General features: G+C 56.8%; 3 protein-coding genes and 2 long non-coding RNA genes across 5 annotated transcripts; 3 read left to right on the forward strand and 2 right to left on the reverse strand.

Annotated features, from left to right (window-relative positions):
* Positions 1–28,281: 28,281 nt before the first annotated feature.
* On the forward strand, positions 28,282–29,323 carry TDRD10 (tudor domain containing 10). Its single transcript, XM_086694557.1, is given in 4 exon segments — positions 28,282–28,357; positions 28,449–28,516; positions 28,518–28,646; positions 28,865–29,323. Coding segments are annotated over 4 exon segments (732 nt in total).
* A 515-nt stretch (positions 29,324–29,838) lies between these two features.
* On the forward strand, positions 29,839–31,262 carry LOC147572168 (uncharacterized). Its single transcript, XR_015246144.1, has 2 exons — positions 29,839–30,699; positions 30,841–31,262. It is a non-coding gene; the product is annotated as an uncharacterized LOC147572168 (long non-coding RNA).
* Positions 31,263–33,199: 1,937 nt separating this feature from the next.
* UBE2Q1 (ubiquitin conjugating enzyme E2 Q1) lies at positions 33,200–41,476 on the reverse strand. The gene is made up of 13 exons (XM_086694073.1): positions 40,963–41,476; positions 38,756–38,860; positions 38,304–38,408; positions 37,716–37,766; positions 36,163–36,303; positions 35,694–35,778; positions 35,213–35,273; positions 34,974–35,064; positions 34,809–34,867; positions 34,673–34,721; positions 34,368–34,463; positions 34,103–34,169; positions 33,200–33,674 (listed from the first exon to the last, which is right to left on the reverse strand). The coding sequence occupies exons 1-13, from the start codon at positions 41,287–41,289 to the stop codon at positions 33,643–33,645; spliced, it is 1,269 nt and encodes a 422-aa protein (XP_086550199.1). The 5' UTR covers positions 41,290–41,476; the 3' UTR covers positions 33,200–33,642.
* Positions 41,477–49,016: 7,540 nt separating this feature from the next.
* Positions 49,017–56,813, forward strand: CHRNB2 (cholinergic receptor nicotinic beta 2 subunit). Its single transcript, XM_086694071.1, has 6 exons — positions 49,017–49,386; positions 50,587–50,732; positions 50,932–50,976; positions 51,415–51,524; positions 52,287–53,166; positions 56,337–56,813. Exons 1-6 carry the CDS (start codon positions 49,323–49,325, stop codon positions 56,505–56,507), a joined length of 1,416 nt encoding a protein of 471 aa, XP_086550197.1. The 5' UTR covers positions 49,017–49,322; the 3' UTR covers positions 56,508–56,813.
* Positions 54,975–56,439, reverse strand: LOC147572171 (uncharacterized). Its single transcript, XR_015246139.1, has 2 exons — positions 55,990–56,439; positions 54,975–55,952 (listed from the first exon to the last, which is right to left on the reverse strand). It is a non-coding gene; the product is annotated as an uncharacterized LOC147572171 (long non-coding RNA).
* Positions 56,814–60,948: the final 4,135 nt, after the last annotated feature.

Raw genomic sequence — 60,948 nt, forward strand, 5'->3', positions numbered from 1 at the left:
ACGTGAAGCGGTGCGGTGTTTGAGGCCTGCTGGCAGGAGGGTGCACGTGAACGGGGGGCCGTCCGCGAGAATCACTGAAGTTGAGGCGGTAACTAGGGTTTGTCACACGATTTCCCGTACGTGTTTGAAAGTTTCCAAATAAAGTCAGGAGACACACCAACTACCACAGGGGAGGCCCCCCGGGGTGAAGATGGGACACTTTGAGCACCAGAACTACAAATGACCGCATTTGGTTGAAACTCACCGATGGCAGGGCCCCGGGGTGGCTCGGTCAGTCGAGCGGCCAACTCTCGATTCCAGCTGAGGTGAGGATCTCCCGTTTCATGAGATCGAGCCCCGTGTTGGGCACAGAGCCTGCTTGGGATTCTCTCTCCCCCTCTCTCTGCCTTTCTCTCAAATAACGTTAAAAAAAAAAAAAACAAAAAAAACAAAAGAACTACAACTCCCTGATGGTAGCAAAGCAACCATTTGTAATGACAGCTAAAGAAAGGAGAAGGAAATAAAATTCACTGGACAAAATTGAAAGTGGGAAGACAATAATTCGTTAACATAAAACTTGGTCGTTACAGGGAATGAATAAGTACTCTGCTTTTCCAGCACAGTTGTTGGTTTTGTTTTTTTTTTTAACGTTTATTTGTTTTTGAGACAGAGAGAGACAGAGCATGAACGGGGGAGGGACAGAGAGAGAGGGAGACACAGAATCAGAAGCAGGCTCCAGGCTCCGGGCAATCGGCCCAGAGCCCGACGCGGGGCTCGAACTCACGGACCGCGAGATCGTGACCTGAGCTGAAGTTGGAGGCTTAACCGACTGTGCCACCCAGGCGCCCCAAAACCTGCTGTTTTAAGCCACGCTCCAGCTCGTAGGCGCAGAAGAAACCATGGGAGTAGAGAATCATTTTGTAAGCCGTAACAAAATGCCTGTTTCAGACTCGTGAACTCCTTGGATAAGATATTTAAAACAATTCTTTGTTAACGCTTACTTATTTTTGAGACAGAGAGGGACTGAGTGCGAGCAGGGGAGGGGCACAGAGAGAGGGAGACACAGAATCCGAAGCGGGTTCCAGGCTCCGAGCTGTCGGCACAGAGCCCGACGCGGGGCTCGGGCTCATGAACATCGAGATCGTGACCTGAGCTGATGTCAGGGGCTCAACCGGCTGAGCCACCCAGGCGCCCCTGCTTGGGTCAGATGTTGACGGCCGTTTTATGATGGAGGGAGCAGGCCATCACCATCTACACTTGCTGATTACTTCAGCATCGCTGAAAGTGAGACGAGCGGATGTAAGCTCCCTTCAGTGTTGTTGAAGATCACACCGTCTCTAAAGTATTCTAGCCAAGAATAGCCCGTATCTAAAACTCAGTTGTGAATTTCCAGTCTGAAGGAGAGACGGGGTTCGTGCGGCCCCTGCCACAGCACCCCTGTCTGAGGACGGCCGACCTGCCTCCAAACACAGGGGCGTGGGGGGCTGAGAGGTCTGGTGCAGACCTACGTAGACCTAAGAGAAGTGACAGCGAGTAGACGTTTGGACGAGACCATGAGAAGGTATTTCTGAAACACTTGGTGAAATTCGCCTGTTATTTGATAATACAAAGTCATCCTTAATTTTTTTAGTTTGGTAACGGCATTCTGTTTACATAAGAAAATGCCCCTTCTTGAAATGCACACACACTGTTCGGGGGAGAGGATGTGAAACTTCGGCGAGTGGGGGGGCGGGGGGGGGAAACCATTCCGGCAAGATGTCGATGGTTCTCGAGACGCGGGAACGGGCTCCTGGGGGCTCATTGTGCTCTCTTCCTCCGTGTCTGCGGAATGTTTTGTCACGAAGAGTTCGGCATCCGCAGAATCCGAACACTGTCATGCCCCCCGCTGCCTCACGCTGTCCCACATCACCATCATCCCACCTGGGTCGCCGCGGCCTCCTCGTGTTTCTCTTCTGCCTTGATCCCCACAGCCGCGGCGACCCCGTGTTGGGAGGTGGGTCCTAGGTCTTTACTCCGCTGCCTCCCTCTTGTTAGGAAGAGCCGAGCCCCCTGGGCCCCCGCCTGAGCCGTCCCCTGCAGCCCTGAGCCTGCGCCTCCTTCCCATCCCTTGCTCTGTGTCAGCCTCCCTGGCCTCCTTGCCCCAGGGCCTTTGCACTTGCTGCCCCCCCCTTCCCCACTTGACCATGCTCTTTACGCACTTTGTTCAGCTGTCAGTCTCTCAAAGGGCCTGGCTGGCCACGCTGCCGAGCCCTCCCGTCCCTTCCCTCCCATCCCCTCTCTGACTTTGTGTGTTTCACTCACAGACTCACCAGGCGCGCTACTCACTTGTCCTGTTGATTGTCTTCCCCAGAGAAGAGACGCCCCGGGAGAGGGGGGTTTGTGCGCTCTGTTCACGGCACCTGAAGTGTTGGGCGAGGCGGAGGGCGTTAGGTATCAGTGTGGGGACAGCAGGCACCAGTGTGCCTCCGCCTGCTGTCCAGGGAGCAGGTGAATTGAGGCAGGCAAGAGGAGTGATGTGTCCAAGGCCTTGAGAAGCTGGGAGAGGCGGCGTCCAGAGCAAGGACAGGTCTTCCCGGTGGGGGTGCATCCCGGGGTGCAGGGAGATGACCGATGTGGGGCTGGCCGCGTGCAGAGTTCTCTTCTGATTCATCTCTGTTCCCAGTGAAATCGGAACCCGGGTGGCCAGCTGGGCGGGAGCAGCAGAGCCCGGGAGGGTCCCGGCGGTGCAGGGCTCGGGCTGGGAAGGCATCTGGGGGCGGCGTGGCCACTGGCGAGGCAGGGACACAGGCTGTGGGGACGCTGGCAGTCCCTCGTCTGTGTGTGTCTGTGGCTTTTATCCCCCGATACACTCATAACCACACATCTGTGTCCGCGCGCACACACACACACACACACACACACACCTAGGTTGTACGGGACAAAATGGCTGGTGTTACCAAACACGTCTGTTCAGTTTTGCGTGGTTCAAACTAGTATTTTCCCAGTTTTTTCTGCTGTCACCAGAGCTTCAGGGAACTGGCTTGAATGTGTCCACGTGCACACATGTGAGTGTCTCCAGGACACGTGCCGGGTGTGGGATCAGGGCCACTCGGTCCACACGCCCCCAGCGGCCTCAGCAGCTCCTCCGTTGTCTGGCTGCGTTCTGATGGCGTGGACGGACTTCCCGTGAAGGTCACGGCATAACCTCCACCTGTTTGGTGTGAAGTCAGTGGTCTGTAAATGCTGGGGCCTGACTTAGTAGCAGACTGGAGATCCCTTAAGTGGTATTTTTGGTAGTGATTGATTGAAAAGAATATATCATTAAGCGAAATAGGTTACGAAGTGGAAAGTACGTATATTTTAAACTTCGTTTTGTATTTTCTATGTTTCTGTAATAAACATTCAGTGCTTTTATAACAAAAGCATCTTATTTTTAAATAACTTTTTATGTTTACTTATTTATTTTGAGAGAGTGCATGAGAGCCTGAGCACGGGGTGGGGCGGGGGGGCAGAGATGGAGGGTGGAGAGAGAATCCCAAGCAGGTTCCGCACGGTCAGCACAGAGCCTGACGCGGGGCTCGAACTCATGAACCGTGAGATCGTGACCTGAGATCAAGAGTCGGATGCTTAACCAACTGCGCCACCCTGGCGCCCCATAACTAAAAAATTCTAATAAGTTATTTTCATTATTTAAAATGAGGTGCAGGGGCGCCTGGGTGGCGCAGTCGGTTAAGCGTCCGACTTCAGCCAGGTCACGATCTCGCGGTCCGTGAGTTCGAGCCCCGCATCAGGCTCTGGGCTGATGGCTCAGAGCCTGGAGCCTGTTTCCGATTCTGTGTCTCCTTCTCTCTCTGCCCCTCCCCCGTTCATGCTCTGTCTCTCTCTGTCCCAAAGATAAACGTTGAAAAAAAAATAAATAAATAAAATAAAAAATAAAATGAGGTGCAAAAGATTGCGTAGGAGACAGGAGGCAATTTTAGCTCCAGTGTACCGAGCCTCCTGTCAAGTCTACACTAGAAATTTTTTAAAATAAAGTACCGGGCCGAAAAAAATCTCACCATTGGGGCCTGCCTTCAGATTCTAGGAGTTCTAATGACAACAGTCGCCGTGCACAGCACCTGCGGATGGGCGACCTTGGTGATGACCCTGGCCGAAGTTCGCATGTGGAAAGACGGTGGGGTCAGAGGGCGTGTGCAGTGGGGGTGGTTCCTCTCCCCTCCCACCCTCAAGCACACTTCCTGGAAACCGGTGTTTCTGAATCTGCACGATCCCGTGGAACAGTAGTGTTTGACCTCGGCTGGTATTAAAACCCCCTGGGGAGCTCTTAAAAAACACTGATGCTGTAAGACCAGCCCCAGAGATTCTCGCTGTGTCCCTCTGGGACCAGCCAGGCATTGCATTGGTGGTTTAAAAAGGAAAGAAAAAGTGACTCTCGGCTGAACGCACGATCAGAGTGAGAGCCAAGGCTTCACGACGCGGGCTGCCCGGCTCTTTCCGTAAGGGGTCAGAGGTCAGATGGTGGCCGCTCTGTGCTCTGCCGGCACATCCTCTCCTCTGCCGCGTGGAAGCGGCTGTAAGTGCGGGAACGCGTGCGGCTCTGTTCCAATAAGACTTCAGTTACAGAAAGCTGGTGGGTCGGATTTGGCTCAAGGCTGTGGTTTCCTGACACTTGCTGTAGAAGATGTAAAAATGTTAGTTTCCTATTTCACTTACTAATGGTAAAATCTGAAGAGAAGAACGCTGTGGTTTTGTGTGATACAATGAAAAGAGCGTAGGATTTGGAGTTAGAAGCCCTGGGTTCAAATTCTGCTCTAAATTTGCTGTGTGGCCTGAGGGAAGTCACTCCAGTCCTTGTGCTTCAGAGAAAGGACAGTAATAACGTACCGTGCAGCATGATTGTAAAGTCGAGTGCGATAAGGTACGTGAACACGTTTCACACGTTGTAAACGCTGGGCACACGTGCTTGGTGCTCCTCATCTTAAAAATTCGTGTGTAATAACCGTTAAATATTTAAAACTGAAGCAAATGAGAAACGTTGAATTTAAATGTAATATAAGCATGCAGACTGAGAAAAATCAGTTTTAGATTATGCGTTTCTCTTCCTTAAGCCAGCAGAGTGATTTTAGGTGGGTAAGAGCTGCTTTTAAAAGAAGGTGGTTGATGGGGCGTCTGGGTGGCTCAGTCGGTGAAGCATCCGACTTGGGCTCAGGTCATGATCTCGCGGTTTGTGAGTTCCAGCCCCGCATCGGGCTCTGTGCTGACAGCTCAGAGCCTGGAGCCTGCTTCGGATTCTGTGTCTCCCTCTCTCTCTGCCCCTCCTCTGCTCGTGCTCTGTCTCCCTCTGTCTGTCAAGAATAAATAAATAAATAAATGTTAAAAAAAATTAAAAATACTAAAAATAGAAATACCATGGGATGCCTGGGTAGCTCAGTCAGTTAAGTGTCCGACTTCGGCTCAGGTCATGACCTCATGGTTCGTGGGTTCGAGCCCCGCGTTGAGCTCTGTGCTGACAGCTTGGAGTCTGGATCCTGCTTCGGATTCTGTGTCTCCCCTCTCTCTGCCCTTCCCCCACTCATGCTCTCTCTCTCAAAAATAAATAAACATTAAAAATAAAATAAAAAGATGGTATAAATATACATTTTTCCAAAATGAAATTTTGCGGGGAAAGATTGATCTTCATCATGGTGAGGAGATGGGTACCGGGCGGGTCGGAAGCTACAGGAGGTGGAGGTGGAGGGCGCTGGTCAGAGTGGAGAGGAGGTCCGGGAAAAGCCAAACCATGGGCGGCGGAGCACCCCGGCCTTGGGGAAGAAGGGCCGGAGCCAGAGGGGGCAGGAGGGGGCAGGAGGGGTCCCGGGGGCCCTGGGGATGGAGGCCAGGCCACATCCGGGGCAGTGGGGCAGGGGGGTGGGGGGTATGCAGCCTGGCCCAGAAGCAGCCTCCTCTTCCCCTGCGCCGCCTGTGTGTGTCCCCCGCTGGGCCCTGAGGCCCAGGTGCCGGGCCGCCTGTGCGGCATCACTCGGCATAAGGCTCGCGTGTGTGCGGGACGCAGACGAGACCAGACCGCGGTGGCCTTGCAGCCTAGAGATGAGAGGGACCTAGCCTGCGTTCCTCATCCGTTCAAAAGCCACTTCCTCCTGGGAGCCTGTCTGGACCACCTCCTTTCCCTCCAGTTCTGGGTCTGACCCATTGCCCTGCGGTGGCCTCTGACCCTGTCCCGCCTGCGGCCCCCTGGGCGCTGAGCTCCAGCCGAAGGCCAGGCTCGTGTCTGGACCCCCAGCACCTTGCACAGAGCCTGCGCCCTGCACGGTTTTGTTGTGTGTGCGTTCAGGTGATGGCAGATCAGCCGGCGGGCGACCTGAGACCTGGGGAACTGCTCGTGAGATTCGTCGTTTCCTCCTTCCTCCCTGTGGCGGCGGGAGGCTCGGTCCGGTCCCTGCGGAAGGGGCCTGTGTCCTCATGAGAGGCACCTCTCGGAAGCCTGGGCCACGACCGCGCTTCTGTTCTGTTGGACAGAACTGTAACTCCTGGCCTTAAGTCGAGGAGGCTGGGAAACGTGGCTTTAAAATCGGGCACGCGGTTGCGGAACCCGAGGCCTGTCTGCAGGGCAGGGGCGAGTGGGGCGGGGCGGCCGGAGGTGGGAGCAGACGGTGGGTGGGAAGCCGCACAGGAGGACTTCAAACTGCAAGTCTCCCTCTCTCCCGAAGCCTGGCCCCGTGGGTTGTCCCTGTGTCACGCCCCTGCTCGCTGGTGACTTCGGCCTCTGGCTCACTGTCGCCCTCTCCTGTGGTCACTCAAGTTCGGCGTCTGTGTGGATGACCCGTCCTCCAGCCCCTCGTTTCCTAGACCACTGCCCCCTTCACAGTCCTGCCCTCCCCTGGCTGTGGCTCGGCCCGGTGCCCCCACCCCCCACCCCACCGCGCTTTCCTTCTGTGGGAGTGGTTCTCAGACTTGAGCAGCAGGAGACGCGGCCTAGGGGCTGAGTCTGGGCCGCAGAGACGCGGGCCCTGTGTCCAGGCCTGAGGACCTGCCCCAGTGCCAGGTGGGCCCGCATTTGGAGGGGCCAGGGCTCTACACCCCCAGTCCGGCGATGGGCACGTCAGGCCCTGGATCCGCTACCCCCACCGCTCCTTCCCTGCTCGACAGTCTCCACCCTTCGCCCCCTTCGTGGCTTGGATGCCTTAGTTCAAAGGCCCTCACCTCCTTAACCCCCTGGGGCTGATCCTGCAGACCCCACTCCCAGCTGAACCTGGCTCTGTTGCTCTTCCAGATGGACCTGGCTTGGCCTCGGAGGGTCCCAGGGGAGGGTCCCGGGGGAGGGTCCCGGGGGAGGGTCCCGGGGGAGCGTCCCGGGGGAGGGTCCCGGGGGAGGGTCCCGGGGGAGCGTCCCGGGGGAGGGTCCCGGGGGAGGGTCTCCGGGGAGGGTCTCGGGAGTGTCCCGGGGGGAGCGTCCCGGGGGAGGGTCCCGGGGGAGGGTCCCGGGGGAGCGTCCCGGGGGAGGGTCCCGGGGGAGGGTCCCGGGGGAGGGTCCCGGGGGAGCGTCCCGGGGGAGGGTCCCGGGGGAGCGTCCCGGGGGAGGGTCTCAGGAGAGGGTCCCAGGGTGCTCACCGAGGTCTCCCTGCTCTGGTTCTGTTGGAGCTGATCGTGTCCCTGTCCGGGCTCCCTGTCCCCTCCTACAGCGCCCTCCCCTGCGGGACCTCCCCGGACCCGCGGCTCAGGGCTCAGGGCCTGAGGGGGGCCCCTACGCGTCTGGGGCTTTTCTGCGGCTCCTTCCCGTCCAGTACCCCGTCCCACGATTCCTGGCACCCACGCTCCTACCTGTGTTTCTTCTGCCCAGAGAGACGCCCACTAACTGCCCTCTCTGCTTCCCTTTTCCATGCTTTTCCACGCCTGCCCCGGGCAGCAGGCCGGAGCAAAGGTGGTGCCCCCCTAGCACACTTTCCTTCCCTCGGACAGACTGCCCTCTTCTGCCCACAGCTGCCAGCGTGGGCCAGAGACGGTCAGTTCTTATATTCTGTCCAAGTCTGGAGTTGTTTGGGTGGAACAGTGAGGCCTGTCACGCTAGAGTCGGGCACCAGGAACCAGTGTCACGGGCTGGCGTGGCTTCCGTGGGGATGACGTGGTTTCCCAGGACCACTCCAGCTACCTCGACATTAGAAATAAGTAGTCAAAAGAGGAACGCAAATATCTGTACATTTGGAAATTTAGAGAAAACCTCCCCAAGTCAACAGCACGAGTGACAGAAGAAATCCTAACAGAAATTTAAAAATAAATTAGAGCTGAACAGGAATACTTAGCGTCAGAAGTTGCAGGGTGCGGTGAAGCAGGACACGCCCAGCAATGAGCGCTTCATGCGGAAAGAAGGCAGGTTGAAAATTCAGAAGCTAAGAGTTGATTGGAGAAGTAGATAAAAGGGAAATAAACCCGAATAGGGAGCAGGCAAAAATTTTAAAAACGTTTGTTTTTAATTTAAAATTTTGTAAGCAAAGCTGTAGTTTTATGCCAGTCGTAGCCCCATAAAACCAGGGGTGGGGGGTGGGGCACATAAAAACCAAGCTGCAGTAGGGGTATCAGTAAAGCCAAGATGTCATTCTTTAAAGAAATGAGTGAAATATAAAAAAAAAAAAAAATAGCATGATTAATCGAGAAAAGAGGAGAAGGTCAATAAGTTAGTGATGAAAAAGAGATCATAACTATAGATCCAGCAGGAACTAAAATGTAAGATGCTGTAATTTTACAACTTAGAATAGACATATTTCTTTAAAAATTTTTTTTAATGTGTTATTTATTTTAGAGAGAGAGAGAGAGAGAAACAGAGGGAGAGGAACAGAGAGAGAGGGAGACACTGAATCCGAAGCGGGCTCCAGGCTCTGAGCTGTCAGCACAGAGCCCGACGCGGGGCTCGAACTCATGGACGGTGAGCTCATGACCTGAGCCGAAGTCGGACGCTCAACCGACGGAGCCCCCCAGGCGCTCCAGAAATAGACATACTTCTGAAAGTACCGTTTTTAAAACTAACAGAAGGACCCTGGTGGTCTGCAAAGTAGTTGAATCCTACCTACGTTATCATCTTCTCACGAAGAAAACTCAGGTCAGTTGTTTTACGGGCAAATTTACCAAATTTTCAAGGGACAGGAAATTCCAGTATTACAAAACTTCTTCCAGAGAATAAAATAGAGACACTCCCGGACTCATTCTGTGAGGCCAGGATGATAACCCCGAAACCAGACCAGACAGGATAGCATCAGAAAGAAACATTGTCGGCAAGTTTCACTCATGAATACACAGGCAACGTCTCTCAACACATCGTTGGCCAAATGATCACAGTCAGAATTGGCTAATGAAGGTAGTGTATCATGACAAGTGGTTTCTCCCCCCCACCAAATGCAGAAGTAGTTTACTATTAAGGAAACCATAAATGTTTTTCACTAACAGATGGAAGAATGACAGCTATGGGAGGGGGAGGGGGAGAGAGAGGGAGAGAGAATCCCAAGCCGGCCCCACGCTGACAGCACAGAGCTTGATGCAGGGCTCAGACTCAGGAACAGTGAGATCGTGACCTGAGTCGGAGTCGGAAGCTAACCGACTAAGCCACCTAGGTGCCCCGGAACTTTACTGAGAGTCTTCTTTCAAAAAGAAGTTTATTTTTATTTGAGAGAAAGAGAGAGAGAGAGAGAGAGAGAATCCCAGGCAGCCCTCTGCACTGTGAGCACAGAGCCCATGAACCGTGAGATCATGACCTGAGCTGAAATCAAGAGTCTGACGCTTGACCGATGGAGCCCGCCAGGCGCCCCTACCGAAAGTCTTTGTAAGGAAGACTTAAATCAGCAAAGCTGATTCCTTCCTAGTCTGTGGCTAGGAAGGTGCCGTAAGAGTTACTTCACAGAGTCACTGTCCCCAAACTACCTCTGGCTTCTGTAGAATTCCCATAAAAGTTCCCACAGGGTTTTCTCAGGAATGGGACAGGCTGGTTCCACGATTTGTACGGAAGAGCAAAAGCCCAGAGTATTTCAGACCCTTCTTCCCGAAGAGGAAGGTGGGAGGCCTTGTGCTGCCGGCAGGTGCGGTGTCGGCCCGAGTAGACGGTGTGACCAATACCAGACGACAGAGAGCCCCAGAAAGAGGCTCAGGGAAATGCAGCAGCCGTCCGTATTCCTGTAGCTGTGGGTCTGAGGCGAAAGGGTGAACGTGCCCTTTACGGATCAGGGACGATTGCGTATCGAAGTAGAAGGGCGCGAAACTATATCCTGCTTTCCCTCCTGCGCAAAAGTAGGCACTAGGTTGGCTAGAGTTAATACGAAAGACAAAACTTTAAAACCTTTACCAAAAAAATGTGGAAGAATCTCTACGGCCTCAGAGTAGGATAAGATTCGTTAAGATGTAGAGGTCAGTGAAAAAGAAAAGATGCACGAATTAAGGTTAAGAGCTTATCTTTTGAAAGATAACGTAAAGGAAGATAAATTCAAGCCAAAACCTGGGAGAACCTACTGCGGTAATATGGCCAACGAGGGATCGGGAGCGAGGTCCGCACCCTTGGGCGCCCGGCTTTGTCCTGTTGGCAAGCGAGGAAGGCTTTTTTCCTTCTCAGTTTTACTTTGCGTTTGAGGTCATTGGAGATGCGCACGCAGTTTAAGAAACAGTACACAGGGGCGCCTGGGTGGCTCAGTCGGTTGAGCGGCCGACTTCAGCTCAGGTCATGATCTCTCGGCCCGTGAGTTCGAGCCCCGCGTCGGGCTCTGTGCTGACTGCTCAGAACTTGGAGCCTGTTTCAGATTCTGTGTCTCCCTCTCTTTCTGACCCTCCCCCGTTCATGCTCTGTCTCTCTCTGTCTCAAAAATAAACTTAAAAAAAAAAAATTAAAAAAAAAAAGAAAGAAACAGTACACAGAGGCCCAGTGTGCTGTTCACCCGGTTTCTCCCAATGGTAACATCTTTTGAAACAGTATTGCAACCAGGGTGCTGACATTGATACAGTCAAGGTACCAGCATCTCTGCCACCGCAGGGCTACCTCCTGTGGCCTTTTTATAGACACGCCCACTTCCGCTCCCATCCCCGCCCCCAACCCCCACCCCCTGACAACAACTTCTCTGTTTGTACAATCTCAGGACTTCAAGGAGGTTATAGAAATGGGGCCCCTGCTTGGCTCAGTCAGTTGAGCATCCGTCTGAGTCTTGATTTCAGCTCAGGTCATGGTCTCACACTTCGTGAGATCGAGCCTCGAGTCCGGCTCTGCGCTGACGGCACTGAGCTTGTCTGGGATTCTCTCTCTCCCCCTCTTCCCCTTCCTCGACGGTGCCTGTGGGTGCACATTCTCTCTGTGTCTCAAAATAAATAAATAAACTTAATGAAATGGATTGTGGGCTTTAAAAAATGTAAAATAATGTAACTTTTAAAAAATGCTTATTTTTAGAGAGGGCACAAGTGAGCAGAGAGAGGGGCAGACAGAGAGGGAGAAAGAATCCCAAGCAGTCCCCATGCTCAGCAGAGCCTGACATGGGGATTGATCCCATGAACCATGAGATGGTGACCTGAGCTGAAATCAAGAGTCAGATGCTCAACCGACTGAGCCACCCAGGTGCCCCTAAAATAATAATAATAATAATGATAATAAAAAAAAAAAATATATATATATATATATTTTTTTTTTTCAGCAAAAAATCTTTGGGATCTAGGGCTGGCCGAAAACCTCTTAGTCGTGACAATAAAATCACCATTCGTAAATGGAAAAACAGGAAAAAATTGATAAATTGGACTTTATTTAAATTAAAAACTTTAGTCAATAAAAATAACCCTGTTAAGAGGATGAAAAGCTACAGAGTGGGAGAAAAATATTTGCAAACGACATATCCAACAAAGAACTAGTATCTAAAATATATAAAGAACTCTCAAAACTCAACAACAAAAAACCCAAACAATCCAATTAGAAAATGGGCAAAAGAAATGATGAGCTCTACACTTCCCGGCGTGGGGCTCGAACTCACAAACGGTGAGGTCATGACCTGAGCGGAAACCAAGAGCCGGACGCCTAAGTGACTCACCCAGGTGCCCCAAGCCCACAATCCATTTTGAGTTAATTTTTGTATAAGCTGTGAAACTTAGGGTAACTTCGTTCCTTCCTTCCTCTCTTCCTCTGTTTCTTTTCTCTTTTCTGTTTCTTGGCCTATCGATGTCCAACTGCTGTAGCACCATTTGTCGAAAAGACCGTTTTCTCTATTAAATTGCCTCTGCAGCTTTATCAAGGATCAGTGGGGGCATATTTGTGTGGCTTTATTTCTGGATTCTCAGTTTCTTGCACTGATACGTGGATCTCTGCCTACACTGGGGTCACACAGCCTCGGCTACTGTGGCTGTCTACGAAGTATGCAAACTTGGAAGACGGACGCCCCATCCCCACTTTATTCTTTTTCAAAATTGTTTTAGCTGTTCTAGTTCCTTTGCCTATGCCTATACATTTTAGGTTAATCTTGTCTGTGCCTACAAAATTTTGGCCGGGATTCTGATAGGAGTTGCGTTATACCTGTGTTCGTCTTTCTATGTAGACAATCACATCGTTTGCAAATAGGGCCGGTTTTTTGGTTTTCTTGTTTTCCCTTTGTGATCTATATGCCTTCTGTTACGTTTCTGCCTTAGTACAGGCTGGAGTTTCCGGCACTGTGTTGAATTAGAACAGGGAGTCTGGGAGCCCTTGGCTCAGTCCCTTAGGGTAGGGACTGTTCAGTCTTCCACAATGAAATAAAATGTCATCCATAGCTCTTTTGTTGATGTTCCTTATCAAGTTGAAGAAGTTCTTCTCTATTCTTAATCTTTGACAGTTTTAATCACGAATGGGGTTTGTATTAGTTTCTTAGCCCTGCTATAAAAAAAAAAAAACCCATAAACTAGTATTTCTTCTCTCATGATTCTGGAGGCTCCACGTCCAAAGTCAAGGTGTCCATCTAAAACCTGTGGGGGACTCGTCCCCACCTCTTCCTAGCTTCCAGCGATCTGTCCATGATCTTCAGTGTTCTTTGCTTACGGGTGCATCATTCAAGTCTTGTGTCTTCACATGGTCTTTCCTCTGTGTCTGTGTGTCCAGATTTCCTCTTTGCATAAGGATGCAGTCATACTGGATTAGGACCACCCTAGTGACCTTGTTTTAAGTCATACCTCTGTAAAGACCCTGTTTCCAAATAAGGCCACATTCTAATGTGCTGGCAGTTAGAACTGCAACATATGCTTTTGGGGGGACATAATTCAACCAATAGCAGATGTTGAATTTTGTCAAATGCTTTTTCTGTATTGGATGATGTGATCATGTGATTTTTCTTCTCTAGCTGGTTGATATGGTGGATTATAGTGATTGCTTTTTCTTTTTTTCAACATCTTTTAATGTTTTTGAGAGAGAGAGAGAGAGAGAGAGAGAGAGAGAGAGAGAGAGAGAACACAAGCGGGGGAGGGGCAGAGAGAGAGGGAGACACAGAATCCGAAGCAGACTCCGGGCTCTGAGCTGTCAGCCCAGCTGACATAGTCAGACGCCCAACTGACTGAGCCCCCAGGAGCCCCCAGGAGCCCCAAATTTCCAACGTTTAATACTACTATTAAATTACTTTTTAACACTTTGTTAAGGATCTTTGCATTTTTCATGAAGGATGTTGGTCTGTAGTTGTTTTCATTTTGTTTTCTTTTATTTTGTAGTGTCTCTGGTGTTAGTATTATGGCGATACCGGCTTCATAAAATGAATTGTGAAGAGTTTCCTCCTCTGGGAAGAGACTGTGTAGACCTGATGTTAATTTTTCTTTAATTGTTTGCTAGAATTCTCTAGTGAGACCATCTGGGCTTGGATATTTCTTTTTTGGAAGGCTTTTAATTACGAGTTCAGTTTCTTTAATCGTTAATTCCAACGATCTGTTTCAGATTGGGTGGGTTGTGACAGTTTGAGTTTTTGAGGAAGGGTAAGTGTTGCCTAAGTTGTCTAACTGCATGCTTGACGTTTTGGCCTGTGGATGCCCCTGCAAAGTTGTTCTCGGCACTCCCTTCACTCACGTCCTTTGGATGTCCTGGGGTCTGTCCTGTTTCGTTCCTGACATTGGTAATCTGTCCCCTCTTTCTCTTTTTCAGTCTTGCTGGATTAATTTTATATTAATTTTGTCGATCCTTTCAAAGAACTAGTCCTTGTTTCACTGATTTTTCTCTATTGTTTTTCCTTGGGTTCTGCTTTTCTGTCAATTACTTCCTTTGTTCTGGGTTTCAGTTGCTTTTCTTCTTCTGTTTTTCCTTTAGGGTCAAAGCTGAGGTGAGTAATTTCTAAGCGTTCTTATTTCCCAATACAGGCTTTTAATGCTATGAATGTCTCTTTAGGTGATGCTTTATCTACATCTCATACCTTGATATTGTTTTTAATTTTAATTTGTGTTTTAATGTCCATTCAGCTCAAAATATTTCTAGTTTTCCTTTTGATTTCTTCATTCTGTGGGTTATTTGGAAGTATGTTAGTTTCCAAGTATTTGGAGATTTCCACATATTTTCTGCTATTGATTTCTGGTTTACTTCTGCTGTGGTTAGATAGCACACTGCGTATGACTTGAATTCTCTCAATTGAGACTTACTTCACGGCCCAGGTTACAGCCTTCGTGGCCTATGTTCTGTGGACAATTGAAAAGATGTGTATTCAGCTGTTGGGCACCGTGTCCTGTACCCATCGACTGGACGCTGTTGGTTCATAGGATTGCGTTCTTCTTTCTCCTTGCTGACGTTCTGTCAGTTGTTGAGAGAACGGTGTTGAAGTCTACAATTATAATTGTGGTTTTGTGTATTTCTCCTTTCGGTTCGATTAGTTTTCACATCATATATTGTTTGCTGCATATATATTTAGGATTGTGATGTGTTCTTGATGGATTAATCTAGTATCCCTCTCTATGATCTTCTTAGTGATTTTACTCTGAGATGTGTTTTATCTGATATTAAATAGGTATGTCTGCTTTTCTCTGATTGATGTTTACATATCTTTTCCTGTCTTTTTATTTTATTATTTTCCTATCTTTTTGCTTTAAACCTGACTATATCATTATGTTTGAAGTGAGCGTTTTGTAGACATCATATAGTTGGATCATGTTTTTTATTTTTTTAATTTATTTGTTAAAAAAATTTTTTTAATGTTTTTATTTATTTTTGAGACAGAGAGAGACAGAGCACGAGCAGAGGAGGGGCAGACACAGAATCCGAAGCAGGCTCCAGGCTCCGAGCTGTCAGCACAGAGCCCGATGCGGGGCTCGAACTCACGGACCGCGAGATCGTGACCTGAGCCGAAGTCGGACGCTCAACCGACTGAGCCACCCAGGCGCCCCTGGATCATGTTTTTTAATCCACACTGACAGTCTTTGTCTTTAAATTGGTAATTTTTTAGACCATTTACATTTAATGTAATTGATATGTTAGGACTCTAGTCTGCCATTTTATTTATTTTTTCCTGTTTTTTTGTTTCTCTGTTTTTCTGTCATTTACTTGGACATTTTTTACAGTTCAATTTTGATTTATCTGTAGCATTTTTAAGTGTATCTTAAAACTGAAGATGTGGGGTGCCTGGGTGGCTCAGTCAGTTGAGCGTCCGACTCGATTTCAGCTTAGGTCCAAGATCTCGTGGTTTGTGGGATCGAGCCCCACATTGGGCTCTGTGCTGACTGCACGGAGCCTGCTCAGGATTCTCTCTCTCCCTCTCTCTGCCCCTCCCCTGCTCTCTCTCAAAATAAAAAAATAAACATTAAAAAAACTGAAGATGTTACATTATTTGCACATAACTTATCATAGTCTATGCCTGTTGACATTATTCAAGTGAAGTATAGAAACCTTACTTCCCTTTACTCTCCTCACTTAAAATGTAATTGTCTTAAATATTTCCTCTGTGTTCATTTAGAACCGTCTCAGACAGTGTTATAATTTTTGTTCCAACTGTCAGACATAATTCAGAAAACTCAAGGGAAAGAAAGCCTATTGTATTTACCCATATTTTCCTTACCATGTTCTTTCTTATTTCCTGATGTTTCAAGGCTCCTTCTTTTATCATTTCCTCTGTGTTTGGAGAACTTCCTTTGGCCATTTTTTTAAGGGTAGGTCTGCTGGTGACAAATTCTTTGTTTTCCTTCATTTGAGAATGTCTTAATTTCCCCTTCTTTCCTGAAGGATATTTTCACTAAGAATACAGATCTTTTCTTTTAGCATTTGAAAAATAGCATGTCATTTCCTTCTGGCCTCCATGGTTTCTGATGAGAAATCCACTGTCATTCAAATTGTTTTTCTCTCTTTCTTTCTTTTTTTTTTAATGTTTATTTTTGACAGAGAGAGAGGAGGAGGAGGGAGAGAGAAAGAGAGAGAGAGAGAGAGAGAAAGAAAGAAGATCTGAAGCAGGCTCCTTGCTGACAGCAGAAAGCCTGGTGTGGAGCTTGAATTTACGAACTGTGAGACCGTGACCTGAGCCGAAACCAAGAGTCAGATGCTTAACTGACTGAGCCACCCACACACCCCTAAATTCCCCATTTGTTATATCTTTTTTTTTTCCCTAAGACTTTCTATTTCTTTCATGAGCATTTCTATTTATTCATTCTTTTTAAGGGTATTTGTAATTGTTTGTTGACGCATTTTATCATGGCTACTTTAAAATGTTTGTCAGGTCTGGGGCGCCTGGGTGGCTCAGTGGGTTGGGTGTCTGGCTTTGGCTCAGGTCATGATCTCACAGTTCATGGACTCAAGCCCCGCATCGGGCTCTGTGCTGACAGCTCAGAGCCTGGAGCCTGCTTCGGATTCTGTGTCTCCCTCTCTCCCTGCCCTTCCCCATCTCACACTCTGTCTCTCTCAGAAATAAATCAACATTAAAAAAAATTTTTTTTAAATGTTTGTCAGGTCAACGTGATACTCTATATAGAAAACCCAAAAGTTTCCACCAAAAAACTGCTAGAACTGGGGCACTTGGGTGGCTCCGTTTGTTGTCAGACATTGGCTCGGGTCATGATCTCATGGTTTGTGAGTTCAAGCCCCGCATCAGACTCTGGGCTGACGGCTCAGAGCCTGGAGCCTCCTTCAGATTGTGTGTCTGTGTCTCTCTCTGCCCCTCCCTCCCTCGCACTCTGTCTCTCTCAAAAATAAATAAAGATTTAAAAAATTAGAAAGAAAAAACAACTGCTAGCACTGATCCATGAATTCAGCTAAGTCACAGGATATAAAATCAACGCACAGAAATCGGTTGTGTTTCTTTACACCAATAATGAAGCAGCAGCAAGAGAAATCAAGGAATCGATCCCATTTACAATTGCGCAAAAAACCATGAAATACCTAGGAATAAACCTAACCAAAGAGGTGAAAAATTTATACACTGAAAACTATAGAAAGCTATGAAAGAAATTGAAGAAGACACAAAAAAATGGAAAAAGATTCCATGCTCCTGGATTGGAAGAACAAATATTGTTAAAATGTCGACACTACCCGGGGCGCCTGGGTGGCGCAGTCGGTTAAGCGTCCGACTTCAGCCAGGTCACGATCTCGCGGTCCGGGAGTTCGAGCCCCGCGTCAGGCTCTGGGCTGATGGCTCGGAGCCTGGAGCTTGTTTCCGATTCTGTGTCTCCCTCTCTCTCTGCCCCTCCCCCGTTCATGCTCTGTCTCTCTCTGTCCCAAAAATAAATAAAAAAAAAAACGTTGAAAAAAAAAAATTTAAAAAAAAAAAATGTCAACATTACCCAAATCAATCTACACATGCAATGCAATCCCTATCAAAATAACACCAGCATTCTTCACAGAGCTAGAACAAACAATCTTAAAATGTTTATGGAACTAGGAAAGACCCCAAACAGCCAAAGCAATCCTGAAAAAGAAAACCAAAGCAGGAGGCATCACAATCCCAGACTTCAAGCTGTACTACAAAGCTGTCATCATCAAGACAGTATGGTACCGGCACAGAAACAGACACTCAGATCAATGGAACAGAATAGAGAACCCAGAAATGGACCCACAAACGTATGGCCAACTAATCTTCGACAAAGCAGGAAAGAATATCCAATGGAATAAAGACAGTCTCTTCAGCAAGTGGTGCTGGGAATACTGGACAGCGACATGCAGAAGAATGGAACCTGGGCCACTTCCTTACACCAGACACAAAAATAAACTCAACATGGATGAAAGACCTAAACGTAAGACAGGAAGCCATCAAAATCCTCGAGGAGAAAGCAGGCAAAAACCTATTTGACCTCAGCCGCAGCAACTTCTTACTCAACACGTCTCCGGAGGCAAGGGAAACAAAAGGAAAAATGAACTACTGGGACCTCATCAAAAAGCTTCTGCACAGCGAAGGAAACAATCAGCAAAACGAAAAGGCCACTGACGGAATGGGAGAAGATATTTGCAAATGACATAGCAGATAAAGTGTTAGTATCCGAAATCTATAAAGAGCTTATCAAACTCAACACCCAAAAAACAACCCAGTGGAGAAATGGGCAAAAGACCTGAATAGACACTTCTCCAAAGAAGACATCCAGACGGCCAACACATGAAAAAATGCTCAACTTCACTCATCATCAGGGAAATACAATGAGATACCACCTTACACCTGTCAGAATGGCTAACATTAACAACTCGGGCAACAACAGATGTTGGTGAGGGTGCAGACTGCTGGTGGGAATGCAAACTGGTGCAGCCGTTCTGGAAAACAGCGTGGAGGTTCCTGAAAAAATTAAAAGTAGAACTCCCCTACCACCCAGCAATTGCACCACTAGGTATTTCTCCAAGGGATACAGGTGGGCTGTTTCGAAGGGACACATGCACCCCCACGTTTACAGCAGCGCTATCGACAACAGCCAAAGGATGGAAAGAGCCCAAATGTCCATCGATGGATGAGTGGATAAAGAAGATGTGGTCTATATATACAGTGGAGTATTACTCAGCAATCAAAAAGAATGAAATCTTCAGCCAGGTCACGATCTCGCGGTCCGGGAGTTCGAGCCCCGCGTCGGGCTCTGGGCTGATGGCTCAGAGCCTGGAGCCTGTTTCCGATTCTGTGTCTCCCTCTCTCTCTCTGCCCCTCCCCCGTTCATGCTCTGTCTCTCTCTGTCCCAAAAATAAATAAACGTTGAAAAAAAAAAAAAAAAAAAAGAATGAAATCTTGCCATTTGCAGCTACGTGGATGGAACTGGAGGGTATTGTGCTAAGTGAAATTAGTCAGTCAGAGAAAGACAAAAATCATATGACTTCACTCATATGAGGACTTTAAGAGACAAAATAGATGGACGTAAGGGAAGGGAAACAAAAATAATATAAAAACAGGGAGAGGGACAAAACAGAAGAGATTCTTAAATACGGAGAACAAACTGAGGGTTGCTGGAGGGGTGGTGGGAGGGGGGATGGGCTAAATGGGGGAGGGGCATTAAGGAAGACACTTGTTGGGAGGAGCACTGGGGGTTATATGTGGGGGAGGAATCACTGGATTATATTTCTGAAATCATTATTGCACTGTTTGCTAACTAATGTGGATGTAAATTTAAATATATATATATATATATATATATATGTTTAAAAAATAAATAAAAATGAAATGTTTGTCGGGTAATTCTAACATCTGTTGATGTTGGTATTGGCAGGTATTGTCTTTTCTCATTGGTTTGAGACTTTTCTGGTTCTTGGTATGACAAGTGAGTTTCAATTGAAACCTGGACATTTTCTTACTATGAGACTTTAGCTTTTTTTTTATGTTTATTTATTTTTGAGACAGAGAAAGAGAGCACGCACACAAGCAGGGGAGGGGCAGAGAGAGAAGGAGACACAGAATCCAAAGCAGGCTCCGGGCTCTGAGCTGTCGGCACAGAGCCCGATGCGGGGCTCGAACTCATGACCCGCGAGATCATGACCTGAGCCGAAGTCAGATGCCGAACTGACTGAGCCCCCAGGCGCCCCGAGACTTTAGCTTTTGTGCAAACCTTCTGTTTCACTTGGCTTTCTCTGACTCGGCTCCAGCAGGGTGCCCCATCGATACTGCCGGCTGACGTAGAAATTCAGGTTCCCCTTATGAAGCCCCGTTTACTGTCGTGGGGTTGGGAGGTCTGGCTCTGCACGGGGTCTCCCCTGGTACCCGCTATAGGTGGCTTGGTCACCACTCAGGAGAGTCCTGACTCTCCAACAGCACTCCTCTGACACTGCCGGTCTTCGGGGCAGGGGCGCCTAGTGCTGTGTGCTGTGGGTGTCCACTTCCCCAGTGGCCATCACCGGTCCCAGTGGCAGGGGCCCGTGTCATTACTGGCCAGGGGGACAGAGTTCCACCTGCCCCGTCGGCTTTCTGCAACATAACTGGGTGGGAGCTGTGGGCTCACTTGTCCCGGCCGCGCGGGCTCCCTGCTGTCTCTGCTGGGTGCGTGGACTCGGGGCGTGTGTGTGTGTGTGTGTGTGTGTGTGTGTGTGTGTGGCTGGAGTACAACAGTTGTTCGGAACTTTGCTGCCACGCGAGGCTTCCCCTTTTCTGGTTCCGTCGCGGGAGAGAGCAGGCTTTTGCTGGGGCTTTTCCGGTCTGTGCCTCTTGGTGCTCGTGGGTTCTTTGGCTCTAAGTCTAGGACACGGGAGGCGGGAAGAAAACCCAGGGAATTCATCACCATGTTGTTCTTTGGTCCCAAGGTCAGAGTTGCCTTCTGTCTGTTTTATGTGTAAGGTCCGGCGTTTACCAGAAGGAACAGGGAAAGGTACATTTATAGCATCTTCCCAGAGTACAAGTTCTAACAATGGTTTTTACATTTTTAAATGGGGAAAAATTTTTTGGAGAATGTTATTTTATGACACATGAAAATTATATGAAATTCAAATTTCAGTGTCTACAAAGTTGTATTGGAAAACAGCCTCACCCATTTACACTTTGTCTCCACTTCTACACAGTGGCAGGGACCACGTTGTCGAAGGGCCTGAAGTATTTACTGTCAGCAAAACGTTTTTCTGGATTAAGATCCAGAACATTTAAAAAGAATTTTTTTTAATGTTTGTTTATTTTTGAGAGAGAGCAGGTGCGAGCGGGGCAGGGGCAGAGAGGGGGACAGAGGATCTGAGCAGGCTCTGTGTTAACAGCAGAGAGCCCAATGTGGGGCTCAAACTCATGAACCGCACGGGATCATGACCTTGGCTGAAGTCAGACGCTTAGCGGACCAAACCACCCAGGTGCCCCAAGAACGTTTTTTAAAAACAAGCAAAAAGAGGGGCACCTGGTGGCCCAGTGGGTGCAGCATCCACTTTTCATTTTGGCTCAGGTCATGATCCCAGGGTCGTGGGATTGAGCCCCGTGTCGGCCTCTGTGCTGAGTGTGGAGCCTGCTTGGGACTCTGTCTCCCTCTGCCCCTCCCCTGCTCTCACTCTCTAAAAAAGAAAAGTCAAAGCTGAAGATCGATGAGAAAAGGAAACAACCTGATAGAAGGTTAGGTAAGAGCTGGAAATAGGTTTTTCCTAGACAAGGAGGCGTGAGAGCCGCAGGGGCGCGTCCCCGGGCTGCCGAGCGGCCCTCCCATCTACTCGCCAGGGACCGCCAGTTCTACGACAGCCCGACTCTCGAGGCTCATCCACCTGCTGTCCAGCGGCCGGGAGGAGCTCCGTCTTGTGCCCGACGAGGGCTCTCCGTGCATTGAAGGCTTCTGGTCAACCTCCAGTATCCTGAGATGCTGGTCTTTAACAGTTCTGTCAAGTATTATTACTGCTTTTGGGGAACAGGATGTGTCAATTAAAATCTTTTGTAGTAGGATTGTTTTAGAAAAGAGAAAAGGGACAATTAAAGGCTCAGCCACGGGGGGGGGGGGGTGCCGCACCCCCAGGAGAGTCAGGTCAGCACCAGGGAGGAAGCACTGAGTGTTAGAACAAGATATCCCAGAGGTGAAGGATGTGAGCTCTCAGACTGAAAGCCTCCAGCAAGTACCCATGATAATAAATGGGAAAGTAAGAGCTACACCAAGACGTGTTGTGGAAATATTTTAGAATATTGGATAAAGCTTCAGGAAGAGAATCCACATTGGCGGGTGGAGGATTGGGTCGCGTCACTGAATTTTGGAAGAACGTAATGTCCGAACCCAAATCTATTCTTTTTTTTTTTTTAACTTTTTATTTTTAAAAAGTTACATCCAAATTAGTTAGCATATGGTGCAACAATGATTTCAGGAGTAGATTCCTTAGTGCCCCTCCCCCATTTAGCCCATCCCCCCTCCCACAGCCCCTCCAGTAACCCTCAGTTTGTTCTCCGTATTTAAGAATCTCTTCTGTTTTGTCCCCCTCCCTGTTTTTATATTATTTTTGTTTCCCTTCCCTTATGTTCCTCTGTTTTGTCTCTTAAAGTCCTCATATGAGTGAAGTCCTATGATATTTGTCTTTCTCTGACTAATTTCACTTAGCTAATTTCACTAATAATAGCCTCCAGTTCCATCCACGTAGCTGCAAATGGCAAGATTTCATTCTTTTTGATTGCCGAGTAATACTCCATTGCATATATATATCTATGTCTATCTGTCTCTCTCTCTATATATATACACCACGTCTCCTTAATCCATTCATCCATCGAGGGACATTTGGGCTCTTTCCATCCTTTGGCTGTTGTCGACAGTGCTGCTGTAAACGTGGGGGTGCGTGTGTCCCTTCGAAACAGCCCACCTGTATCCCGTGGAGAAATGCCTGATAGTGCAATTGCTGGGTCGTGGGGTAGTTCTATTTTTAGTTTTTTGAGGAACCTCCATGCTGTTTTCCAGACTGGCTGCACCAGCTTGCGTTCCCAACCCAAATCTATTCTTTTTTTTTAATGTTTATTTATTTTTGACAGAGAGAGAGACAGAGCCTGAGCAGGGGAGGGGCAGAGAGAGAGGGAGACACAGAATCCGAAGCAGGCCCCAGGCTCTGAGCCGTCAGCACAGAGCTTGACATGGGGCTCGAACCCACAGACTGCGGGATCATGACCTGAGCCGAAGTCGGACGCTCAACTGACTGAGCCACCCAGGCGCCCCCCAAATCTATTCTTAAGTTACTCTAGAGTGAAGGTAAAATTGGGACTTGTTCAGGGGCGCCTGGGTGGCGCAGTCGGTTAAGCGTCCGACTTCAGCCAGGTCACGATCTCGCGGTCCGGGAGTTCGAGCCCCGCGTCGGGCTCTGGGCTGATGGCTCAGAGCCTGGAGCCTGTTTCCGATTCTGTGTCTCCCTCTCTCTCTGCCCCTCCCCCGTTCATGCTCTGTCTCTCTCTCTGTCCCAAAAATAAATAAACGTTGAAAAAAAAAAATTAAAAAAAAAAAAAAATTGGGACTTGTTCTGATAGGTAGGGTCTCAAAAGATGTATGGCCCACGCCCGTGTTCTCAAAGAGCCATAAAGTGGGGCGGGGTGCCTGGGTGACTCAGCATTCGACTCTTGAGTTCGGCTCAGGTTATGATCTTGTGGTTTGTGAGTTCGAGCCCTGCTCTGGGCTCTGTGCTGACGGTGCAGAGCCTACTTGGGATTCTCTCTCTCTCACCCTTCCCCCACCTCAAAAACCAAAAAACTATGGAGGGATGTGCTCCAGTAGAATGGACCAGAGCCCTCCCACCGCTGGGGAATGTCCGTGCAACAGCCAGTCCCAGACGGAGCAGGAGTGAGACTCCAGGGTGATGGCCTATGAAGAAAAATGGAGACCAGGGTGGAGAGAGGCTGTGAGTCGGGGGTGTGGGAGACCTTAGCCAGGGATTTAAGCAAACTCAAGTGAATGGAGAAAGAAAAAAGTAACAGTTAATTCCTGGAGAAGGTTGTGTAAGAACAAAAGTAATCATAAGATAACTTCTAAAAATCTTGAAACTTTTTTCTTTTCATAGCACACAACTTGATTCATAGTCACACAGCGATGGGAGCGCTGGAGGGCTGGCGAAAGCAAGACGACCAGGTTTAATCAATTTACATAAAACAACCTTATTGGAGCATTAAGTACACAAAGTACATAGATGCATTAATTGAAGCATTATTTACACGGAATCAAATGAACCCGTTTCAGGTGTACTGTTAGTTGGGTCGACGGTGATGCATATGGAACATTCTGGGTCTGCAGAAACTCTCCTGTCCCCCTTTGTGGCCCCAGGCCACCACTCGCCTGCTTCCTGCCACTTTCGGTGAGGTTCATCTGTCGTAGGGTTTCGTGTGCATGGGGTCCTGCTGTGTGCACGATTCGTGGCTGGCGTCTCTCTCAGAATGCGCCTGAGATCCCTCCGGGTGGTTCCAGGACATTCTGCCCTCTGGACGTGCCGCCATCTTCGCACATCCCCCCAGATTCAAGGCGGCCCTGTGGGTTCGAGTCGGGGCCCGAGTCCAGGCAGGAAGACCCGTCTCAGGAGGTCCAGCGCTGGTCCTGACGTGCCGAGCACGTCCCCAGCTCTGGCCCCATGTGTGTGGGGTTTGCTCTCTCACTTCACTCAGGACTGTGACCCCTGTCCCTCGGGGCGCTCTTTGTCCCCCTCCTTGCCCTACGCTCAGCGGACATAATACCCCCTGTGTACTTACTGTACCTACTGAACTGTGGGCTTCATGGCCGAGCACATGCCTCATCCGCGTTTGCGGGGTGCCTCGTGTGGGGTTCCCGAGAGCAAGCAAGGTCTGGGGTCTTTTATCTCTGTTGCTATGTACCTGCTCACAGCAGACATGTGAGGGGTGGTGCGTGGGTGACAGGGCTTGGGGGTCACCGCCGTAGGTGTGAATTTCCACCAGGATGTGCCCATCAGCTCCCCGGATACAAACAGGGTCCCCAGGAAGAGACGGCACAGCGTGACCAGCACTGGCCCAGTGTGTGGCCCCGTCGGGACGTGGAGGCCGCAGAGAGGCCTCTGCTGTTCGGAGGGTTATGTGAGGCCGCACCCCTGCACGTGCCGGTGTGAGCGCTTCTCCCTGGGGTGTGTCCGGAGACGGGCTGGACGCCCCTCCACCCCAGAGCTGTGGTCGCTGACCTTTGTGTCCTGTGTCTTCTGTCCCACGGCTCAGACTCGCCAGCTTAAGTCGGGGGCAGGCGACAGGTCCCAGGGCACTCGAGCAGCTGGTGGAAACGCCCAGAACAAAGGGAAGACTGTTGGCGGCTGTCGAGGGGTCTGGGCATGAGGGTCAGTGTGCTTGTGGTGAATTGAAGTGGGCCCCTTCTGTCTCAGGAATACACCCCGAGGCGTTGAGGGTTGTTGGGGTGACGTGCCTGGTCTGGCGGCCGGATGATAATTGTGGATTTTCTCCTGAAGTTTAATTTCACCACCTGTCAAAATGGGATTGTTGTATTTCTCTCTTAAATTATTGGGGAATAATAATTAGACCAAGAATGGCTTTACATGTTTCTATGTTAACGATTCTCAGCTTGGAGTCACTGCCGGTAATTGGCTCTTGGGAGCTGAGGAGATTCTAAGAAGGCGCCTCCCGGGCTTGGCTGGGAGGCCGTTGGCACCAGGGGCCGTTGCAGCTCCAGGACAGGTGGCTCCGGGCCAGGATCGGTCTGGTCTCGCTGCTCCGCGTCAGTGGCTGGTCTCGTGGAGCGCAGGCTCTGTGGGCCTCGTTCCAGCTGCTTTGCCGTGGGAAGCTGCTGTGTTACAGCAGCAGGTGCAACTTGCCGAGGCCCCCATCCTGCACTGGTACCCAGCCTGCCGGCACGGGCCCGTCCGCTCTGGGGCCGGGACTGAGACGATGCCAGCCCGCTAAACCCTCACATCGGTGAGCTTCACGCTGCACAAGAGGGAACCCGGCCCCAGGTCCCTTCGGTCCCTTCCGTCCCTTCCGTCCCTTCCGTCTGTGTGTGTGCCGAGCAGACCGTGTTCTCGGCTGCGGGGCCACCTCAAACATGACCCAGGTTCTCCCCATGCTTGTGGGCTTGCGGGAAGGGACCGACAGTCAACCAGTAAATAAGTAGGAAAATGCCAGACAGAAATAAAGTGAGGCGCTGTGATGAAGGGGGGGTCACTTCTTTAGATGACGCTGAGGGAGGCACCTTTGCCGAGGTCTAGATGACAGGTCAGAGCCAAGCGTGTGAAGACCGGGGGAAGAACATTCCAGAACATTCCAGACAGAGGGAGCATGTGCAGATGCCGCAGTGTGTGACTTGGCAGGGGTGAGGGGAGAGCTGGCACAGGGGAGGCGGGTGGGAAGGAGGGTCAGATCATGGCCTCCTGAGTCACAGTGGAAACTCTGGGTTTTATTTGTGAGCACAGCGGGGCGTTGTTGGAAGGTTTTGATCGGGAGTAATGGGATCTGAGCTCCGTGTGTGAGGGGCCGTGTAGTCTGCGGGGCGGCCGCCGCGATGGGTGCCGCTGCTGGGGTCCTGGGGGGGGAGGGGGGGCCGCCGCGATGGGTGCCGCTGCTGGGGTCCTGGGGGGGGGAGTGCTGGGGTCCTGGGGGGGGAGGGGCAGCCGCCACGATGGGTGCCGCTGCTGGGGTCCTGGGGGGGAGTGCTGGGGTCCTGGGGGGGGAGGGGGGGCCGCCGCGATGGGTGCCGCTGCTGGGGTCCTGCGGGGGGAGGGGGGGCCGCCGCGCTGGGTGCCGCTGCTGGGGTCCTGCGGGGGGAGGGGGGGCCGCCGCGATGGGTGCCGCTGCTGGGGTCCTGCGGGGGGAGGGGGGGCCGCCGCGATGGGTGCCGCTGCTGGGGTCCTGCGGGGGGAGGGGGGGCCGCCGCGATGGGTGCCGCTGCTGGGGTCCTGGGGGGGGAGGGGGGGCCGCCGCGATGGGTGCCGCTGCTGGGGTCCTGGGGGGGAGTGCTGGGGTCCTGGGGGGGGAGGGGGGGCCGCCGCGATGGGTGCCGCTGCTGGGGTCCTGCGGGGGGAGGGGGGGCCGCCGCGATGGGTGCCACTGCTGGGGTCCTGGGGGGGGCGGGCAGAGGGGGGTCTGCGAGCTCTGTGTGCTCTGGAGCAATTGCTGGCTTGGCTTGCCGATGGATTTGACTTCCGCAGCTGGGGAGAGAGGGGAGTCTGGCCTGGGCCAGTAGGTGGGTGGTGACACATTTCCTGACATTGACAAGCTGAGCGTCGTCCCGTGTGGCCGTCACCTCCACGTCCGAGCAGAGTCCCCGACGGTGACTCGGGTCGGACACCCGGACACGGGGTCTGAGGTGTATTTGCTGCATCAGAGGTCGAGTGGGGCGTGTTGTGAGTTTGAGGACAGGAGAGTGGGTGAGGGGTGTCCGTCTGGAGAGAAGGAAGTAAACGTCTGGTGGGATTGTGGCCTGGTGGCCGTTAGGGACGGTGGCCGTTTGCGTTCTCTGGCAGCGGTCAGCTCGTGGGCTTGCCCGGGGCCGGAGACGCCAGCGCGGCTTGGGGGGCGCAGGGCTGCGGTGAGAGGGGGGCCCGGCCTCTCTCTGCACCAGCTGGCCTCCAGCGTGACCCTCTCCCTCCGCCGTCCCGGATCCTGTGACCCTGATGGAGCCCTCCCGGCCGCTGCCCTCCCCACCTCCCTGTGTCTGGATGCCCTTCCTTGGGTCGGCTCAGGGTCCTAGCATGCACGAATGTGGGGGAGCCCCAAAGTCGGATGCCATCGATGCCTTCTGTCTCCAGGTCTGCCCGGAGGGAAACAAACACTGACCAGTACGTTTTCTCTTTGTAGGTTTTGGACAAAGCTTCTGCTCGAGGACTGGCCAGGACCTCCCGGGAGATCCCAGCTGCCCTCTGTGCCCAGGATATGTCTTTGCAGCTCCCGACCTCCCCACCCCAGCAGCCCCCCCCGCTTGTACCAGTGTAGGAGGAATCCCTTCCTATTCCCCTTGGGTGCTTTCTGGGTTGCGGAGACCCATCCACAGAGGGACACACGCGGCTGAGGGTCCGGAGGCTGAGGCGTGGAAAGAGTACCTTCACCCCCCACGTCATTCCGCCTCCGAGGGCAGGGCCGGCGTCTGAGGGGGGCAGGGGTGCGGTGGTCGAGCGATGGTCCTGGGACCTGCAGGACTCCACCGTCTGCTTTCCAGCTTGTACCCAGCTCACTCACAAGGCTCCTCGTGACCCCTGTGCGACCGAGACCTGGGGGGCAGCCTTGTACGCGGCTCCCGTGGAGATGCGGCACCACCCCCAGGGAAATGTGACTGGACGTCACTTGGCCCCTGGCAGGTGGGGCAGGGGTGGGGGCAGTTTTCAGGAACTCTGCCAGCAGATCCGGGCTCTGAGGCCGTCCCCCGCTCTGTGTGGTGGTGGCCTGTGGCCGGCGTGGTGGGTGTGGGTCCCCGGGCGGGGACGCCAGAGTGTGACCGGAAACGCTGTGGGATGAGTGGTTGGCGGGCTTTTCAAAGCTTGCTGAGCACGTGTGGCTGAGGCGGTGGTTGGCGGAGTGGCGGGAGGTTTGGGGTGCGCCTGAACACGGGGGGCAGTGCCTGGGGGCGAGGACTGTGTCCTGGGTCATGGGGAGTCGCCGTGGCCCTCTCCGTCGCCCGGCCTGGCGTGCCCCCAGCACGGCGCTGTCTTACTCGGCGTCGGGCACTTGTCTGTCGTGCGGGGCGGGGCGCGGAGGGGTCTCCTGCTGGCGGAGACCCCACCCTCCCGCCCTTTGCTCCGGCTCTTGACCCAGAGGCTCCTTCCTTCCTCGCCCTGCTGCTGAGGGGATGCTTCTGGGACCGGGGCTGGCCGGCCGCCATTGCCACGTCGGAGGGGAGGGGAGGTGGGGCTGCTGGTGACCCGTGTCGTCCCTCGGACCCCCTTCGGCTGGGCCGCCCCCTCGGGCTGCGGGGCCTCGCCCTCGGTCGCGCAGGGCAGACGAGCCGTGCTGGTGGAGGGGTGGCGTCCACACACGCGTGTGTCCCTCGTGCGGCCTGCGGGTCTGGCACCTGAACACGCAGACGCTGTTCCACACGCTGGCCCTGCCTGCCTGACTCCGCCGTGCGGCCCAGTGCCACCTCGGGGGCTCGGGGCGGCCCGGGACAGGTGTGAGCCAGGCAGGGTCCCAGTGCCACCTCGGGGGCTCGGGGCGGCCCGGGACAGGTGTGAGCCAGGCAGGGTCGGGCGAGTGCCCTGGGGCTCCTTCCTCCTCCCTGGACTCTGGCTTCTCCACTGCCGCGTCCTCTCGAGGTCCCTCTGCTGACACGCTTTGCGGCTGGGGAAGGTGCTCCTGGCCCTGACCTCCAGCCGCCCCGTCGAGGGCCGCCGTGGTGGCTGAACACTTTCCCCTCGCCCGTCCCTCCCTCGGCCAGGTGCTGGGTGCTGGACAGGGCGGGCGCCTGGGCTGTGGTCATGTTCGTCGACCTCGGCCGGTCGGCCACCCTCCCCGTGCGGTCCCTGTGCGGCCTGGACAGTGACAACTTCAGGGCCATCCCCCCTCTGACTCAGCCATTCATGCTGGACAAAGGTGAGCCGCCCTCCACCCTCCTGAGATGCAAGGGGCCTCAGCAGGACGGCCGGGGAGGGGGCAGCCGGAGGGCGGCCAGGGGGCAACCAGGGGACATCTGAGGGGTGGCCGGGGGCGACCAGGGGTGAGACCAGGGGGCAGCTGAGGGGAGGCCAGGGTGCAGCTGAGGGGAGCTGGGGGGTGACCAGGAGACCAGGGGGCAGCTGAGGGGGGTTGCGGGGCGACCAGAGGGGTGACCAGGGGGCAGCTGAGGGGGGCCGGGGCCTCTGGGTGCCTTTCGGGGTGTCTTCTGTGATCTCACCCCAATTTCCGGATCTGCCCCTGGCGTGTTTGCTGGGTGCCTGAGAGGGACCGCAGGGCCTGCTTGTGGGCACAGGGCCCCCCCCCCCCCAGCTTTTGCCAGAGCTGCTCAGCTTTTGTCTGGTTCATGTGTGTTGATTTCCCTGGGAAAGGGTTCTGTCCAGAGGAAAAGTAGAATCTGAAAGCCACGATAGATGAGCACCGGACACGGGGTCTCCTGACGCGTGGTTTCTTTAGGTCCAGACACCTGTCGGGCCTCGGTTTCCACACCCTCGGGATGGAGACGCCTCTTCTCGGCCTTTGTGCTTCTGTCGAGGTCGGGGTCGGGTTAGATGAAGTGTGAACGGGGGAGAGAATGCTGGGGGGGGGGGGTGAGGTTCAGGAGGGGAAGCGGCGGTGAAGAAGGACCAGGAAGGAAGGAGGATGGAGAGGCGCTCCCCCAAGAGCAGCGGCCAGGGGGCCTCGGACGGCTGCGCCCCCAGGGCGTGGGCTCCACCCAGAGGTCGTCTCGGGTCACTGCATGCACAGGGCCCCTGCTGCCCAGGCTGGGGAGTCACAGGCCCAGGACGGCAGGTGTACGACGTCCCCCTTTAAGGATGAGGAGAATAAGGCTCAGAAAGGTGAAAGGAACTTCCTCACTTTCGTAAAAACGAAACAGCACAGCTGGGGACAGACCCGAGGTCCCCTCCGTGAGGCCAGTTTACACACACAGGAGGCCCAGGGTTGGGCGCGGGTGGACGGGCTCTGAGTGGGGGAAGGGCTCCCAGAGGGTGGGTTTCTGGCAAGCGCCCTCGCTCGCCCGCCCCACTTGGTGAAGGCTTCCCTGCCTTCCAGCGTCCACCCTGGTGCCAGAACCCCGAGAGCAGAGTTGAACAAACACGGTCTTCTGTCCCCAGGATTTCCCACCGGACGATGTAAAATCCCAGATCCCGGCAATAATTTTAGCGACGATAATAGACCTACTTTTACATGCTCTTTCTTTATGGTCCCCCCCGCCCCCAGCAATCTTCTCCGGGCCCTGTAGCAGGAGCCCCCCCACCCAATGTCCTCGCAGCCACCGCAGCCTCCCCTTCCTTCTCCGTGACCCGACCTGGTGCCACCAAGGTGCCCTTGTTGTGTTCTGCAGGCATTTTGAGTTCGGACCAGGCGATCCGTCACTGGTGTTTTGAACTTGGAGGTACCTGCCCCGTGTCTGTGCGCCTTCCCGTGCCCCACTATCACCTGGCATTTCCCCTAAAGAAACTGAACTTATCCAGGGGTTGGGTGGACGGGCCGGGCGGTCCTTCCTTTCCACGAAGACCGACTCTCTCTCTTCCAGTCGGGCATCCTGATGTTCGGAGAGTTTAAATGACACGGCCACCGTGCGCCCTCCCCGTCCCAGTCTGCCTGCCCCGTCCTCAGACGCGTTGCACTCTCGAGACCTTGGGACGAAGAGGCCCCGGCACCCACAGCTGCTGCCACTCGCACGTGGCCTGGCCCCCGGCTCACCCCTCAGAAGAGTCAGACGTCTCCGTGTGTCCTGTGTCTGGAGCCTCCGTGAGGTTGAAGCCTGAGGCAGCCGGCGGGCCCTCCCCACGCCTCCTCTGTGCACCCGGAGCATGACAGGACGGGCATTGTTGCCCTGTGGTTCTGAGGAACAGAGGGGCCCGGCGTCGGGTCTTCCTGGCCTTCCCGGGTGGGATTGGGGAGCACTTAAGCGCCGAGCGGTCACCTCGAATAAATGCCGGCATGTTTCGTGAATCTGGGTGTTGATCCTTCTGTGTGGCCACCGTCCCCGGCCCTGCCCTGTGAGACCAGAGCCGCCGTGGTGTGTCTGCCCCCCGCGGTCCCCCGGAACCCCGCCGTCCTGAGCAGCTCGTTTGTCCTGGTGCAGAGAAGAGCCCTGGGCGTTCCATGCTCAGGACGGTACAGCCTCGTTTCTCTTCTGTGCTTTGCAGCTTCAAGAGAGCCCTCGACTCAAGGTCAGGAAGGAGGAGTGGAGTTTGAGCGGAAAGGTGGAGGGCTCCCTTCGAGTTGGTCTCCGCTCACCAGAGCTGGCGCTCCCCCTCATGTCAGGGAACATGGACCCCTCTGTTCCTTTATTTTTATTTTTAAAAGATCTTAAGCAGGTTGCATGCCCAGCGTGGAGCTCGGTGCAGGGCTTGAACTCATGACCCTGAGGTCCAGACTGGAGCTGAGATCAAGAGTCGGACTGAGCCACCCAGGCGCCCCTGCGCTGTTCAAGTAATTTCATTAGTGAGGCGCCTGGGTGGCTCAGTCCGTTAAGCATCTGGCTCTTGATTTCTGCCCAGGTCACAAGGTCACCGTTTGTGGGTTTGAGCCCGTGTCGATTCTTTTTTGTTGACAGCATGGAGCCTGCTTGGGATTCTCTGCCCCTCCCCTGCTTGTGCTTACACTCTTTCTCCTAAAATAAACAGACTTAAAAAAGATAAATAATTGTATTAGTGGGGCCCGTGGCTGGTGGAGCACGTGACTCTTGATCCTACAGTTGTGACTTCCAGCCCCAGGTTGGGTGCATTGTTTAAATAAATATTTACAAATAAAAAAGTAATTAAATAGTTTTATTAGAGCCAAACTATTTAAATAATTTTGTTTCATCCTTTGGTAGGTGAGAAAAATACATTACAAAATTCCTTATACAGAGGACAGCTCACAGCACACGTTACTAAAAACACAGTCTACACCGCGCTCAGGGGCTGGTGTAAGTTCCCCCGCTCTCTGGCGGGTCTCTCCCCGCCCCCCTCCCACCCCGGGGGCGCCCCTCCGCATCTGTCAGCACCCAGATCAGGTGGGCGTGGGCAGTCAGCGCAGCCCCGGGCGGTGTGGGCAGCTGTCCAGCTGCGGCGGGACTTCGAATCCGTGCGAGGAAACGGGAGACCGGCCGGGTCCCCCACGCGGCAGGGCGGGGTGCTGGCAGGCTGCAGGTTTGCAGGTGGCGTCCTGGGTCCGGGCTTCCTAACACTAGCGGCTGCGCTAGCCTCGCCTGGCCCGGCACCCAGTCTGCAGGCAGAGGGGTCCGCAGAGGCCGCCGCAGCCCCGAGGCGAGTGTGCGTGAGCGGGGCCACAGGCAGGCCTCCCCCCGACCCCACGCCCCGGACCAGCAGTGTCCAGAGCCCGGGTGGGAACCCGGGTACAGAGCGAGCCCCCGAAGCTAACCCTTCCAGCAGGACCCGTTAGGCGAGCGGCTTCAGAGAACCCGGATTCTCCCGGCCAGACGACGTGCTTCCGGGCTGAGCCCAGATGAGGCGGGAGGCCAGAGCGAGGGGGCATCCGCAGCCGCTGGGAGCTGGTCGAAGCCACCTTCCCCAGGGAGGGCCTCGTCCCCCACCCGCTTGATTCATGTAGAAGCAATGCCCTGAAGCGGCCTCTAAAATCTATCTTTTCCTTAGAAATTTGGAAACATCTGCGACCAGGGAAGAAAAGTCCTAAGAATCAAGGTCGTCCTTGCGGCTGGCTCCGCCGTGGTTTAGCAGCTATGCTAGGCTTCGCGTTTCACGGGGGGGGGGGGGGTGGCAAATGCTGGTGGCCTCGGGGAGAGACCTGGGGGCGAGCCCAGTGCTCCAGCCTCTCCCCTGGCCGGCTGGGCCCTGCCCCTCCCCCACTGCCAGGGAGGCATGGGGGGGAGGCGGGGGGGGGGGCAGGAGGCGGGAAGAAAAAGAGGAGTCAAGACCAGCATCTTCAAATTAACAAACTGTAATTGTTTTCCCAAAGATACATTTTTTTCATACACATCCATCATACACTGTAACCAAAAAAAGCAGTGTACATGAAATAAGAGAAAATAAATTAAAAATCCATAGCATAGGTAAGGAGGCTCTAGTCTGGAGCACAGCTGAGTTTCCAGCAATATAAGGAGGCTCGAAAGTTTCTTTTATAAGAGTGCCTGCTAGCAGGGGTTCCAGCCAGGTGGTTGGTTGGTCTGTAAGTCAGTCTTGAGTACTTGACAGTTCTGTTTTCCCTTAGCGCCTACAATAGCCGTCATTGTCCCGCGAGAGGCAGAGCTATGTCACGTCCGGGAAAAGTGAGGGAGGGACCACGGAGGCGGCGTGAGATCCGAACACAGCATTCAAAGGTAATTGGTCCAGTGGCGCCTGGGGAGGAGGAGGGCGGCTCCCCGGGCTTAGCCATCTTCCTTCGGGGGTGTGTACCAGCCTGCAGAGAAAGTGAGGGGACAGTCACCGGGTGGAGGCCCCAGCCCCCCCTCCTGGCCCCAATACCGAGGGAGGGCACCTCCGGGGTCATCGGGACGCAGGTGGTGTCGGGGAGCTGGGAAACTGCCCACTGGAGGCCACGAAGACGGGGAGAACGAGGCGCCCGACCTGAGATGACCCAGTGAGATGAGCATTCTGGAAGGGTGGTCAGGAGGGCCTGCACCCGTGCGCTGGGCGGGCGGTGCTTCTCCGGGGCAGGGGTGTGGACACTACCCCCTCGGGCCCTTCTCCGGAGAACGGGGGCAGGTGAGAATGGGGGGGAACAGCGGGACGGGGGCAGGCGCCGTGTGATGGGCGGTAAAGGCTTAGAAACCCAAGGAAGGGGTCCTTGCTGTGGCGGGAAGTGCGACCCCCGGGCCCGGGCCTCACCGTTCTTCTCGTGGATCTGCACCAGGGACTTGTAGGACTGCTGTGCTCTCGTCAGGCTGTACTGGGACTGGGACAGGACGCCACCGTCAGCACGGCCGGCCGCGGCCCGACGGCCGCCACCTTCCACAGCTGCCCCCCAGAGACCCCGGCTCCCGCCCCAGGACCCTCTGCCTGGGGACCACGGCCCCACCGCCCTCCCCACGGGCCAGCCGGAGGCCTCCTGCCCTCGGCCCTGGGCGCGAGCGGCCGGGGCCGGGCCGCTTACTTTGTTGGCTCCGAACTGCACTCGCGCCTTCCCCTTCACCAGCGTGGCACTGATCTGCATGATCACAGACTCTATGGAGTAGGCGCTGCTCCAGCCCTGGGGACGGGGGCGCCAGAGCGCGCGGGTCAGGAGGGTGTCCGAAGGGCCCCGACGCCTGACACCGCCCCCCTCCACCGGCGGGGGCACCTCGGGGCCAGCCCTCGGCTGTCCGCGTGGGTCGCGGGCGCAAGCCCTGTCACCCGAGCGTCAAGCGTGCGCTGCGGTCAGCGCAGCCCCTCCCGGGCCACCGCGGGACGCAGGCTCACCTGCTTGGTGAGAAGTTCCATGCAGATGGCGCCTCCGCCCAGAACGTACCTGCAGGAGGGAGGTGAGTCGGTGGCTTGCCCGTCAAGAGCTCCGCACCCCTTCCCCACCCCCCGCCCCTGCCGAGCAGCCACTCACCCTCCGGAGAGGACCGGGGACACGACCCTGACAAACGGCGGGTCAAAGGGGAAGTTGTCCTGAGAGGAAAGAGAGAAATCAGAGGGGCCGGTGCCTGCAGGACCGCCCTCTGCGGGGCAGGGAAGGAGCCTGGCTCGGGGGGAGCCGCACAAACAGAAACCTTACTTTGAAAGAAAAGTTAAGTAGGATGAAGTCGGCTCCTTCTTTCTCTTTGAGGATCTGGAGATCGTTGTGCAAAGCGCTGTCCTGGTCGACTCTGAGGCGACAAGCCTGGGCTCAGACCCCTGGTCCCGGCTCCCGCTCTCCCGGCCGACCGCCGGCAGCTCAGGGATGAGCCCCTCCGCACCCCAGAGATGCCCACACCACCCCCCGCGCCCCCCACTGGCTGCCCAGCCCCCACGCACTTGAGGAGTTTGACGTTCCAATCGTACAGACTGTCATTCACGAGTTCAACTGCATAGTTTCCTGGAAGGAGGGAAGACGACAGGTGCGGTTAGGATGGTTGGGGGACGGTCCCCGACGCAGACCCCCCTCCCGGGCCGACGGAACACAGATCAAAGACTCCAGGTTCACCCCGATGCACAAACACCCAGTCTAAGCCAATGGCTTGAGAAACTGCATTCTTGGGACTGAAAAGTTCATAAATGTTCACGTATCCCAGAACTTTTTTTTTTAAGTTTATTTATTTTGAGAGGGAGAAAGAGTAAGCACCCGTGCACGAGTCGGAGAAGAGCAGAGAGAGAGAGAGAGAGAGAGAGAGAGAAATCCCAAGCAGGCTCCACACTGTCAGTGCAGAGCCCGACATGGGGCTCAAACCCACAAACCACGAGGTGGTGACCTGAGCCGAAATCAAGATTCAGACGCCCCCCGGCGCCCTGCACTCACCGCCTTTGAAACTCTGTGACCGGTAGATATCCCTGAGCTCCTTCATCAGCCGGTCAGTGGCCTGCACCGAGCCAGACACCGCCCCCTGCGAGGAACAGGACACAAACATCCGCGCTCCTGAGTGGGGGGCGCGCGTGACAGGGGGGCGGCCCGGCAGGCGCCCTGGATCAGCCCACCCGGAGAAGGGGCCTGCTTCCGACATGGATGCCCCGCAGCCGCCCCCCCTCCCGGCCAGGACCCTCCCACCCCTCGGCCCGGCCTCTCCCAGCCAGGACCCTCCAACCCCTCGGCCTGGCCTCTCCCCGCACCCCCCTCCCGGCCAGGACCCTCCAACCCCTCGGCCCGGCCTCTCCCCGCACCCCCTCCCGGCCAGGACCCTCCAACCCCTCGGCCCGGCCTCTCCCCGCACCCCCCTCCCGGCCAGGACCCTCCAAACCCTCGGCCCGGCCTCTCCCCGGGAGGCACGTACGTTCAGGTAATCTTGCCTCTGGTTCTTTTTGATCTTCTCTAGTATGGCCAAGTTTTCCTTTCCGATGCCGTCGTCTTCGGGTTTCTTGCCCTCAGCCGGCTCCTCCTCTTTCATCTCATAGTGGTCTAGGTCTTCCGTGTCCTGGGGGGGCACGGGACAGGGGTGGGGGGGGAGGAAAGAACCAACACAGGTTATGCAAAAGGGCCACTGCCTTCCCGGTCCCACCTGGCCGGGGTCAAATGGTACAGGACAATGGTCGGTCCAGCAGGCCGACGGATGGACACAGCCAGCTCCGGGTCCAGAGTGCCCCGGCCCCACGCCCACCAAGAAAATCTCCTGGTTGGTCTCAGGCGGCAGGACCCCGCCAGGACCCAGGAAGGCAAGTGGGGACTCGGCCATCTTGTCCCCGAGACCGACCCCGCTCCAGCTGTCCCTGACACTCTCCCTTGGTAGCAGCGGCCCCTCTGTAGTCCTGGAATGACACTGGCCTGACACCGTGGCTCAGAACTCACTTCTCACCGGGTCGCTACGATTCCCAGGAGTAGTGAAGACGGGGGCACAAGTCTCCTGCCCTCCCCGTGGGTGTGGGGCCCGGGTCAGGTCTGCAGAGGCGCCTATGCCAAGGGGAATGAGGTGGAGGAGGTCAGGAAGAGGACTGGGCCCTCCTCTACCCCAACCCAGGTGGGCAGGGAGCTCGCTATGCGTGGGGCGGCACAGAGGCCGGCGGCCGAGAGATGTGTGACGGCCCTTCGTGCGTCTAAGGTCCCAGCAGAGCTACTCAGGAGCAGAAGTGTCACCGGAGCGGCGTCCTCACCCTGGCACAACGCAGCTACCACTAACCTCCTAATCCCGACGCTAGCCGCGGACATCCACGAACACCTGTCCCGTGCCGGGTGCTGTCGCAGACCCCACACGCCCCGGCTGACGTCCCACAATCGCCGTGCTGCTGTTCCGCCGTTACTCCCATTTTACAGAGGAGCAAGCTAAGGCCTACTGAGGTTTATCATCACGCCCAAAGCCGCACGACCCTCGGCGGAGCTAAGATGTGAGTCGAACTCCATGTGGCTCTGAAGCTCGGGTTCTTAACTATTACGTTACTTTCTGTAAAAGCCCCTACGTTTTTGGAGAACGGGCCAAAGTTACTTAGTATTCATCAGAGACCACGTGGGGCATTTTAGGGCATTTTAGACGCGGCGCCACATTTCACCCTCACGACACTCATACGTACTAGGTGTCACAAGCTGCCTTGGAAACGAGGAAACCACAGCTAGGGGAGTCACTTCCCCAGCTGGGTACAGGATGGGAGCCCAGGTCTGACTCCAAGGGCCCCTAAAGTGACCTCGTGGACTACTTGGCTTAAAGACCTCAGCACTTGGCTGTCCTCGGTGCTTGCGGGGGGCCTGTCTCCCACTACACTGGCTGCTCCTCTAGGCCAGTAAACCTGTCCTCAGTCCTTTCTCTCCCCGGTCTACATTGGAACGCTGTATACAGCGGGTGCTCAGTGCTGCTGACAAAGAGCTTCCCGCCACTGCCGCCCCGGGGCGCAACCCTACCTCAGGCATCTCCTCGTCTTCGTCTTCCGAAGACACGTCCTCCTGTGTGCACTGCGGCCGGGAGGGAAAGACAGCGATCAGAGCCTCAGCACGTGGCCTCCGACCTCCGCCCTGGAGCCCGGGGTCTGGCGGCTGTGTCCCTGCCTCGTGCCGCCAGCCGGTCGGGATGGAGCCGCAGCCCAGGGAGTGACCTCACCACCGGCCCGTCCTGCTCCTACCACGTGCACACGCTAAGAGGACACGGGCCGCACGACCCACCTCCCGCGTCCCGGTCCGAGGAGCCTCCCCTTGACTCGATCGTCTCTAGACTCACACCAGCCGTCGGTTCCCCCAGCAGCCTGGGTCCCCAAAGGCCACCAACTGCCACCGCCGGTGGTAAAAACTCCCCCTGCTCTCGACACGGAGCTCGCTGCCCCCGGGGAAGTTCTGGGGGCACCAGTGCCCATCTACCTACATCCCCACCTGAAGGACAAGGGCCAAGAGCCGCGACCCGTGCAGGTGCCTGGAGTGGCTGGAAGCGCGGAGGAATTACCGCAGGCACGTCTCCGCGAACAGGTATCCACCGGGCCCAGGGCCCCGACTGCTCACCTGCTCGGCCGGCAGGGGCTGGTCCAGCATCTCCACATCTGGGTGCTGAGGGAGGTTGTACAGCTTACACAGGTCGGAGATGATCTTCTTCAGATGCTGCAGGAGCTGGGAAGGGGGACGGCGGTGACGTCAGACACCTCATCCCCACCCCAGTATGGACCTGTGTGCGGACAAGCTCCTAAACCCCGATCCGGTACCTGGTTCTCTGGATCTCCCGGACCACGTGTGTGGGAGTTTCCTGGACCAAGGCCGGGTTTGGTGCAAGACTCTCCCTCCGGCTTCAGTAAGCCGCCACCGCCCCCCCCCCCCCCCCCCCGCCCAAGTCTGCCCCCCCAGGGATTGGACGTACTGTACCGCCCCCTCCCAAACACATCTCCTTCCACGAGGCGTCTCCATGACGTGGGCCTCATAAGAGGCGAGGGCAGCCTCGGCCCGGCAGCCTGGCCCCTCACCAGAGTATTCCCTTTCTTTATGTCCACCAGCCTCTCCAAGACGGCGGCCAAGTTTGGGTCATCGGACTCCACTGACCAGATGGGGGGCACAGCAGGGTAGGACTCCTGAGGGAAAAGAGCAGAGAGAGTGGTCAGCACGGGCAGCCCTGGGAAGAGCAGACCTTGCCTGCCTCCCGTCCCCCAAGATTTCTGGTCCCTCTGCTCCTCCGCCCCCAACAAAAGCCCAGCTCGGCAGGCCGGCATCCCACCAGCTTCCCAACAAATCCCAGAGCAGAGCAAGTCCCCGAGAGAACCCTTTCCAAACAGCCTGAACACCCTTTCTCTTCTCAGGAGCGAGCCAGGGAAGCGCCGCCGCGCCACCGGCGGGGAGGGAGGCTTCCCACGCACGGCGCTGCGGGCGGCCTGTCCCACACCCGGCACTGAGCCCTCCAGCCCTCCGCTCCTCGAGTTCCACGGTGATTTCAGGAAGGGACCCCTTGTCACAATCACGCCGACGTGAAAACAACGAAGGCTGCCGGTCACTTTCGGTTCAGCTGGAGAAGGAAAGCCACACGCTAGGCTGAGTCTCCAGAACCCAACAGTAAAAGGAGGGCAGGACGACGCCTCCGACCCGGTCACTCCCCACAGAACCGCTGACGGGCCAGCTCCCCCGTCTCTCCCTCGAGCAGGCGCGGGCTGCAGGGCCCCACGAGGCAGGCTGGGGGGAGGAAGCCCACGCTGCTGACATTCCCAGGCTTCCTGAGACCAGGCACCAAGTGCACCCTGACCAGACTCCCCCCTCTGCCCAAAACTGGGGGCATAGTTCTCGCCAAGTCTCCTTTATGGGGGCCACAAGGAATTGGACTGAGAGCCTCGCAGCCTAGCTTCCTTCTGGGGACAAAGACGGTGCAGGCACTCTGCAACTAGATGGGCAGCTAGAAGAGAAGGTGGCATTCCTGCCTTTCGGGAACAGAATCAACTCAGGGGGGTCCCCCCACCCGCTTCTGCTGGGGTCTTAGCTCTGTCACAGCACTAATCCTCAAACGCTGGAGGGAAGCAATCATGAAAGATACTCAAGTCTTCACCTGACTCAACCACACCCAGTTCTCCAATCTCAACTTTTTAGCAGGAAAAAGGTGGGGAAAAAAAACAGGAAAAAATGGGACACATGCGCTTTGGGGGAGCACCGTCCAGCCCAGGCTGAGGCTCACTGCACCTTGACCTGGTTCAATGGAGGAAAAGGGATAGGAAACCAGGCCCCCAAGTACCACCCGATTCACAGGTCAGTGTTTCCCCTGACTACTCCCTCCAGGGTGCAGACAGCCTGCTGGGTAAAGTGCTGGCCCCCCTGCTGCCTAACTACTGTCCCAGCAGGTAAGTGCCAGGCCATGCAGCACTGAGCACTCCCAGTCCTCAGTCGCTGCCCCCCTTCAGGGGAGGTCTGAGGACACATGGGGCAGGAGGCCTGCAGGATGTCTCCTGGCTTAGCCTCGTGTGCGATGGTGTTCACTGGGCACAGAAAGGACTGTAGCTGCTCAGGATCAAGGGCGCCGTCCTCAATCATCACCATCGTTGCTGGGAAAGGCACCCACCCATGGCAAGGGGAGATTTCTGAGGGAACAGGAGAGAGGAGGTCTGCTACCAGCTGGGGCAAAAGGAGGAGAGTTCGAGGTTACGCCAGAATAAAACGGAGACCAAAACAGAGAAGAGTCCGTAACCTGCGAACTGCTCCTTAGTAAAAATTCAGGGAGCAAAGGGGGGCTTCGGGAGAGGTGCCTGGGCAGCGATCCCACAGGTGGCAACGTCCTAAGTCAAAGGCACTGCCGACAAGGAGGTATCACGGAAACGTGGAGTTCCAGGCCAGGTGGGTCCCCGCGGCTGAGCTCAGGGCACAGGCCTGGAACCCAAAAGTGACAGCAGGGGAAGGAAGGGGCCTCCGCAGGTGGCCAGGTAAAGCCGCGCGGGGCCAAATCACGGCCCACGGGATGTGGGCCGGTGGAAAGGGCCAGTCGAGGCGCCATATGTCGGGGTGCGCGGCGGACGCCGGGTGCACAACCTCCAGCGGCGGCGGCGAGTGTGACCCGCTCGGAGCAGGCGCCGGGCCCCGACGAGGGGGGTGGGGGGGAACTCGGCCTGCCCGGTCCTCGGAGAGCAAAGAGCCGTGCGGTGTGGGGCGATCCCGGGTGCCTGACAGGGGGCCGGACAGGGGCGCGCGGAGGGGTCCTCACCGTGATGTTGCAGTGGATGCGGACGGGATCCCCGGGCACCGACCCCCGCGGGGGCAGATGCGGTCCGGGCGCGGCCCCCGCCCCGGCCCCTCCGGCCCCGGCCAGCAGGAACTCGCAGCTCAGCTCGTCCAGGCAGGCGCTGGCAATGCGGAAGCGCTCGTGGCCGCGGTGGAAGATGGACTCGAGCAGCTTCAGCTCCCGCCTCAGGCAGGGCCCCGGCCCCGGGCCCCCCCCCGGGCCGCCCCCGGCCCCCGGCGCCGCCCCCTGGCCCCCCAGCTGCTGCCCCGGCCCCGGCTGCTGCTGCCCCTGCGGCTGCGGCTGCTGCATCCTCCGCTCCGCTCCGCTCCGGGGCCGGCGGGCCGGGAGCCTCCGGCCTCCGCTCGGGCTCCGCCGCCGCCGCCGCCGCCGCCGCCGCCGCGGTCCGCACTTCCTGATCCCCCCTTCGCCAAGATGGCGCCGCCGCCGCCTCCGGGACGGGGCCCCCCCGCTCGCCGGCCCCCAGCCGCCGGAAGCCGCGCGCCCCTCCCCCTCCGCTCCGGCGGCCCGCCCCGCCCCTCACGTGACCGCGCGACGCCGGCCTCCCTCACGTGACCTCTCTCGCACGCCCGCCCCCCGGTGCTCGCCTGCTGCCCTGCACACGTGACCCGGGGCTTTGGGCCCGGCTCCGTCGGCGCCTCCGCGCGCGCTGACGCTCGCCGTGCGCGAGCCCGTGCGTCGGCCCGGCCGGCGCTCCCCTGTCACGTGCCCCGGCGCCGCGTGCTTCCCAGGGGGCCCCTCGCGCGGGATTCGCTTCCTGTCCGGGTCCCTGAGCCGCGGTGGCGTGGGGAGGGAGTGAGGGGCTCGCGCCTCCGCGCCCCTGGGGGCTCACGGCGAATGCGGCGGCTCCCGGGGCTTGCAGGCTCGTCCCCGCCCCGCCACCAGCTGGTCGTGTGACCTTGGGTTCGCCACCGCCCCTGTGAGCCTCAGTTTCCTCGTCCGTGCGGTGACTCCGGGCGGGGCAGTGCGTACAGGGCCTGCGCCAAAGGACGGAGGGAGACACCGTGCGGTGCTTGGCCCCTTAAGGCCGCGCGGCCGGTACCTGACCCTTCGCCTCGTGAGTCCCCGCGGGCGGAGACGAGGCTGCGGGCCTGCGTGGGCTTCCCTCGCGGGCCGGGCACCGGGCAGCGCCGGTGTGGCCCGCGGGCCTGAGGCCGGCCGACCACGGCCCTTGGCCCAGCCGTGGTGGGCGCCGCCTGCCGCGGTGGCCCTGGCCCTCGCTAGGTGGCACTGTCGCCGAGGATCAAGCAGCGCGGGGGCGGGGTGGTGGCCCGGGCTGGCTTCCGCCGAGGGCCAACCCCGCGCCTGGGCCCCTGGCCACCTTCCTCCAACCCCCCACCCCCCACCCCGGACTAGAAAGAGAGTCCTTGGGAGCGGGCTGTGCGCCCCGGTGCCAGGTGCTGGGTGCCTCGTTTCCCAAATCTGTGGCGGTTGACTCTGGGTGTTTAACGGTGATCGAGACGAGTTCTGCCCTTCCTGGGGCCGGTGACTTCCTTTGGGGAGCCTGAAGGGTTAGCTGCACGTTCCCTTTTTGTCTGTGTGTTCAAGCTGGTAGCATAAAAGGTTGGGGTAAGAACTCCCACTTCCTGAGGGTGTCTTGGAGGTATTTCTAGTACCCCCAGCAGCTTTGCGAGTGGGGGAGAGGCGTGGCTGCCCGAGGACACACAGTAAGCAGAGTGCTTGGCCTGTCCCACTCTGCCTTTCTCTGACGCCTTCTCAGGAGATTGTCACACCACTTGACTCCGATCCTTCCCCCAAAATACCCACAGATGCGGCCATTTGGAAAATCCTGAGTTCCATATTTCACTTTCATTAAAAAAAAACTTTAAAACTGTTTATTCTGACAGCAGAGGAGGGGCAAAGACGGAGAGAGAGAGAATCCCAAGCGGGCTCCGTGCCGTCAGCGCTGGACGCAGGGCTCGATCTCGTGAACTTGAGGTCATGACCCGGGCTGAGATCAAGAGTCAGAAGCTTAACCGGCGGAGCCACCCAGGTGCCCCTTGAGTTCCATATTTTTAAAAGGGTTTTAATTAGAAGGAAATAAGATGACAAGACAGTCTCACAGTGTTGCACAGACTCCAGTGAGGGAATAAGAGTCGAGGTCAATGAGGTGAGGTCTGTGTGTTCTGTCTCTAGTACTCTGCTCCTCATCTCTGCTCTCGCTGGGGGCGCCCTCGGGGAGAAGTCCTGTCCGGTGTGCTGACGTGGGGAGGACCCGGGCATTAAGGAATGGAAGGAAGTGATGGCTGCATTGATTTAGTGAACGTTTGGGTGCTGGGGAAACAGGAGTGAATAAAAGGAAACGCCCTGCTCTCGAGCCTACTTTCTGTTGGAGGAAACAGATAGGTAAAGGTGGAATCTGAAGCTAGCTGACTCGCTAGATGGAGAGAGGATTGATAAATATTTACCGGCCACCCACGATGTGTGAGGCACCGGAATGCGGCATTGAATGGGACAGACCCAGCCCTCACCTTTTCCGTGCATTCAGCCCGGTGGGAGGTCTGACACTTCCATGAATGTTACACAGCCAGTCGTGAAATTGCAGTTCTGGTAAGTGCCTCAAAGAACAAGCCTGGAGAGGTGCATCTCTGACAAGTGGCACACTCGATTCTGAAGGATGGGTAGGATTGTGTAAGGGAGGAGAGGACTGGGCACTGTCCCAGGCAGGAGGGGTGGCCTGTGCAAAGGTTTTGAGGTAGGTCTGTGGCAAGTTGGAGGAGGGGAAGGAAGGCTTTGTCTAGAGCGATACAAGGTAGGCACGGACAATTCTTGGCACATATTGACAACCACGTTTAGGAACTTGGGCTTTAATTTAAGATCAGGAAGGACCTTAACCAGGCAAGTCCGTTAGCCTTTCTGCTCCGGCTTCTGTTTCTGTTCCTGTAGCATGGAGATCGGAGGTGGTGACGGCTCCTCATGACGCTGTCGGGAGACCTAGTGACCTGACGTGTGAGAAGTGCTTAGGAAGGCGCACGTGGTAAAGAACTTCTAAGGTTTTTGAGGAGTGAAGGATCGACGTACCTTGAGTCTAGTGGGAGGAGAGAGGGTAGGAAACGAGGCCAGGGTCAGAAGCAGGGACTGCATTGTGGAGGCCACCGGAAGTGCTCGGGTTTTACTCGGCGCAGTGGAAAACCGTGGAAGACTGTAAGCTAGGAGGGGCACGATCTGACTTAAAATGTTAAAATTTTTTTTTTTTAATTTTTTTCAACGTTTATTTATTTTTGAGACAGAGAGAGACAGAGCATGAACGGGGGAGGGGCAGAGAGAGAGGGAGACACAGAATCCGAAGCAGGCTCCAGGCTCTGAGAAATCAGCACAGAGCCCGACGCGGGGCTCGAACTCACGGACCGCGAGATCATGACCTGAGCCGAAGTCGGACGCTTAACCGACTGAGCCACCCAGGCGCCCCAAAATGTTAAAATTTTGATCCCTCTGGCTGCTCTTTGAAAAACGAATTGTAGAGACTTTTGTTTTTCCTCCAAAAGGGCTCGTGTTATCAGCGTGAGCAGACGCACCTGTTTGGTGCAGAACCCACGGCTTCTGCTTTGAGCCCCAGAAGCATAGCATTCGGTCACAGACTCGACAAATGTGTCTGCCAGGAACTGTAGGGGCACCGGGGGGTGCAGTGAGTCCTGGCACCGAGGGAGGCCCCTTCCATGGCGGCTGTTACGCGTTTGACGATGTTTTTGGGCATGTCTCGCTCCGCCCTGAGGAATGCGAGGTATCGGGTAAACCGGAGGCAGATGCAGCAGCTGATGCAGTGTGATGAACACAGTGGTAGGGTTCAAGAAGGGTAAGGGCCTTGAAGGGTGACATTAGTCAGGATCAACTCCCAAGAAGGCGTGTGAAGGGCAAGTTCCTTAGGGGGAATAGGGGACGTTCAGAAAGAACTGGGTCCCAAACTGGAAGGAGGTCGAGGACAAAGGCAAGGGAGAAGAGGGGAGAGGACGAGGAGGGGGCGTAGACAACTGTAGAGGTGTTGACCATTGGAGCTTTGGCCTGGGGCCCCAGGGCAACCCTGAGAGTCTCAAGCCTACTGGAGGCCAGTTTACCATATATAATTAATCGGCAAACTTAAAAATTTTTGATCCAGCAATGTGACTTGGAAATTGTTAAAGAAATGTGCAAAAATTTACCTGCAATGGAATATGTGCAGCTGTTAAAAATAGTTGCCACAAGGTATTTGAGAAAGAGTAAACGAAAAAGGAAGGGGACAAGTCTAGATTTACAGTGTGTTCCTTTTTAAAAAAGTGCAAGTAACGTATGTGATTTACTTATGACCCCAACAGACATGCCTATTTTTGTACAGCAAAAACGTGAACAAGAATGCTCATGCCTGCATTTTTTTTTAGTTTATTTGGAGAGTGAGCACGAGTGGGGGAGGGGCAGAGAGAGAGAATCCCAAGCAGGCTGCTCTCTGTCAGCACAGAGCCGATGCGGGGCTCGAACTCACGAACCACAAGATCATGACCTGAGCCAAAGTCAAGCATCCGATGCTTCACCAACTGAGCCATCCATGTGGAGCCACCCACCCCAGTGCCGGGCTGATCTCTAATAATACAAAACTGGAAACAACCTGAATTCCGTGACAGTGGAATGACTACGTGGTGGCATAGTCACACGGTGGAGCACAGGGCAGCAACGGGGCTGAATGAGTGACAACTGCGTCCACAGCATCCGGGATTCTCACAAAAAACCAAAACCAAAAAAACGCACAAAAGATTACGATTCCATTTACGTAAAGTTTAGTAGGCAAAGTCAACGTGTGCTATTAGAAGTCAAAATAGGGGTTACTTTTCTTTCATTTGTTTGAATTGTGGAAAAACACCTGTGACCTAGAATTTACTGTTCTAGCCGTTTTGCCGTGTGCATTCCAGCAGCATTCAGTACATTCATGGTGTTGTGTGCCCATGATCTCTGTCGAGTTCTAGAACTTTGACAGTCACTCCCCACTCTCCTCCCCCCATGAGGGAGTAATGACTGGCAGAGGACATAATGGGGGGCTTCTGGATATTGGTAATGTTCTTTTGTTTTACCTGGGTGAGATCGTATGGGTGTGTTTGTGTTGCGAAAATGTAACTGTATACTTATAATTTATATATTTTTTGTATCTAATATCTAAATACATATAAATTTAGAGATCTATAATATCTGTACAGATATCTGTTATATAGATATGTACATATTTGTATAGATATTATATACTATATACATTTAATATACAGATATATTAGATATTTATATGTAAAGTGGTAACGATGATTATTTTTCTAGGAGGTAGGATTATGAATCTCTATTGCACTTTGTTTTGCTAATTTGTGTTTTCCAGTTGGTCTTCATGAATATGTATAACTGTGGTAGTTTTTAAACAGTTTTTAAATTTAAAATATCCTAAGTAAAGGAAAATGACATCCGTTGTAGTGCCTCCTAAGAGAAAAGCGTTCCTTACCCTCAGAGGCAGTGGGAGTGTCTCACCAGAGCCTTGCCTGGTCTGTTTTGCCTCGGGGCTGACTCCGGCATGTCTGCCCATCGCCCTGCGTGGCTTTCTGGACCTGTCCTCCCTCCCTGAATGCCTGGCTCTCTGGTGGGCGTGGAAGGAGTGTGCGAGGGAGACACGAGGGGGAGGGCGCTCTGGCTCTCCTCGGCCACTGGGTGCTTGTGCTCAGGACTCCCTGCCGAGCTGGAAGTACTGCTCCTGTAGGATGTGCACTAGCACTGGAGTGATGCAGAGAAGAGTAACACAGCCCTGGGCAGGGATGGCACACGAGGCCATGAAGCAGTCCGTCTCTTACTTAGAAAATAAAAATGCAGGGTGCCTGGGTGGTTCAGTCGGTTGCATGTCTGCCTCTCGATTTCAGCTCAGATCGTGATCGCAGGGTTGTGGGGTCAAGCCGATGGCACGGAACCTGCTAGGGATTCTCCGTGCCTCTCCCTCGGCCCTTGTCACTCTCGTGCGCCCTCTGTCTCTCAAAAACAAAACAGAAACTTGAAGCAAAAGCTGAGGAATCTGAAAAGAGACGACAGAGGCCAAGGTGAGCAGGCTGTCTGGACTGGTCCAAAAGCGCCAGGGAGCAACCGAGGGCTTCGAGCAAGCAGAGACCCGCCAGTCTGTCACCACAGAGACAGGCAGCCGCTCCAGAGAGTGATGTTCATAAGCGAAGACTCACGGCCTTCCCCAGCCACCTTGTGTCCACCAACAGAGACATGGCAAGTACTGAGGACATCTGCACGTACGGCTCCCTGTCCCTCCTGCTGAGGTCTTTGAAGAGCCTTTAGGCAACCTGGCTTACTGGCTTTCTCCTCTTTCAGTGCTGGGTTTTATCTCCACTTCCTGCAGGTGTTCAGACACCGTTACCTTCCTGCTCTGTGCCTCCAGAACACCATGTCCCTGCCCCTGCTGGAGCGGCCACCACACTGGACCTCCTTCATAGCTGGGTCTCAAGACGCACACAACCCTTGAGAAACAGTAGACACCCAGCAAATGTTGATCTAAATTGTTGAAGGTGGGTCTTTTTCCGACCTTTGACCCTTTCACCAAAAGGAGTGACTGCACACGTTTCTTTTCCTTAAGACTTTTATTCTCCACTCTTTCCTTGCTTCTAAGATTTTTTTTAATTCTTAGTAGATCATTACATGTTTATGGCTGCATGTGTCCACTCCCACGTGCATCAGAGGGCCTGTGGCCACCCACTCTTTTTCTGGTACTTGTCTTATTTTTGCTCTTCAGTATCAGGACTGAGGACGTGTCAAATAAGTTGCTTTTAGCTGAACTTTCACTTTTTTCAAAAAAAGATTTTTTTTAATGTTTATTTTTGAGAGAGCGCGCGCCTGAGCAGGGGAAGGGCAGAGAGAGGGAGACACAGAATCTGACGCAGGCTCCAGGCTGTCGGCACAGAGCCCGATGCAGGGCTCGAACTCACGAGCTGTGATATCATGACCTGAGCTGGAGTCGGACGCTTAACCTACTGAGCCGCCCAGGCGCCCCTTAGCTGAACTTTTAAAAAGGGATTTCCCCTACACACCGGAAGGTGTTGGTCCTGCACTAGCCCTTTTCCTATTTGTCAAGCCCTCATGAGAAGCGGGGCGCTGTGCTGGTTCGTGATTCAGCAGTGGAGACCGCCACTGCCTTAGACCGATTCGTTCATTGGATGGACATCCTCTGCAAACATAGAGCAGGGCGCTGGGCTTAGTCCTCGGTCAAATACTCCTTCCTTGAGGAACTGACATTTCTGTCAAGTGTTCAAATAAAGAGAAGGTGGTTGATAAAAGGGCCAAGGGAACTCCCTGTTTAAAAGGCCCTGAAGTGTGAAGGATGGGGTGGGGGTGGGGTGGAGAATGTTCACGATCTTCAAGAGCGCACCTGTAGTTGGAGTGGGGGGCCGTATATAGTGGGCTGGATGAGGCTGAAGAAGTAGGCACAGACGGAGTAAGACGGAGCCTGCATAGGTGGTAAGGCTGCTTTAGTCAGGAAAGTTTTAGTCGTCAGTGACAAAAATCCACCTAAGGAAAAAGGGAAGCCTTTACTGGCTTGGAAACTAAACGTTCCGGGCTCTTCCTATCAAAGATGTCACTGAGTTGTGAACCCTGTCTGTCTCACGGTTGCTCTCCTCCGGCTGGCCTGTGTGAGGTGGTCCTCGGATCCCCTTTGTGACACAGAGGCCGAAGACTGGACTGGAGGGGAATGGGCAGGGCTAACTGATAAGGGCCGCTCTTGAAAGTTGCCTTCTCTTCGGGCCAGGTCTAGGCGTCCCCACCTGAGGCCCCCTGGGGGAGGGCAGGAGGTTGGCCTCTGAGGGAGCTTATGGAGGCGGAGAACGGGACAGGTGTGTGTGTGTGGGGGGGGGGGGGTTCTGTTTCCACACTCGCTTTTTTAAAACGGCAAGCCCAGAGTGCCCTGTCTCTTTGAGGACCTGAAATGCCTTTGCTCGGCGGCATCCTCGTCCTTCCAGAGAGGCAGGACCGTTTGGATTGGTGAGAGCGAACAAGGAGGGCGGCAACGCCAAGAGCTCCTCCCGAATCCCGCCCCCTCGTTCCGGCGCTGGGTGCCCGGGTGCTGAGCGGCTCCAGAGCTGCTGGGGGCAGAGGGCCGCCCGCTTCCGCCCCGCGCACACGCGGCCTGGGCAGAAGCACGTCCCACCTGGGGACCCCCTTTCTTTCTGGGCTCCGGCGCTTCCGCCTCCGGGGCGGAGACTCCTCCCCTCTCCGTCCCAGTCGCCTTCCCGGGGAGAGCGGCCCGAACAGCCTCCGCCCGCCGGCCCCCTCCCGCAGCCCGGCCGCCCCGGCCCGCGCGGCTTCAGCACCGCGGACAGCGCCCCGCCCGCGGCATGGCCCTGCGCTCCGGCCCCGCCGCGCTGCTGCTCGGCTGCGGCCTCCTCGGGCTGCGCGCAGGTGAGGACCGCCCCGGGCTCCCGGGCTCCGGGGTGGGAGGGGGACCCCCAGAGCTGGGGGCGTCCACGGGGGGGGGGGGCGCGCCTGAGGGACTGAACGGGAGGAGGATGTCCCCGAAGGAGTAAGCGATGCAAGGAAGCGAAAGAGATGCGGGCCACGGTGGTGGGGAGGGCGTGGGCCCAGGGAGGAAGGAGGGAGGGGGTCTCCCCGCGATTTCTGGGGTGTCAGGAGGGCACACGCTGCCGTTGAGGTGCCACCTGACTTCTCGTGAAACGTTTTCACAAGTACTCTAGCTGGATCGGCACCCTCCCTTAGCTCTCCAGCGTTTCCTGTACCCCACGTCGTCGGGCTCCTGAGTCTGGCCACTCCGCAGGGGCAAGGCAGGAAGGGGCGAGAAGTGACTTCTCAACTCTCTTGTGGGGTTGAACAGAAGACTTGGGAGGGAAGTCGCTGGGCCAGGCTGAGGGCTAGGAAGGAGCTCGAGGGGGTGGGGCACATGGGTGCAGAGTTGCAAGAGAGTATGTGGAGGGGCAGGAGGGGCAGGTGTGAAGGGGTTACACAACTAAATGTTTTCCACACCTGCATGCCATGGGAGGTGGGCTCCCGTGCGTGTGGAATTTGGGACTGAACACATGGTCCGACCTACAGCACAGGCAGCCCAGCCCAGCTATCCTCTCCAACCCAGCAGTGCCTTTGAAGGTGGGGGTGGGGTGGGGTCACAGCCAAAGTCACATGGGGAGGCACATAATGTTACTTGTACACACAGATGGGCACTGACTGAGGAGAAAGGTCGTGTGGCCTGATATAAATAGCCGTTCCCTTTCATCACCATCCCAAACTCTCCTCGAACTGCAGGGATCTTTCAGGAGAAGTCATGAAAACATGAAATCTCCAGTCTTTTAGACCACTGTCTGAGACCTTGCAGGAAGAGTAGGTCTCCACAATCCTTGCGGAATGGGTTCCTAGTCTGGAGACATCTGTGTGGGGCTCCCCGGTCTCCCTGGTCAGTGATCTCAGAGAACGGCTTCGCCATGAGGGGCCCCCACGGGCTGATCTAGGCATTTTGCTGTATCCTTAGGGATGGAGCAGCGGGACGCTGCTGTTTCAGCCTGGCTGGCCCACTTGGCTAGGGAGAGCGGGGTGCTAGGTGGGCCCCCCTTGCCCACGTCCTTCCTTCCTGCCCCCCACTCCCCTGCCCAGGCGTCTGGGGTACTGACACGGAGGAGCGGCTAGTGGAGCACCTCCTAGATCCTTCCCGGTACAACAAGCTCATTCGCCCAGCCACCAATGGCTCTGAGCTGGTGACCGTTCAGCTCATGGTGTCGCTGGCCCAGCTCATTAGTGTGGTGAGTACGGGTCCCAAACTCTCCGCCCAGCCACTGAAATCTGAAGAGCCAAGATTGTGCTCATGTTTGTGCTTATTCCTCTGGAGTTCCCAAGGCTTGGGGAGGTATGGGAAGGATGTGGGTGCTTGTAGTGAGCCTGCCTGCTGGGGGCCCTTCTCAGCAGCTGGGGGTCCTTCTCAGCAACTTCTCTTCTCTGCAGCATGAGCGGGAACAGATCATGACCACCAATGTCTGGCTGACCCAGGTTAGTGCTCTTCCTGCCCGGCCCACATCCCCGGTCTCCTCTTTCCTCCTACCCGCTCCCCCCCCACCACCTTTTTTGGTATGTGCTTTTTCCTCTTTTAATCTCCTCAAGAAAAGCGGAACGGTATAGACTTTGGATTCCTAAATAACTGATCTGAATCTTGGTTCTTCCACTGACCAGCTCTGTGACTTTGAACATGTTAAGATCTGCGAGATCCATTTTATTTGTAAAATGTAGATTCTAATATCTTGGCTTAGATGTGCAAATTAAACGAGGACGTATTTTCTGAGCCACATTGGCTGGGCAGAGGAGTCACTGTCAGGAGGGAGTGGCTTTTAAAAGCCTCCTCAAGCCAGATGCCCCATCCTCCCAGTCTCTGTCCTTGACCTTGAGCCCCACCAAGGTCAAGGCTGGCAATGCTCTCTCCCCCTTTCCCAGGAATGGGAAGATTATCGCCTCACCTGGAAGCCTGAGGAGTTCGACAACATGAAGAAGGTTCGGCTCCCTTCCAAGCACATCTGGCTGCCGGATGTGGTCCTATACAACAAGTAGGTGGCCTGGGAGCAACGGGAAGGCGGGTGGAGATGACCAGAGTGCTCTGGTAGGGAAGGGGTCTTGGGGAAAGTACATCAGCTCATGCTGGGAAGAGAGGGGACCTCTCACTGGCACAGACACAGTCACTACACAAACAGGCCCAGACCACGGCGGGGTGGTGTGAAGTACCCCGACGACCCCGAGGTGATTTGGGCCGTGGCCAGTCCCCTCCCAGCCAAACAGGAGCCCCTGGCGTTTGGAGCCGCAGCGGGATACGAACGAGGGCTGGCAGCTGCAGCGCCTTCGCTGATCCCGGAATACGTTTCCCTGGAGCACCGTTCAGGATCAAAGAGCCTGGCGGTCCCAGTTTCTCCCCGGGTTCTGTCCCCTTTCCTGCGACAACCCCGCTGACCTTCAAGGTCCCACATCACTAGCGGGTCCATGCCCCGCTCTCACCTGCCTCTGTCCCCCTCATTGCTTGGGGCTCCTTACTCTCCACCCTCGTGTGGAGCACCCGGTTTGCGCCATGTGCGATAAGTAGCAGACGGCACCCCCCATCCACCCGCTTCTGCCTCTGAGAGGCCTCACAGGCCTCCCGACCACCAACTCACCCATCCCCCTTCTTGCTCACTCCCTGCCGCACCTCTGTACGCTCCAGGCCCGTTACCCTCACACCTGGGTTGCCCACCCCGAGTCTCCCTCGCACTCGGCGCTGGGCTGACGGGCAGGGTGCGGGCACGCTGGAGCCGGGGCTCACTGTGCGCGTCCTCTGGCAGCGCCGACGGCATGTACGAGGTGTCCTTCTATTCCAACGCCGTGGTCTCCTACGACGGCAGCATCTTCTGGCTGCCGCCCGCCATCTACAAGAGCGCCTGCAAGATCGAGGTGAAGCACTTCCCCTTCGACCAGCAGAACTGCACCATGAAGTTCCGCTCGTGGACCTACGACCGCACGGAGATCGACTTGGTGCTCAAGAGTGACGTGGCCAGCCTGGACGACTTCACGCCCAGTGGCGAGTGGGACATCGTGGCGCTGCCGGGCCGGCGCAACGAGAACCCGGACGACTCCACGTACGTGGACATCACGTACGACTTCATCATCCGGCGCAAGCCCCTCTTCTACACCATCAACCTCATCATCCCCTGCGTGCTCATCACCTCGCTGGCCATCCTCGTCTTCTACCTGCCGTCCGACTGCGGCGAGAAGATGACGCTGTGCATCTCCGTGCTGCTGGCGCTCACCGTCTTCCTGCTGCTCATCTCCAAGATCGTGCCGCCCACCTCGCTGGACGTGCCGCTGGTGGGCAAGTACCTCATGTTCACCATGGTGCTGGTCACCTTCTCCATCGTCACCAGCGTGTGCGTGCTCAACGTGCACCACCGCTCGCCCACCACGCACACCATGGCGCCCTGGGTCAAGGTCGTGTTCCTGGAGAAGCTGCCCGCGCTGCTCTTCATGCAGCAGCCGCGCCACCGCTGCGCCCGCCAGCGCCTGCGCCTGCGGCGGCGCCAGCGCGAGCGCGAGGCGGGCGCCCTCGTCTTCCGAGAAGCCCCCGGGGAGCCGGCGGGCCCGCCGCAGGGCTGCGGGCTCCGCGCGGCGGTGGACGGCGTGCGCTTCATCGCGGACCACGTGCGCAGCGAGGACGACGACCAGAGCGTGAGTGGCGCCGCCGCGCGAGGCTGCCGGGAGTGCGGGGGGCGTGGCCTTGTCCGTGGGCTTCCGGGAGGCGGTGCCGAGGCTGCTGGGAGTGCGGGGGGCGTGGCCTTCTCCGTGGGCTTCCGGGAGGCGGTGCCGAGGCTGCCGGGAGTGCGGGGGGCGTGGCCTTCTCCGTGGGCTTCCGGGAGGCGGACCGGGCCGGGGTGGGGCTGGGGGCCCGCACGGGCCGGGGTGGGGCTGGGGGCCCGCACGACCCGGGACGCGTCGGGGGCCTTTACGGCTTGGCGGCCGGCCGGTGGCCCCCGCTCGCCCCCCAAGCCCCAGTTGGTGATGTGACCATCGTAGCTCTGGGCACAAAGGGCACGAGTCGCCCGTGCGCCCCACGGCGCGCGGGGGGCGGGGGGGCGCGGCAGAACTGAGGACGGCCGGGGCGGGGGTGGGGGGAAGGGAGAAGAGGTTCCGCGGGAGGACAGGCCCAAGTCCCGGACCCCTATGTGCGCCTTTGGGCCCCGGGGGGGGGGGGGCCGGACCCGGAGAAATCGTTTTGGAGGAGGGGCCGGTGGAGGCGAGGGCTTCCCGGAGCACCCTGCGCTTTGCGCACACCCGGCTCTTTGCTCCGTGAGCCGCGAGACCGCGCAGGGGGAGAGTTCTGCGGGCGCCTTCCCCCCCCCTCCCCGCCCGCTTTGGGCGGTCAGGCTTCCGGTACCCGGGCCGCGTCCAGGCTGTGGCTCCGCAGTGGTTGCCATGGTGACGGGCCAGGTTTCCGCCGGGATGCAGCCGTTCCGGTTTGGGGGGGGGGTGAAGAGGGGCGCCTCCAGCACTACCGTGAGGGGCTGGGCCGGGGGGGGGGGCGGTGCGGCTTCAGAGCCTGGCGTTTCTGTGCCCTGTTCTGGGAGCCGGGGCTTGGCCAGGGAGCGGGGTACGTTCCTGATGGGCGCAGGGAGGGCCCGGGGACCTGCGGCGGGAGCCTCAGCTGCCGAGGCCACGTGGGAGATGCAGGCGGGGTGTGCGGGGCGCAGCCACCCGTCCCCCCGCCCTTGCCGCAGTCCGTTCTGTGCCGCGCGCGCACTGCGCTGGGTGCCCGGGGCGCAGTGGCCTACTTGGACGCCTCAGACTCTCCTCGTCCAAGCCCCAGTGCTCCGTCTATACCGGACCACCAGCCTTCCCACCTTTTAGTAAATGGCATCCCGTCCCCCCCCCCCCCCCCCCCGGTGGTTCAGACCAGAAACCGCAGTGCTCCTTGACCCCTCTCTTTCTCTCTTAAACCTCCCGCCCCCCCTCCCCCCTGTATCCAAACCGGCACACATCCTGTCCCGTGAGCACAGACTCCAAAATCCTTCTCGGCATCTGTACTCTATTGCCCTGGCTGGAGGCCTGGCCCAGGGCAGGGTCTCCTAGGTGTCTCCCTAAGTCAGCTGCTCCATCCAGATACACAATAACTCCTTATGCGGTACCTTGTCTCCCTGGCTCGGGTCCTTGGGTCATCTGGCTGACTAGCCTAAGCAAGCCAAGCTCTGTGTTACCTCAGGACCTTTGCACACTTCTCTCCGCCTGGAATGCCCTTTCTTTTTACTGGGACGTCTGTAGCTCATGCTGCTTTTGCTCTCAGGGTCGTGAATCCAAGCTCCAGGTTGGGTGTGGAGCCTACTTAATAAGAAAGTCTTTTAAAAAGTCTATTACTATTATTAATCTTTGTTCTCCTGTTTGAGAGTAAGTTGCGGACACTGTGACCCTTTATCCCAAGTACTTCAGGGTGTCTGTCCTGAGACCAGAGATACCGTCTCGCACAACCAGGTTCAGTGATCAAATTCAGGAAATTTAGAATTAATATATTATCTTAATCTGATATGAAGCCCATATTAAAATTTTCCCAATTTTCTCAGTAATGGTCTCTGTAGCACTTTCCCACCCCAGTCCAGGAGCTCAAGTTGCACTTCGTTGTCCTGTTTCTTTTTCTTCGATCTGCAGCAGTTTCTCAGCTTTGTTTTTCATGGCATCAACATTTGGGAGGATATGGGCGGAAGGTCCCGGTTTGGGTTTGTCTGATTGTTTCTTTCTTCACTGCGTTCCTGCCACAGCCACGTCCTTCCCGCTTCTCACGTGACCTTAAACGTCATTTCCTCAAAGAGGCCATCCCAGATCACACCTGAGATTGTGTGTCTGTCCTTTGTTTCCCATGAGGGCGGCCGGTGCGTGGCCACCCCATCCCGCCTGTCTGCACCCTCAGCCACAGCCTGTGTTTGTCTCGCTCTCAGTCATACCCCAGGGCTTGGTGCCGGGTGCACAGTAGGCACAGGTGTGACAGGTGAGCCAGTGCTCAAGCTGCCTCCTTCCCAGGCCCCCGGGGGAGCGGGTGCAAAGGCCCCGACGCAGACCGGGTGGAGCGGCTCTGAGGGGAGCCCGGCCCTTCATGCAGGCCCCGTGGCAGCGGTCGGACCCAGGGGTTATTCTCTTTCTGACCGATTTGGTCCCATCTGGGGACCAGTCCTCACCCTCGGGCCCGCGTGCCGAAAGTGGTGCTGCGGGATGGGGCTCCCCCGGCGGCCGCGAAGAGCGAGGCCCGCAGAGGCAGCATTCGCTGGCACTCTGTTGCAGACGCTGGGGTTACACGACGGATCAGATAGGGTCCTTGCGGTTTAGGACCTCCCCGCTGGCTGGGGTGGGGGTGGGGGCAGACGTGCAAATCCAAGTGGGGACACAGTGCAGGAAAAATACCGTGGAGGAGATGTGCACACAGTGTCCAGGGGGATGGTGTTCACTCTGAGCAGGAGTAACAGGGAAGAGCACTTCGTAACAAGAGGCAACTTTCGTACAAGAGGCAACATTCGTACAAGAGGCAACATCCGATTTGGGCTTTAAAGGATGTGTAGGAGTTCGCCAGGCAGAGAAGGGAAGACCAGGATTCTAGACAGAAAGGAGGCTCGAGGCACAGAGCCTTGAGAGCACGACTTGGGCTTTGGTGAGTGTGGCTTGCGAGGCGGCGGGCGACGGTGCCCTCGGGAGGTCACTGGCACCCTTGGGAGCGTGGACGGGCCGCTAGAGGCTTCTGAGCAGGGCAGCTTTGGAAAAGTCAGTCTGGGGTCATGGAGGGAGAGGGGGGTGTGTGCGTGTAGTGAGACCTGCTTATACCTGTTCCCTCTCGCCCCGCGGCCCCCTGCCCCTCCGTCCAGGTGAGCGAGGACTGGAAGTACGTCGCCATGGTGATCGACCGTCTCTTCCTGTGGATCTTTGTCTTCGTCTGTGTTTCCGGCACCATCGGCATGTTCCTGCAGCCTCTCTTCCAGAACTTCTCCGCTGCCGCCTTCCTGCACGCGGACCGCTCGGCGCCCAGCTCCAAGTGAGGCCCTCCCTGGCCCTCGCTCCTTCGGCTCCTTCGCCCGTGCCCTCTGTTGCCAGTAGTTGGGGCGGAGGTGGGACAAGTGAGCTGGGGGCGGGGAGGGGGGGAGGCTGCCGCGGATCCATTCTTTCCCGCCCCCCCGGGCCCCTCCCCAGCACCTGTGGCGGCACACGGCGGCCGGCCTGTCCCCTTGCACCGGCCAGGCAGGCTGGTGGGGCACGAAGGCTGACAAGGGAGAATGGGGATGTGGGCCTTCCACGCTGAGGGAGGAGTGGCAGGGGAGGGGCCGGGTCGGGGCAGGGTGGCAGGGTGGGGCCGACTCCGGCCGACCTGATGGAGGGCCACCGGGCCTTTCGGGCGCAGGGACGCAGGGACGCGTCTGCGGGGGGGGGGGGGGGCGCTCACCTGTCGCTGTGGTCGGATTCCTGGGGGGGGGGCCTCCAGCCCAGCCCCACAGCCCTCCGCTCCTAAGGGGCCCCGGAGCCCCAGCTCCCTCTGCACCCCTTCCTTGCTCAGGCCAGGGTGTGGGGGGCAAGGCTGGGTATCGGGGGAGCCTCTGAGTTCTGAGGGTGCGCAGTGCGAGCTCGCCGGCTGCTTCTGGCCCCCTGAACTGACCGGGCGTTTGGAGTCAGGAAACCAAAGCTGTCGGCTTTAAGCTGACCCAGCCTCTGTGCCCTCCGCAGAGGGCGCCGGGCAGGAAGCGGTGGTGCCACCCCAGCCCTCCCCCGCCAGCACGCCGCGTTGCCGCCTCCGGCTCCTCACGGGGCATGGTCTTTGCCTCTGTCCCTGGGCCCCCCGGAGGCCGTGTTCGCTCCCTGCTCCCAGCGACCAGCTGGGGACCCCCTGGCCTCTCAGCCCCGTCAACAGGCCTCCGATGGGCCTCCTGCCCCCATCCCTGCCGCGTGAGTGGCTCCGATTTGCGGTCCCAGCCCGTCCTCGGTGCCACGGAGGGGTCAGTCCGCCCGGCGTAGCCAAAGGGCCGGGCTCAGTGTGGATTCCAGTCCTGGCCCACCACCTGCTCGCTCAGCCACGGGAACAAGTCTGTTCGCCCTGCTGGGCCTCGGAGCCCTCATCTCCACCATGGGGGTGGGACTGCCTCTTCGGGGGGGGGGGGGCCAGAGGAGGAGGGGAGGGTCTCCAAGAAGCCCAGTCGGTCCCTGGCACGAAGCAGAGGCTTCGCGAAAGTGCAGTCGGGGGGCAGGCAGAGCTGGGGCGCTGGGCTCACCTGACTGTCCCGAAAGCCTCCCTCGCAGACGCTCCCTTACCCCGTGTCTCTTCCTTGAGCAAAGCAAGTCCCCTGAAGCAGGGCGGGGACTGGGGAGCTGGGGACTGGAGAACATTCCGGGGCACGCTCGGTGGGTCTGACGGTCGGTGGGTCTGACGGCCGTGCCTCTCTCTGGAGTGCTTTCCGCAAAGCGTCGTCCTGTTCCTGGGCTGTGCTCCAGCCCCGACCCTGGCCTCCCTCCCGGGTCAGCTCCTCCCAACACGGGTGCGAGCTCGTAGCCCCTGGGCCGATCTAGGCTTGTCCCGGCCGCGGGTGTCCGGCCAGTAGTTGGGCCAGGTGTGCCTCGGCATGCGTCCCCGCCTGCCAGAATGGGCTCATCCCTCCTGAGGGGGGTGTCTTGGCCCCGTGGGCCCCCCCCCACCCCGTTCTAGAGCAGCAAGTTGAAACTTGCTTGCATTATGCCTGGACGCACGGCAAACTCAGAGTCCTGGGAAAGTCCGGGAACCAGAACACCAACTGGAAAGAACCCTCCCCCTGGAGGGTGGGGTGCCCGCCGGAGGCCTTCCCTCCTGGCTCTCCCCGCCCCTCGTCAAGGCCTGGGCCACGCGGAGGGCCCTGTCAGCTGCCGCTGCGCCTGGCCTTGCGTTAAGTGCTTCCCGCGAGTGGCTGTTGTCCCAGTAAGTCACCAGAAACGCTAGAGGGGTCTGAGTTGGCAGCTTGCCCAGCGTTTCGTGGGCATCTGACACATGAGGAAACCAAGGCCTGGAGACCGAAAGCGCTTTGCCGTGACCTTGCTCATTCTCGTCTGTGAAACAGGGAGGGCCGAGCTGGTTGAGGGCTGGAGCGCGGAGAGACAGGCGGCTGCGGCTGCGTACGGCGGGGTCACCGGGCTGGGCCCTTGGGGCGTGCCATTTTCCCCACGTCTGGGCGCCGCCCTTCGGGGCCCCTGCTGCTGGGGGGAGGGGAGGGCAGCAGGGTTTGAGCCTCGGGTGCTGGGAACTGGGGACAGGCACAGCCCCTCCTCTTCCCTTGTGCCGTCAGGGGCGGGGCCCCGGTCAGGGGCGGGGCCCCGGGGCCGTCTCTGGAGAGCCAGGCGCCCAGTCCCGGATCGGAAGAGGGCGGTGCCGACGCTGGACCGAAGCCCGAGCCAGATGGGCTTGGGAGGGGCGCCGAGGCAGTGACTGGCCCGTCTCTCCCGGGGACGGCGGGGCCACAGGCCGTGTGCCGACCTCGCTGTCCGACTCTGCTTTTGACGGCCGGCGCTGCGGCAGGAGGCGAGCAGTCTATCGGCGGCCGCCTGACGGGCCTTCTCCGCGGACGAGGGCTGTGCAGGGAGGGCAGAGGCAGGATCTGGGGGCTCGACTCCTGCCTCCTCCAGCCCCAGGCCCTTGTTCCTGGACGGCCTGCAGGCAGGGGGCTCCCGCCGCCGACACAGAAGCCGCCTCAGAGAGGCGGAGGGACGGTGGGGGGCGGCTGGGGGAAGGCTAGGGCGTCGGTGAACCCAGTCCCTGGCCGGAGCGGACTCCGGCTCTCAGCCGGCTGCTCCCCTGTGTGTGGGCTGCCGTCACCTGCCCGTCACCCGCCCGGGCCGGAGCGTGAAGCGGCACCTTCGGTGTGTGGCCCAGCGGCCCGGCCGGCTGTCACGCGGCTCCTAAGGGACTGTAGGTCTAGGTGTGGCTACGACTCCCGCCCACCCACCCCCCCCCCCCCCCGTGCCCCCTGCCCCCGCACTGGCCTTGGTCTCCCTCGTCTGTGCTCCTGGAGTATTTGCACCGGTCCTAGCCAACTCCGGGCCAGACGCGTTAGGAACTTCACATTCTCGTAAAGAAAGAGGTTTCCAAAGCTGTCTTGTCTGTCTCGTATTTGGGGGCTGGGGTTGGCAAATTCAGGGACCCGGGACCTGCTGGAGAAACGACTCGTGAGGCATGACAGATGGTTCGAGACTGGAGAGCAGCCGTAACTCCAGTACTGCTCTGTGCCCTACGCGGACACCCATCGGACGGAAAGGAAGCGGCCAAGCGGCTGGGCCCCGAGTCACAGAGCCCAGAACTAGCTCCTGGGTAGGGAGGGAGCTCTGAGGGGAGGGCCCCTTTCAAAGAAGGGGCCGGAGGCAGGCTGGCCAGGTCTCACAGGTCTCCTCACAGCTGCGGCCTGCGTGAGCCCCCTTTGCCGTGGGCCCAACCCAGAAGTGGCGTTAAACTGTGGGCCTCCCGCACCTGAAACGAGCCGAGGACACCCGTGGGTCCCCGGGGGGCGGCCCTTCTTCCCAGCCCACTTGGAGTGGGGGGTGGGGGCCATCTTGTTCCCTCTGCACACGTGCCCGGCACCTGCACTAGGTGTGAAGGACACCCTGCCCTCCGCGTGGGACCAGGAACCGCTTGACAGGCTCCTGGTCGGTTCCGGGGTGGGGGGGAGGGGGGGGGAGGGGCAGATGTTCCCCTTCGAGGTCTTTGGAAACCCGTCCAGCTGACTCAGCTCGGGGTCTCACGGACCACGAGTGACAGCCATGCAGAACTGTGGTCCCTAATGTGCTCCTGGACACGTCACTGGCCCTCCCGGCCTCAACTGTCCCATCTGCATAGTGGACGGGGAAGGAGGCTTCGCTGGGACTCCGCCTCCCCATCAGGTACTTGGGCTGGATCTGGTAGAGACCGTAGACTAAGTTACCACGTGGACAGGGGTGAGTCCTCTTGGAAACTCAGGTGGAACGAACAGTCCGGTGCCTCCCACACGTAAAGCAGGGGAAGCCACGGCGGGTCTCCTGGAACTTTGCTCCAAGTATGCGCTTCCCTGCGGGCCCTGGGGGCCAGGCCGAGCAGCAGCTGGGGGCGGGTGCCCTGTGGGGGCGGGGCGGTCATCTCCACGGGTGTCCCTGCTCCGGGGGGTGGGGGGGGGGGCATCCCGTCCGTTTGGTGGGCTCGTGAGGAAGGGCGTGTGGGGGCGGGCCCCAGCCCCGAACCCCAGGACCACAGCTCCGTCCGTCCCCAGTCCCCCCACCCCCAAGGCCACAGGCCCCTCTGTCCCAGTCCCTCCCCCTCTCCCTCCGCCCAGGACCACAGCTCCATCCGTCCCCAGTCCCCCCACCCCCAAGGCCACAGGCCCCTCTGTCCCAGTCCTTCCCCCTCTTCCCCCACCCAGGACCACAGCTCCATCCGTCCCCAGTCCCCCCACCCCCAAGGCCACAGGCCCCTCTGTCCCAGTCCCTCCCCCTCTCCCTCCG

The sequence above is a fragment of the Puma concolor genome, chromosome E4, assembly GCF_028749965.1.
Source record: "Puma concolor isolate L17-30 chromosome E4, mPumCon1.1.hap2, whole genome shotgun sequence".
In the NCBI taxonomy this organism is placed as follows: domain Eukaryota; kingdom Metazoa; phylum Chordata; class Mammalia; order Carnivora; family Felidae; genus Puma; species Puma concolor.

Excerpts from the sequence above, each read along its gene's own strand:
- UBE2Q1 (XM_086694073.1), bottom strand. The coding sequence starts at position 41,289 with ATGCAGCAGCCGCAGCCGCAGGGGCAGCAGCAGCCGGGGCCGGGGCAG. Across the intron at positions 35,274-35,693 it reads GTCACAGAGTTTCAAAGGCG|GAAACTATGCAGTTGAACTC; the intron begins GTGAGTGCAGGG and ends CCCTCCTTCCAG. Across the intron at positions 35,065-35,212 it reads TGGAACGTCAAACTCCTCAA|AGTCGACCAGGACAGCGCTT; the intron begins GTGCGTGGGGGC and ends TTGTCGCCTCAG.
- CHRNB2 (XM_086694071.1), top strand. The coding sequence starts at position 49,323 with ATGGCCCTGCGCTCCGGCCCCGCCGCGCTGCTGCTCGGCTGCGGCCTC. Across the intron at positions 49,387-50,586 it reads CCTCCTCGGGCTGCGCGCAG|GCGTCTGGGGTACTGACACG; the intron begins GTGAGGACCGCC and ends TCCCCTGCCCAG. Across the intron at positions 50,977-51,414 it reads CCAATGTCTGGCTGACCCAG|GAATGGGAAGATTATCGCCT; the intron begins GTTAGTGCTCTT and ends CCCCTTTCCCAG.